Source organism: Ascaphus truei, chromosome 19 (assembly GCF_040206685.1).
Source record: "Ascaphus truei isolate aAscTru1 chromosome 19, aAscTru1.hap1, whole genome shotgun sequence".
NCBI classification, from domain to species: Eukaryota; Metazoa; Chordata; class Amphibia; order Anura; family Ascaphidae; genus Ascaphus; species Ascaphus truei.
The window spans coordinates 10520442-10587838 of record NC_134501.1 but is presented as its reverse complement, the minus strand read 5'-3'; the positions used below and the strand labels follow the sequence as shown (position 1 = coordinate 10587838).

Here is a 67397-nt window from a genome sequence, read left to right as displayed (position 1 = left end):
AAAGAGCCAGCGGCTTGCTGCAGCGAGGGGCTTAATAGGTGTGTGCTGTGGTTGGAGTTTCAGCTGTTGTAGTATGATATTTGCAGCTAAGTGCTTCTCCGTCTTCCACGTTGAGAGCCACACTCGCTGTAATCTAAAATAAACACGCTGTGCAGTGTTTGCCTGGCGAAGGTATAATGCAATGTTTATCTGCGGGCGCATAACACTGTGACTGTAGGCTTAATCTGCACGTTCCCTAATCTCGCTGTGGATTTATTCTGCTATTAAGATTCTGTCACTTTGAGGTTTTGTTTGATTTATCTGATGTTTGTGATTTTTCTGAAGCCGCAGAGAGCCATTTCTGTTTTAGTCTTGTGTGTTTCTGGAATACGGTCTGCCTTATATGAATACAAAATATTCTGCGACCTCCTATAAATGTGTTTCTGTATATTCTGATAGCCCTCCAGGCCTGCCTGTGTAATATCCTGTCCCTGCATTTTCTTATGCCTTCCCCCCATCTCCCAAGTTTATGGAGCTGGCAATATATTACTGCAGAGTATCTGTTGGCTACCTCAAAGTAGGGCGACTTTGGTTATTTTTAAGAGGGGGCTCTCGTCGCCACCATGACTGAATTCTGCATGTTGAGTCTGTGTGGGCTTGGAATGTCCCGATGGCTTGGCTGGTAGCAGCTCGCTCACTGTCTGCTGTCCCTGCATCACGCTCTATTTCCTTAGCCATGTAGCTAGTCTCCGAGCTGTCTTTATTTATTTATTTTTTCCTCCCTCTCAGCGGTTTCAGGGTAACGGTTTATTGACCATGGTTAAGTCCGTGGGGTCTTATCTTCCAATTTTCTTCAACCAAAAATGGATTAGAAACATCCTTTTACATAAAGTACGATCGGAAACAGAACCCAGTGTATGTAATGCCTGCAATCTCATTACAAAATGTAATGTGTTTATTAGTGCTCTGTACATTGTAATGTGGTTATACAGAGTAACTCTGCATGGGTAGCAGTATCCAAGGGCCCCTCCCCTTACCCCTGAGTGACGCACAAACTGATTTCAACAAGTTTTTCAGTTCTCGCAAAGAATTGTTATTTTTCTTTGTGCTGATCACATAATTTCACTTATTCCCATATTAATCCTATAGATTAATTGTAGATGACACTCTGGCAGGGAAGACGTTAAGTCCCCGGGTGCTGCTGCTCCCTCCTTAGGTTTTCGCCCTCACAGACCTTATTGCTTGTTGGTGATGAGAAATGTGCCCTTTTATATTGTTATGGGAACAGACGCTGCGTTCTCTGCTGACTGATAATGCTGTCGGGCGTGGACTTGTTCTGAGAATGTGCTCAGTACCGTCTTTCCAGGGATGTTGGGTTATGTTTCCCCCGTCTGCAGTTGGCCTTCGGAATAGGGTTATTGCCGTGTGGGGTCTGATGGACTGAGCCTGCACATGATTGAGTTACATATTCTGACTGCTTCTGTGCGGGGCTGAGACTGGGCTGTATAGGGTGTCCAGTATTGAACTGGACTGTCCTGTATTTGGACACTGTCCAGTAAAAAGTGGGAGGTAATACTGGACATGTATGTGTATACCGGTATTATCTCTGGACATGTATGTATCTGGAATTCTCTCTGGACATAGTGACCTGTCCAGCTTGGGGGGCAGAAGGATTTCCCAGAGCCAGGCTGTTAGGGGCTGGCAGCCTCCTCCTTCTGGATTGGCTGTATTGCCCAACCGCAGCCAATCGGGGGAGGATGTCAGGAGTCCAGTATTTTTGGAGAAGCCACCTGGCAACCCTACCTGTACATGATGGGGTTGCATAGTCTAACTGGTTCCGTGCGGAGTTGACCGAGCTCTACATGCTTCCGAAGCTTGCATCTGAACCTCCAGTGACTTGTTTCGGTGACCTTTGCCTTATAACAGGGTTATTTTATGTAACACTGTACTTTGGGGTCCTGCTGCAACTTGAATCTTACAAAACATGTTCAAATAAAGCCCACACATTATACTCCTTTTTCCCATTTTGCTCTCACTCTAATTTTGTTCTGGGATCAGACGGGCGATCCTGGGTTTGGTTCTGTGGGTAAGGCTGCACTGTTCTTGGCTAGAAGAGCCTCACTCCAGATAACTGGTCCTTGTTGCAGGACGTCCATGAGGGACCTCAGGCAGTTCTAGTGTTTTTCTCTCTGCCCAGCACACAGACCTGGAGTTCTAGGCCAGGGAACGCTGGTCCATATGGAAGTCCAGGAAGCGGTTTTGATGGGTGATGTCCTTATAACAGCAGAGACATTGTTCATGGATTTGGTATGCCCCTAAAGCCAGGTGGGATTACTCATCCCTGAAACCTCCTCCCTTTTACAGTTGGTATTAACCTTTAATTACATGCATCTGGATAACCCTCTTTAAATTTGCTCTGGATCTTTCCATGTTCGGCAGGGGGGGGGGGGGGGGGAAGGGTGCATTTACCTAGATGGTAGAGCCAAAAAAGATCGCACACCGGCTTGTTATGGTTGGTCTGTCTGCATAGCCTGAATTTTTGGACCCCTCCACAGAACGCGTTGGATCTGACTGAGGCACGGATCCACATTGCTACCGTTCATGAGTAAAGGCGCGCTAAAGCTTGGCAGCCTTCAGTGGATCTGGGCCATAATGAGTGGTTGTACCAATCCTGACATGGGGGGGGTGAGCACAGGTTTGGCGGTGTTTGTGAGAAGCGCATGTTCAGAAATAGAAGTCCCTTTCCCGTAACTGTATCCCATATATCCTTAACCTCTTCACTGCCGGAGGGGCTTGCAATTGTTACCCAGCTGTTGCAGTAAAAGCTTTTCATTGAGATCCCTAGGTCTTACAGCATAGACGCAGGTTATGAATATTTAATGGCCGTTTCTCCTGGATGTGTGGTGTGGGGTTTTTTTTTTCCCTCTTCCATTGTGCTCATGGATTCTGCATGAGGGTCTCACCTGGGGCGGCTGCACTTACTGGCCTGCTTCACTGCAGCAGTCTCTGCCAAACCTTTCTCCTCCATTGTTGCCAAACTTGGTGTTTGTTCCTGTGCCTTATGCAAAGAACTGAGTGGTGTTGCCCACCTGCCTGTTACCTGTCACTGTGCAGCCTGTCCTTCCCAAACACGCACATAACCCTGTTTATTGCTTCTAAAGTCTGCTTATGGAATAGTAATAAGCAAAAGGACATGGGCATGCACAAGAACAACCAAGAGACTCATCTATGGGAAGGTTTAAAAGTCTTAACAAACAATAGTAAATGAATACTTGTGTGAATAAGGCCTTCATTGTTATAAGCCCATGGGTGTAATGCCTGGCTCCTGTATTGTAGCCAGCTTATTGGGGGGGAGGGGGAGGGAATATGTGCTTCACCGCATCAGTAGTGGAGCATGGTGCAGTGTCACCACTGAGAGGGTAAAAATGTGCATTGGCATGTTGGAACATGGGAACTGGAGATCCTGTAAGCCGGTCTGGGGCTTGGTATGACCATGTGTGGTGAACACATGAGGCTTGCCGGCTCCGCCGTGGATCATTACATGGATATTCCAGCTCTTCTGGCCCGTTTCCCTCGGCTGGGGAGACTTATTCCTGTGTGGTTTTGTCTGTGTCGCGTTTCCTCCGTGTGGGGGTTTGATCCCCCTGGCTGGTGTCTGACGTTTGTGTATCCAAGCTGATAAAACATCTCATCAGCACAATGGCACTGTCAGGATGTGTAGGGCCCTAATTCCCAGTGAAGTGTGATGAGGATGTGTCAGCCTGTTGCTGGAGGTGTGTGTTTAATGGGAGATCAGACCGGTTCTATCTGTCAACAAGGGGGGTAGGATTCTGTAATGACATTGGGATGCGTGATCTAACTGAAAGCTGTTGGATTAATGCAGATATTTAAAATATAATACTAATTCATCTGAAGGGGACATGGTGACCCTCTCCGGGAGGGGCAGAATTAAACTGGAAGGTGCAAATGATGGCAGGGGTGACATCGGGGGCAGCTGGTATACTGCACCCATATGATCTATTCTGCTGACTGGGAACACTTTGGGGCACGTGTATTGGGGGAAACACGGGTGCAAGTCTGGGGTCACCAATTCGTGCTCCAGTCCAGATGTATGGCAGAAATAACCCCTTAGTGTCAATAGGATTATGACCTTGCTGCTGCTTTTTAAATGTCCTTGGGATTGCACCACTGACCTGATTACATGTGGGCCACGGTCATATATCCACACGTGTCGGATCTTCAGCGCAGGGTGTTACAGGCCGGCCTGGCACTGCAGGGGTTAATCTGCGGGTGGTGTTAGCACCAGCCGGTTTATGGGATCATAGAGGTTTAGACCCTCTGGCTTCCCAGACATGAAAGTAAATAATGTTTCTTTTGTGTCCCGTTTTTTTTTCTTCTTCGTGCATAGCTGTCACATGCCAGGCCGTGGGGGCAGCGGTCCAGCAGATCTGCCCTGGAAATCTGTGTAACAGCCATTGTGCTCAGAGGCCGTATTGTGCTGAACGGGTTAATATGCGGTGTAGGGTGGATGGCTGAGGTTATAGCTGCAGTACTGTATCTTCGAACAGAGTTATTTTCTGCTCAGAACAAGTTCTGTGTCACGCTTCAAAGCAAAGGCCTTGGCGTTACTTGTAACGCTCTGTGATCGAACAGTTCCCAGAGACCAACCGTGCGGACCGTCTATGAATAGGTTGCTGGCTCTCTACTTGGCCTTGATCAGCACTGCGTATCGCTGGATAGCGTATTGGGCCACTGTCTGAAGGGGGGAGTCCACTCTGACACGTGGATGCACCTCAATGTGACTCCCATGAGGGGAGAGATTTCCTGCAGACGGGGCTGTAAGTTTGGAGCGTGTGTCTCTCTCCTGCAGGGAGTTTGCACTGACTGGTTTCTGGCCCCGGTTCTCTTACAGGCGGTGTCGGGCCGCAGGTTGCCACCTATCTGACATTCACTGCAGGTAACCTGACCGCTTCCTTCATTCCTACCCATCGATCGGGGAGGGAGACAGACATGTCTACCTCCCGGGAGGAGCTTATTTAACCCTTTCCCACGGGAGCCTGCTGGTTGTCTCAGGAGGCTGGGCGGCGGTGCCAGGCTTCAGTATAACGTCCTTTTGCTGTATTTGTTTGAGCTGCGTAATTGTAGCATCTATATCAATCTGCGCTTGTCTCCAGAGGGGCCAGCAACATACTTTTACTGTTTGGGCTGCTGGACTGTCCATACGATCTCCTTGAGTAATGTTACTAGAGTAGTGATGCTGTGCCCCGCTCCTGCTCTCCTGGGGCATTCCTGTTTGCTGGGAATAAAGTCCCCCAGCAGGTATGCAGCACTGTAATAAATCCACCTGAGCGCTCTTCGCACCGGCTGCGTGGGGTTAATTGCTGATATCCTGAGTCCGGCCGGAGGTGGCTGCTCCTTGGGGGTTTGCGATGTCCTAGATACCATTGTCCTGCAGTGCGGGGGTACACCATCAGTCGCATGATAAACTAACTTTATTTCATATAGTACTTTTCTCTCAATAGGTCTCAACAGCGCATCCCAATTGCAGTATATTGCGCGGTATACGTGAATTTTTACACAGTCCCTGCCCGTGGCAGCTTACAATCTGTTTTGGGTGCCTGAGGCACAGGGAGATGAGGTCACTAGGAGCTGACACTGGGTATAAGCCTAGGGTCCCCTGATTGACTCTGTCATTACTTAGTCAGTGTCTTTACTCGCTCCTACACTCGCACTTCCTGCCTCTCCAATAGAGCCTGTCCACAGCTCATTACACTGGACACATGTCAGCTCAGTGGTCACTTCAGCTGTCCTCACAGTGCTATAGCAAACAGCTGACTGTGTATATTTGAATCTCCCTCCCCTCTGCACCATCAGTCACCCTGTTATCTGCAGTGTATACATTCCAGCCCCATCACTGCTCTCTGCCCCAGGTGTGAGCTCAGGTTTCATGCAGGTCCCAGCCCCTTCTCCCCCCCCCCTCCCCCCTCTCCCAAGCGGGTCCGACTGGATCTTCAATTCTGCAGAACTTTATTTGCCCCGGGAGCAGGGGAGGAATGTGGAACCGATAAGCCGCCTTCAGGTGCCGACCCAAAAACATTATCATCAAATCCTCCTGGGGCTCAAACATGGCTAGAACTTAACTCTTTGGCTGCTGAAGTGCGTGCGTAGCTGTGACCTGCAGGTGTAAAGTTACAGTTCCCTGCATTAAATACTTGGCGTGCTTGTAAATGAGTTTTTCACCGAGCTGGTGCAGGGAGAATCCAGAACCACTCATCCTTGGCAGGAAAAAGTTATCCACTCTACCCACTTCAGAGACCAGCACTGTAAAGTAAATCTCAAGTCATTGCTGGTGTACAGATCCTCACCTAGTGTTTAATTCTTTTTGTTCAGAGGTCTTTAGACCTTCTGCATACATTCTGTAAAGGAACAGCCTTTGAAGTAGTTGTACCCAGATCAAATCAGTGTCGGCTTCTTGTGACCTTGAGCCAAGTCTCCCTGTGCCTTTGGGCACCCACATCTAGATTGTAAGCTCTGCAGCGCCGGGACTCATTGTGCCTGAAAACTAATAGCTGTAAAAAGCTGCATACGCGGTGAGTGCCGTATATGGTAATGCTGCCGACATGTCGTTCTGAAACCTGTGCTTTGGCTCCTGTTTAGTGGGTGTTTGCAGGTCCTTGGAATTCCAGCTGTTTCTCTGGGAGCTGCTGAGTTCTTCAAGGTCACATCGCATATTTGGGCTGCTCTGCTTTTAACCCTTTCACTGAACGTTTTTATTCTGCTGGAACTGCCATGTGACCAGTACCCTCTAACCTCCCTAGCCACCTGTGGCAATCATACTGGCACGGATCTCACACTTAATTGCTACAGATATTCACCCAGTCGCACCCACATTAAGTATTCTATAAGTGGTGTACTAGGCTCCGTGCTAACTGGTTATTGACACTTTCGCTCTCATTACAAAACTTAAATTGTAAGCACTTTTGGGATTAAAAACTCATTCTGCTGGTCTGCAAATTGCGCCCTACAGAGTAGGGCGGCATTGTGGTGGGTGTCAGGTTATACAATAAAGAGGGTGACGGTGGGTGTCTCGTTGTACAGAGTAGAGCGGTGGAGTCTCATTGTACGTGGGGCAGCAGTGGGTATCTGGTTTCATGTTGGAGCGGTGTGCAAAAAGCTGGTTGCGTTGTGGCTGCTGTGTAACTGTCCTGACATAACTCTGTCCTGACATTACTGTATCCTGACACTACTCTGTCCTGACCTGCCTCCTCTCTAGTGAGCTTTGCTGACTGCACAGGGCGGAAACACGGCCTGTACGATGTGGGAGACTCGCGCTTTCGGGTGCTGATGGACGGCACTGTGCTGGTAAAACGTTACGCGAAGCTGCATGGCAGGGACACCAAATTCACCGTCAGCACCTGGGACGCTCTGGGACGGAAATATTCCACCACCATCACCGTGGTGAACAAGCGCCATCGTCCCGATGAGGTATGAACACCGGAGACCTGGGGAGGGAGAAGGGATAATCCGAGTGCCAGGGCAATTTGCCATGGCGCTAGATGGATGTCTATCTTTATGTAGAGCCCACAGCTGTACTTGGCACCAAAGACCATACAGTACAGGGAAGTATAATACAATAAGCTCAACAAAGTTAGACGGTAGGAAAGCATTTCTGCCCCGGAGAGCTTACGATCTAAGTGGTATGTTTGGGAAACTTGGTGACAACGGGTGTGGGAATAAGTGCAGTAGATGGTAGTTCTTTGCAGGAGTGACACTGAGACCATCTACAAACAGGCTACACATTTGGGACTCTTGCTTTTCTTGTACCTGGGCCTACCCACCTGTCATGGAGTGTGCTCATACTGGCATGAATCACACACTTTAATTGGTACAGTTATTTGGCCAGTCTCGCCTACATAAAGTTCTATAAACTGTGGACCAAGCCCAGTGCTTTATTAAAAGTAGAGTGCTCTGGTGGGTGACAGTTTAGGCCACTTTGTTCCTTCACTCAGCCTTAATGAATTGGATGGGGCGGGGTCCTGTCACCCTGAGGGGAGCACAATATTATGCATGTTACTGTAGGTGCAGGAAGCCCCCAGCAGATCTGCGAAGCTCCCAGTGATGGTGTTCCCCGAGAAACAGACTGGTCTGCAGCGGAGAAAGAGGGAATGGGTCATTCCTCCCATCCATGTGTCCGAGAACGAGAAGGGACCTTTCCCCAAACGCGTGGTGCAGGTACGTAACTGCGCCTGTAGTTTTAACACGGGGGTGGCTAACGCCTGTCCTCAACGGCCACCAGCAGGCCAGATATTGGGGATATCCCTGCTTCAGCACAAGTGGCTCAGTCTGACAACCACTGAGCTTCCTGTGCTGAAGCTGGGATATCAATACCTGGCCTGTTGGTGGCCCTTGAGGACTGGAGTTGGCCGCCCCTGTTTCAACTCTGCCTCCCTCCCCTGTGCAGACGTAATCTTTTTTTGGTCCTACCCATGAAAATGATGCAAACTAATAAATGTGTAAATTCTGCTGTGATTGATTCCTTTTTTGTTAAGTCACTAGTGACCCTAATCTCCAGTAAATCCCCTCTGTATTAAGGCAGACGCCCACATTGTAATGACACAGCAGCCACTCTGTCATCATTTTACCGCACCGGATTCTGTAGGGTTTCTATAGATCATTGGATCCTTAGTTTAACTCCGTTTCAGGTTCTGTTGATGTCCGTGTAAAGGAATACTGCCTTCTCAAAGCTATATACTCCTGGCAGTGTAAGCAGTGCTGTACATGGGCTCCTTATGCCTACAGAGCTTACATACTTGGGGCACAGGGATAGTGACTTGTCTAAGGTCAGAGTGCAATTCTGGTATAGGCACCATCAGGTTTCTCTGTTGGCCTAATGGCTCCCTTGCAGCCTGTGCTCTGGCTAGGTGTGGGGGGTGGGGGAGGAAGATGTCCATTCTGTGACCCCGGGGGTCTTGCCGTCTCCCTGCACAGAAGGGGGCGCTGATTTTCACACCCTTTTTTTTCTTCCCGCTTCCTCAGATTAAATCCAACAAGGACAAAGGACCCCGTGTTTTCTACAGCATCACTGGGCAGGGCGCGGACACCCCTCCCGAGGGCGTCTTCATCATCGAGAGGGCTTCCGGCTGGTTGAGTGTGACGCGGCCGCTGGATCGCGAACAGTTCAGCCAATATGTGGTGAGCGCGACGGTCACTCTACAGCAGAGTAACGAGTAGCTCTTGGCATTAGTGCACATTTCCGAGGCATGAATAAGACCAGAAACGAAAACGTTGGACTAGAACTCGTAGAAACTTTACAATGTGGGATAATGGGGTGGTTGTAGTTGATGGCGATCTGTACAGAATCGGATAGAAATGCTGGCGTGAAAGTTGACGCATGCAGCTGCTCGAAGATGGCGGGTGGGTTCTGGGTGGTGGAGGCAGACGTGGATCTGTATGCTGGAGGCACCGCGCAGTGTATAAGGTATATGCGTCGGCCTCCTGTGCTCTCCAGTTGCTCAGAGGGTTGTGATCTCGTTCAGCTCCTGTCTCATGCCGTGTCGGAAAACGGTCAACCGATGGAGGAGCCGATGGAGATAACCATTAAGGTGACCGACCAGAATGACAACCGGCCCAAGTTCACGGAGGAAGTGTTCAGGGGAGCGGTGAGGGAGGGAGCCCAGCCAGGTGAGGGGGGCGCACTGCAAAGACCTTGGTTCTGCGTTTAGAAACAGCTTCCTCTTTCATACTGTGCATTTAATGTAGTAAAATATGATGTAAAAAAACAATTTTTGTCCTCGTACTGCGCTTTTCGGGGAGGGGGAGGGGGAGGGGGGAAACGCTTTAAACAATTTCTGGAAATGCTGCTGCGTTCTCTCCTGCAGTCTGCTTCACACATCCAGCTGGTGTTGTGCACTTTGTACTTTACTCTGACACAGAATTGCTGACGTGGTTACCCCTTCTGGATAACTGAGATGGTAGGCACTGCATTGTCTAATGCAGGGGTTCTTAACTCTAATCCGCAATACTCATCCTATAATCATTTCAGGATTTTACTTTTGCTGTCCTCCGCTGCAAATATCCAAATCTGCCACCCTTGGGCACTTACGTGTGTGCCACCCTTAGGTAATTGCCTATATCGGCCACCATGCTTCTCCTTCATCCAGTGTCCAATGACTCCGTGAATGTCACCAACATGGCATCGCGTTGCCATGGTAACACTGTCTTGAAGTCTGCATTTGTCCATGGCATAATTTGACGCTCGGGTTTTGAAGGAGAGCACGGCAAATTTTGCTGCCTTAGGCCTGGGCTTAATGGGAAATCTGACACTGGCCGTCCTCTTACCTGTCCCTCGTAGGTACCTCGGTGATGTCAGTGTTTGCGACTGACGCTGACGACGAAGAGACCTACAACGCAATGCTCGGTTATTCCATCCAGACGCAGGTGCCTGAAGAGCCAGCGGCCAACCTGTTCGCCATCAACAGTGAGACCGGGGTCATCAGTGTCATCGCCAGTGGGTTAGACAGAGAGGTGAGACCCGGTGTTTGCAGGGTTCTGGCTTTCTGGCCCAGAGAAGCGCCGCTGCTTGTTATAAGGAGGCTGGATCTTTGGCGGAATATTTCCAGAGCTCCAATGTTTAGTGCGATCTAGAATCAGTTAGGAACTCGACAGGTTTGGGTTCTGTTGTGACCCAACTTCTCCCTGCTCAGTCCTGTAGCGGCACAACCCATCTTCTCTGTACGGTTATTATTGGTTAACCGGGTAGTTCCACCAAAAATGACCCATCTTGAACCTGAGCTCCGTAAAGCAAAGTACCAACTTTTTCGGTAGCGGTTCTTGATTTGAATGTTTTATTTAAAAGTGCCCCAAATTTGCAGTAATGTCTGCATGATGGCGCCTGTGGCTTATTCTTACTATGCCCGGCAGGCAGCACAGAGCTGTTGTCCATGCACATTCAGTGGTGTCTCAGTGGAAGGGGTTTTTCCTGGAACCAGGGTCACGAATGATGTATGAATAATTCCAGTTGGCTTAACTCATGCCTTCCCTCTTCCAAAGCACAAGTCCTTTTGTCTGTCTTAGTTTTATTGAGAGAAAATCACAGGAAGAAAGGTACTTGCAGATGTAGTGTGGGTAGAGAGTGCTTCTCTGTCTGAAGTGCAGTGTATCAAGGATGAGGCAGTGTAAAAACAGAAAGGCCTTGCTGGGGCAAATAGCAGGCAGGTACTCACTGAGACCAGGGTGAAAAGGAAGTGAGGGGCAAGGGTCACACTTTTTAAGTGAGACTATACTAACTGTCAGCAAGGACAGGGGGGTAGGAATAGCCCACACTCGGCTAGGAGATTGCAGGCAACCAACACTGACTAGGGCTGTGTAAACAACATGTAACAATGTTGCCTTTTCACATGCAGCTAGGACAGGGAAAATAGCAGGCAGCTAAGCTAGGGAGACATGAATCCCATGAGCTGCAAAGGGAGGCTGAGAAATGTAAAATCCTGTTCCACGACAGGGGTTGGCGCACATGGGTTTTGGGCGCATATAAAAAAAAAAAAATCTTAGCAGGAACTCCAGAACCAAACAATGTGTGAAATAAGACTGTTCTGATGTCCATTCCACGTCCACCATCTACTGGGGAGAGAGGTGCTTAGCCTTTGTTTTTGACCCAGTCTTCTTTCTGCACAGAGGGTGAGTGTGTACACGCTGACCTTGAAGGTTGCGGACTTGAATGGTACAGGACTGTCCACCACGGGGACCGCCGTCATCGAGATCACAGACGCCAACGACAACGCCCCAGTCTTCGATCCCAAAACGGTAAACCCAGCTGCCCTGAATCCTACAGCATTTGCAATGGTTGAGAAACACGAAAGTCCTTTACTTTAAGGGTGGTAGATGCAGGGGACAGTCTCCCAGTGCAGGGAACGCGGGGGGGCAAGTGCTGCGCTACAGAATGTATTGGCGCTCTGCAAATGGAGGGAGGGGGGCCCAGAGCATGTCCAATGTTGAGGACCTGTCCTCTTATGCTCTTTGTGGGGTTTCAGAGGGGAATAAGAATTATTCTGCAAACATTACTCTAACTTCCCGTGGAGTCTGCTTCGTGTTGCACATGCTACAGGGGTTAACCTTTCCGTTTGGGCCGGTACTGAACTCTGTGTGCTAAGTGTATGTGGTCTCTCTCCGTTACAGTACGAGGCGCTGGTGCCAGAGAATGAAGTGGGTTTTGAGGTTCAGAGGCTGTCTGTGACGGACCTGGATCAGCCCGGCACCGCTGCGTGGCGCGCGGTGTACAAGATCGTGAAGGGTAACGAAGGCGGCCACTTCACCATCGTCACCGACCCGGTCACAAACGATGGTATCCTGACGACCGCTAAGGTAGTGCGTGGCCTCCCACTTCTTACTATCCAGCTATTGCGAGGCCTGTAATCAAACTGCTGCTCTCTGTATAATGATTCGCTCGGATCTTTAAAGCAGCCGTGAAACCCTTGTTACGCGCCGCGTTACGTCCGCTCGCAGCTGCTTTGTGCTGCACAGCGAACATAAATGCTTCCTGTTGTGCCGTGCCCAGCTTGGATTGCTGCATCTTCTGACTCCCGCCTGACTTCTCTTCTCCTGCCTCCCCCCCCCATCATGGCCTCACTTTGCACCCTGTGTGAACGCTGCAGTAATTGCCCGTTAAATCTCTGCTGGTTTTGTTGGCAGGCACGGGGGGTTTTTGATTCGCAAAAACTCTTAGCAATAGGGAAATCTACCCTCCACTCCCCCCCCCCCCCCTCCACCCCAATAAACTCCCCCCTCCACCCCAATCCCCTGGTTGGTTTGTGTCCGATCAATACTTAACCTATATCAGCGGGGTTGAGGAGTTTGCAGTCTGCACCCTGCCTCCCATTCGAGGGGCTAATGGTGGGAGCCACTGTTGGGCTGAGCAGGCAAAGTGTGCCCCCGGCAAGAGGGAGATGAGGGGCGTTCCCGTGTGCCGGATAAACGCCAATCTTAGAGTAGCCGTCAGTGATTATAACGGGATACTGATTTGTTTCATTGCTATATGAAGCCAGTGTTGGATTCACACAGGTGTGATGTCACTCATTGTGCCATGTGACATCTTATGCTGGGACAGCATGCGCCTAGTTTTTTATATAGAATGCCTCTCCTCCCCGGTCTCTCTTGCTGCTGGCGATCTGATTTTGGGTTCTGATCCGTTTCGCTCTCCTCCCGCGCAGGGTCTTGATTTCGAAGCCCGGAAGCAGTACATTCTGCAGATTGGCGCAGAGAACGAAGAGCCTTTCACAGTCACGCTGGCCACGGCCACAGCCACGGTTACGGTGAACGTGGAGGATGTCAACGAGGCTCCCTTTTTTGTACCGTCCGTCAGCACGGTGGACGTGTCGGAGGACATCCATCTCGGGCAGGTTATCGGATCCCTCGTGGCTCAGGACCCAGACAAGCAGCAGAATCAGAAGATGAGGTAAACAATTGGACTGTAAGCTCCTCGGGGCAGGGACTCCTCTTCCTTAATGTTACTTTTATGTCTGAAGCACTTATTCCCATGACCTGTTATGTATATTATCTGTTTATTTGCTTAGCCCGTGTATTTCTACTGTGAAGCGCTATGTACATTAATGGCGCTATATAAAGACATACAATACAACTCCAGCCACGTGGTATATTCCACGTATCTGATCAGCAAACTCTCTGGAGTTTGCTTATACAAATAACACAATATACTTAAATACTTATTGTAGTATTGTACACTATTTATATAGCACCCACAGTATTCTCTGCACTTTACAGAAGCGTGTCCAGTACAGGAAATTCTAATACAATAAGTACAACCACGTCGGCTATTGGAAAAGGAAATCCCTGCCCCGGAGAGCTTACAATCTACGTTACATGATGTATACTCGCTGCGCGTTGTAGAACAGTTTTAACCCACTGGCTGCCATGTGCAAGCCACCCCTTGCCGAGTGATATAACCTCATGGCAGGCAGGCCCCCCCTGGCAGCAAAGGGTTGATGCATAAAACTGGGCTTTCTGCCTCTATTTGGATACACGAACCTTGGATTCTGCTTCTCTCGCAGAAAGTTACAGCACAAACTTTGGGATTCCTGGTATAGTTCTTGTGCTTTATTTAACCGTTCACTACAGGAGTGGAGACACCATCTACAGTGCAGTGTATTCCTGGTGTAATATACCAGCCAGGGAGCACTGCAGGAGTTGGGTTCTCGGTCTACTTTATCGACATGGGGTGGGTAACTCCAGTTAAGACCACCTCCTTGATATTCTGAAAACCTGACCTGTTGGTGGCCTTTTGAGGACTAGAGTTGCGCTCGCCTTAAATAGGCGCTTTACGTGGATGCCCGTCTTTCACCCCATAAACCTTGGATCCAGACTTTATAAACAGAGCTGTGCCACTTGATTCCTGCGGTTGCTGACTAGCCTCGGTGAAGGGCTGACTTCTCTCCCCCCTCCCCCCCCACGAGACTAACCTCTTCCTCTCCCACATCTGTACCCCCAGTTACAGTATCGGTAATGACCCTGCTCGCTGGCTCTCCATTAACAAGGAAACGGGGATAGTCACCAGCAACAGGAAACTGGACAGGGAGTCCGAGTTTGTGAAGAACAACACGTACGTCGTCATTATCCTGGTGACAGATGACGGTAATTATGATGCACTTTCCCTCAATAACTTGGAAATAAGAAGCGCAATCTAAATTCAACAATATTGGTGTAAATACAATGGTGCTGCTCAGTTTGTAGATGCTGTCCACATCTCTGTCCACATCTCTGTCCACATCTCTGTCCACATCTCTGTCCACATCTCTGTCCACATCTCTGTCCACATCTCAAAATTAAAAGTGAAATCGACAACAGATTGAGTAATTTCCAAAAGAGGGGTGCATGGAAACCCCTTGTTCCTCAGACTAACAATTATATAATAATATCCCACACTAATTGTGTAAGACGGTAATGGCATAAACCTTTTTTACTCATTGTCCGGAATGTACACAATCTGGAAAAGGGTATTGCCGCATGGCGCGGTGATGATGATAAAGACATGAAAGCTAGGGAAGAGAAATGCTTATCCACAGCTCAGAAGCGCGCACACAAATAACAGGGTGGTCACGTAAGATCGCGCTAAAAGCAAAAATCAGTAACGCCAGTATGACACAGTGCTCAACAACAAAAGTATACACAGAAAAATGTTGGGTTAGACCCCATCTACAGGCCAATTCCCACTAGTTTATGGCAACTGGCGTACTTCTTTGTGTGGAAATAGAACCCTAAATATAACTTTCTTAAAAACCAGCAAAAAGAGGATGTGCAGAATCCGGGTAGTGATGAGGGTTTCAGCCACTCGTGCCCCACGTGGCAGCCCAGCTTGCACCCCATGTCCCTTTTTTATTAATGATAAAGAGCCTTCAGTTGTTGGGCCTGGTTAGAAGAGCAGCGATATATTATTTATTTTTAATTTTGGTCTGTCCCTTCTCTGCAGGGGTTCCGGCTGGCACCGGCACAGGGACCCTCATCCTGCACGTGCTGGACGTCAATGACAATGGCCCCGTCCCCAATCCCCGTGTCTTCAGCATTTGCAACCAGAAGCCGGAGCCCCAGATACTGACCATCAGTGACGCTGACCTGCCACCGAACACCTTCCCCTACAGTGTGGATCTAATCCATGGGACTGAGGAGGCGTGGGCAGCTGAGCTCAACGACAAAGGTAACAAGTCTTTTGGGGGCTCGTGGGCAGTGTGCGCTGACCGTCCTGTGCATGTGTCCCTGAATACCCAGAGACTGGGGCCGATGCACATAGCAGCCTGAAACGGTCACTGCCAATGAGAGGTTCGCATGTCCCTCTAGTGCGCCGTGTGTAAGGGCGGTGCGCCGTGTGTAAGGGCGGTGCGCTGTGTGTAAGGGCGGTGCGCCGTGTGTAAGGGCGGTGCGTCGGGCTCTCGCAGCACACACTATCCGGAGGCTGGAACATTTTATTCTGTAATACTCTTTACGCTTTTTGCTGTCCCTGGTTACATTCTGGCTGCTCCTCACACCCCCTGTAATTGGTGACACCCCACATAATGACGACTGTGTAGTCTGTCCCGCAGCCTGACATCCGGTGCACAGAAGGGAAGCTCTCGGATTTTACCTTCAGCTGCTGCTCTCACTGATCTTGTGACCGTTGCTTAATCTGACCATTAACCCCTTCGTCCCCACGTGTTTCATGCACTTTTGAGACTGCAGGAGTTGGGTTACCTGCTCTTCCTTCCACCCTGCAGAGTATGCCGTTTATCTTTCCTACAGTGTGATCAGCACTATACATAAATCCTTCCACATTAAAGCGCGTTTTCCAAGCGGCTGTCTTCCTGACGGGTGTAACATTGTAGCGATGTCTTCCCCCAGGTAATGTGTTGATTCTCTCAATGACCAAGGAGCTGGAGAAGGGCCATTACAACCTCTACGTGCGGCTATTTGATGCACTGCACCGGGACCAGCTGACCGTGGTGAACGTGACGGTGTGCGACTGCGAGGGCGGCATGGTCCGTTGCAGTGAGCGTGTGGCTGCCATCCAGCTGCCCATTATACTGGTCATCCTGGGCTCCATCCTCGCTCTACTAAGTGAGTACTTTGGGGACAAGTCACCACTCCCAGTCCTGTTAGAAACATCACGCTGGCAAACGGCGGGTTCTCTGCCAGTTGTGTTTGCACTCAACGTCAGGGTCCCAAACCAACGCCCACATGCCACTGCTCGTGTTACCCGGGTCCTGTCCTATTACTCTGACTTAAAGAAAAAAACTAATTTCATTGCAAAATTCCAGCTAATCATGAACCACGTGAAAAATTGACGTTGAGTTGAAGAGAACACGCGGCTCTTCAAGTGGCTTATTTCTATGGCTGTGAATCTCACATGTTGGTCAGGCAGAGCTGAAGTTCTTCTCGACCTTACAGAATAGGGCAGCCCTGTTTGACTGTCACTTCTTCTTCTTCTCCTCTCCTGCAGTCCTCGTCCTGCTGCTGCTCCTCTTCCTGAGGAGGAGGAAGAAGGTGGTGAAGGAGCCTCTGCTTCTGCCGGAGGATGACACCAGGGACAATATCTTCTACTATGGCGAGGAGGGTGGAGGAGAGGAGGACCAGGTGAGGACAGGCGATCGGGGAGTTGGGTGGTTAAAAAAAAAAAAAAATGCTGACAGAAGAGAAGGGCAGGATGAAGGGTGAACCCATGGGGGAGAACTGGCGGACGAATGAGGAGAAATGGAGGGGCTTGGGGTGAGAAGGGAGGCCGAGGGCAGGATTGGGGTGGGGTTGTATGTTGGTACATATTGCTAATTGGCCTCCCTTGTCAGGATTATGACTTGAGCCAGCTGCACAGAGGCCTGGACGCTCGTCCAGAGGTCACGAGGAACGATGTGGTCCCCACGCTGATGCCTGCTCCTCAGTACAGGCCGCGGCCGTCAAACCCTGATGAAATCGGCAACTTCATAGATGAGGTGAGGAGATGTAACCGTGACCCGGTGTGTGGTGTGACTGACCCGGCGTGATGGGAGGAAAATAGAATTGATTTTTCTAAGAACTGTTTTTGTGGGGGGAATTCAGCAAGTTTATTTAATTTTTAATGGGGATGAAAAGCTTCATATAATTATAAATTGAGCTTTAATACATAATCAGACCTAAATCACGGTTTCTATGAGCTCTGGTATCTTTTTTTTTTTTTTTTTTGTAGGGAAAATGTGCCACTGTATAGAATATTGGTTAAAATATCCAGATTAAAATAAAATTGATTTATTTAAAAAAAAAAAAATTTTTTAAATTTAAATTGACTATTTTTATTTTTATTTTTATTCAGAGTCTGATTTTTACTGGGGACCCGCCCCTTCAGCATGTTTGGGGTGTAAAAGTTGGTGTCTGTATACAGCACAGGAGACACTGATCCCATGGAAAGGGTTAATTTCCAATAGATCCATTTCCTGAGCGGACATTGCATATTTCCCGAGCCGTCCGGAGCAGCTCCTGATGGGAAACTGCTTCTTAATGGATTCTTTGCTTCATTAAAAGCAGAAATTGCCCCTGAACGAGCTGACGTCCCTGACAGAAGCATTAGGCTGTCTCCTGAGCGGCTGCCGCTGCTTATCTTTAACCTCTGACTCCCCATGAAGTACATGGGAGTTTGGCTCTGCTTCAGACCCATTCCATCACTGCAGGAGTTGGGTTACTATCTGCTATAGCTGCAAGCTCTAGCTTTTCAAGTGTGCCTCTTAGTGTGAGAATACAAGTTTAACCTGTTAAATGCTTCCTTGTGTAGATTTGCTGCTGATTCCCCTGTCTCTCCTCCGCAGAACCTGCACGCTGCGGATAATGACCCCACCGCGCCTCCGTACGACTCCCTCCTGGTGTTTGACTATGAAGGCAGCGGTTCGGAGGCCGCTTCTCTCAGCTCCTTGAACTCCTCCAGCTCCGGAGACCAGGACTACGACTGCCTGAACAACTGGGGCCCTCGCTTCCGGAAGCTGGCGGATATGTACGGGGGAGATGAGGAGTAGTTCGCTGGGGGAAGAACTTCTTCTTTTTCTCCCTCTCTTCTTCCTTTCCCCTCCCCCCTACAGACCTACACACTCCCCGGTTCTGCCTTATGCACACGGATCTATAACTGAAACCTCCCTGCACTGGCCTTATCTGTGTCTAACATTTCTGGGGGGGTCTCTGCCATATGACATGCAGGTGCAACGTCCTGCTGCTCATTCCTCAGTTCCATGGTCACTGTGTGTGGTCTCTAACCAGATACAATGACGCCAAGAAATGCCTGTCTGGCAGAACTTGACACCTGAAGATGGCCTGCAGATCTGTGACCTAATGTGCCCTGCTTTCCCTCCTCTGAAGCTGACCACGTGAATGTGTTTTTTTGCATCCAGTGCCTTCCTCTTGCAGCTTCTCTGGAGTTTCTACCAAATATCCCTCTTACTTGCAGACCTCAGTCCTCCTGTAGCTGCTGTTGGTTGGAAGTGGCTTATTTTACATGTAGTGTTGGCTCAGGCTCATTGTACGATTTGGAGCTCCATCCTCCCCATCCATTGTCATGGACCATTTTACCCTGTTCACTGCCCCAGCAATGCCCTATATTGCTTGCGGGTATTTGCTTTAAGAATTTGGAAAGGCCAGAAACTCTGTAACCCTGTCTGACCTGCTGAGAACTCCTCTAAACACCGGAATAAAGTGATCTACAGCAAAGCCAGGCATTGAGGTGCCCCTCCCCAATACTCACAGCACCGATTCACAATGCGCCTAAAATTCACAATGCGCCTAAACTGTTTCCAGTGCCCCACTGGATTCGGTGGGATGTTCCTGTCTCCTGCACACGAGATGAGATTGGGGACAGTATGCAAAATGTATCCTAATGATTCACTTTAGTGTTTGCTTTTTGACAGAGCTGTTTTTATATATATATATATTTTGTTTCCTTAATGTGCTATTTATAGGAATAAAATTGTTTTGTATTTTTAGTTCTCCAAGCAAGACAAATCTGCTGTAATATAACCACATTTTATTAAAAGTGCCTTTTTTTTATTTTAAAGAGGGTTTCCTGTCTTACTGAGCGGGGTTCAGGTTTTAGAGCTGCAGGTCCATGTGGGAAACACCAGACTGTTTTAGATCCTGAATGTTGAAACAACTTGCATGTAAGCTATAAATATTCATAGGTTCCAGGTTTAAATGGTTAGGTAAAGGTGTCACTGCTCAATGAGGGGAACACCACAAGGGTTTGCAAGTTCAGTATAGGCTCAGTCGGAGACCTCGTCACATGTACAGAGTCCATGTGGAAGTTATGGCGTCGCACAAACCATCTTAACTCGCGGGTCATTAAAAGCCACCCACCTGCAGAGACCAAGAGAAGGTGTGTGCAAAAACCCAGCAAGACGGGCAATGGTCCCATGGACAATGGGTGCTCAACTCCAGTTAAGTCTCACCCCTCCCCCCCCCCACCCCCCAAAAGAAACTGGTCAGGTTTTCAGGATATCCCGAGGGGGGGCACTTGAGTACTGGCATTGAGCACCCCTGGGTTAAATGGAGCTATTACTTAAACTTTGCACAAGTAGACATATTTAAACAAATTGGGGGTGGGGCTTTCAACCTGGATTTTAAATCTTGTAGTGCTGACTGAGCCCCCAAGGTGCTTGTAAAGTAATAAGTTGCTGGTAAGCTTGAAGTTTGTGTTTCTAAAGGAATGTACATGTTCATATTTTTTACAAGATACAAATAAATTAAATGGTTTTAAGGCTGATTGAATCCTTTCTATGGAGTTATTTTAGGAATGATTATTTTACTCTCCACTACCCACTTTAAATCCCATGTGGGTAGTCTTTGGTATTCCCACCCAGTGCTTTTGGGTTGTACCCCTGCGGAGCTGTAAGGTTCTGTCTCCTAGTCACTAGGTCCGAGGTGGGCAACCCAATCGCCACAAGTGGTGAATTGGCCATGAACGTGGCGTATTTGCGTTTGCCAGCTCCCGCAGTAAAAAAAACTTTTTTTTCTGGTGGCGTGTGCTGGTTTCTGCTTTCCGAATGAGTCATTGATGCAACACAGCCATCCAATACCCCCCCCCCCCCCCCCCCTGCCTTCAAGGTCGGGTCTAGACTCCAACTGAACTGTGTTTTGTTTTTTTGTTTTTTATGGGAGCTAAAATTTGTAGTGACACAAGTAAACGAAAAGCGTGGCGTGGCGATTTTCACTTCTCATTCGCCACAGCTGTGGCTACATTGAAAAATATGTTGCTTACCGCTGCACTAGGTGAAACTTCTCTATCGGGTCACTTCAGTGTTAAACATTTTGGAGAAACCACTTTAATTAGCTGTTAATGTTATCTACATGTGACTGATAGATCAATAATACTGGTCCAAACTGGCGTTTAGCGGGCATGGGAAGTATGACTGCGGGAGGGCAAACATCGCATGCTCGGCGACAAGTCTCTCACCATGAGTATCTCATGGTGTGTTGGCCAAATTGTGGTGGTCTCTGCCAGGCGGCAGTAATGCCATTTATCAGAGGCACACCCCTGATTTGCTTGAGTGTCTGATGTTGCCCGGGGCAGGCATTTAATATTTGCACACGCGCCTTCAGCAGCTGTAAGTGAGACTGAAGGTTTCGAGTAATCCCAGCAGGGGGGGATCCGTTCCCGTGTACTGACAAAAAAGCCTTGGATGTTTGTGACGCAACACACTGCCATACCAGGAGTTTGTGTTGTACAAACGTCATGACACCAGAGGCTGTGTGAGGAGCACCTGCTGCTTGTTTTGTGGTGGGATTTTTCCTCCTATTACCTGAAGTGTCCCTTCTGACAATCTAATCCCCTGACCTTTGGGGACCCCTTGGTGACCGTGCCGGGTTCATCCTAACTCTTGTAGATAATTAAACTTCAATGACCAGTGACATTGTGACTTTCTGCTCCGGATCTGCACTTTTTTTTTTGGGGGGGGTGTCATCACCAGCATCAAAAATTAGTCTCAGGAAGCCGGGGGTCACTGGAGGATGGGGAACCACTTACCATCTCAAGGGGGCACTCTTCTCTCCCCTCAACTTGTACAATAAAAATAAAATGAAGATTGCTAATGATTGAACTAAATCCATAATAACTCTAATCTGCTCATTTCTTTTGAAGGTTGGGGGAGTCTCTACTTCCAGAGGAAGCTTAACAAATGGCAAAAGCCACCCCCGGCCCCCCCAAACACAAAGTAACTCCATGTTCTGCTATGTGCCAACAGCCACCCTGGCTATTTGGTCCCAAAACACACCCCATCCCTGGAAGGAAGGAAGGACACTGCCAGGGGGCCCGCCCGAGCCATGTATGACACCGCCTTCCCCATAACCACCAATTGGGGAGGGACGTCCACCCGCCCCATATGGAGCCAACTTTACCTGGGTCCCCGACCCATCTAAAGATTACTGCCACGCTGCAACAGCAAACGTGGAACCCAAATTCTTGGGAGGGCGTGACCAACCAGGTCCGGGTGACTAAGAGGTAGGTGCAACCTTTGTCCCCTACCTACAGTATATACCCTTCAACTCCTCTCCCCCCCCCCCCCCCCTGTGTGGCAGCAGACATGCTGCGCTTTCAGTCTAGGCCCTGAGCCTTCTTCTTTAGTCCTAGCCTAGGAGGGAACGTGTGGGGATGAGATGTGGGAAATTAACCTGGTTTCTTTGAAGTGTAACAGGAGGATTTGGGGCCAGGAATTTAGGTGTGGGGGGTTCCTCCTCTGAGCTGTTTGTGTTATATGGGATATCTGGGATTCTCGCCTGACTGGTTTTAGGGTCGGATTCAGGGGAGTTTGCCCTCCCCCCCCCTGTGAGCAGGCAGAGGACTCAAAACATGCAACCATTCTGGGGAGAGGTGTGAAATTATCGTGATATAATAGGACAGGGACATTTCAGTAAAAAAATGTTCCTTTAGATTGTAAGCTCTCAGGATCAGGGCTCTCGTTACCTTGTCTCTGTCATTCTGTTTGTCATTTATATCATTCTGTTCCCTCCATTGTAAGACGCTGGGGAATATGTTGGCACTTTATAAATAAAGGATAACAATTGTCTGGAAGCTTTCCCCACTTGCCACTTAGATTGTAAGCTCTTCGGGGCAGGGACTCCTTTTCCTCTTGATACTTTTATATCTGAAGCTCTTATTCCCATTATTTTATATTATTGTCACGAGTATTACTGCTGTGACACGCTATATAAATAAAGATATACGTACAGCATGGTGCTGACTATACAAAACGCTGTATACAAAGGTCTGCCGCAGAAGGAGTGTCTTCCCCAAAAGGACATACAATCTAATTTTGGTGCCTCGGGCACTGGAGGAGATAAAGTGACCGCTCGGGGGCACACAGAGAGCTGACTCTCGGATCTGAACTCCGCGTGTTACATAGTTACACAGTAGATGAAGTTGGAAAACAAAGACGTGTCCAAGTTCAACCTATGCTAAATTTAGACGACTTGTCACTTGAAAGTCAGTGTTTTCAACACCAAGCTCACAGTCTAAGGCTAAGGCCCCGCTCCCTCAGTCAGCGCGCCCGCACTGCAGACAGGCGGCGCGCTGACAGGCAATTGACCGCGATATGCGGTCTGTAGGGAGCCGGGGAGGGGGGGGGGGGCTGGTAAAACTTTGCCAGGTCTGAGATCGTGGTGCCGTGGTGCCGTCCACCCCCACACGCACGCACGCACGCACGCACACACACACACACTTTTCCCCCCGCAGCTCCTTCCCTGCTCCCCTCCCAAGCCGCCTCCCCTCCATAGCGCCTTCCCTCCCCCACCCCATCAGAGCTGCAAATCACTAGGAGCTTGCAGCATCGGCCGGCTGACGCGTCACAGCACGCAGTCAGCCAAGTAGTAAGGAGCCAGCGGGGACCTCCACACTACAGGAAAGGGGCTGGTGGCCCGCTGCCGGACGCAGCGGGACCAAAGCCTAAGGCTGCGTCCCCGCTAGCGCTGAGCGGGCGGTGCTTGCCGAGTTTACTTTGTACAATGTGAATTCTCACATCCCCGCTCACGCGGCGCTCGTGCGCAGGCACGTACGCTCTCCCAAGCTTGGCACTTGGGAAGTAAAAAAAAAAAGTGTTTGAAGCTCGCTCAATAGGCCCCCCATGCAACCCCCCGCCCTCCCTCGCAAAATTCGCAGGACACCCGCACTCATGCTTGGGAGTTGGTGACGTCACCACTCGAGCGTGAGCGCGGTAAGCATCAGCGGGGACTCAGCCTAAGGCCTTGCCCCCGCTGGCTACTGCAGCGCCCGCTGTGGCGGACGCTGCAGGGACGAGAGCCCTCCCCTCAATGGCGCCGGGCCCGCTGCGAGGGGGGGGGCCGCAGCTTTGTGGCAAGAGTTGCTCCTACTCTCTATAGAATTGAGAGCAGGACTCGCGACGGAGCGCTAAGCCACGCGGTTCAGCCAATGAGGGCGAACCTGCCGGGTGACGTCATGGCCGCGCCCCCGTGACAATGACGTCACGGCGCTGGTTTGCCCTCATCCAAGCATGAGCAAGCTCAGCGCCAGCGGGGACAAAGCCTAGCTGAGTCCCCGCTGGCGCTGAGCTCGCTATGCGCTTGGCGCGCTTACCTTCTTCAATGTGGATCAGCACATCCCCTCTCCCGCTGTGCTCGCGCGCTCATGCGCGTGCACACACGCTCTCCCGCGTGCACACACGCTCTCCCAAGCGTTGTGCTTGGGGAGACAAGGGAGAGATACTTTCGTGCTGAGAGCAGGGTCACATGACCCTGCTCTGACAAATGGGAAGAGAGGGGGCGTGTTCTACTCTCCTGTCACACACACACTGACACTGAATTCAAACGGACAGGGAGGGGGCAAACGGACAGGGGGGGAGGGAGGGGGCAAACGGACAGGGGGGGGGGGAGGGGGCAAACGGACAGGGGGGGGGAGGGGGCAAACGGACAGGGGGGGGGGAGGGGGAAAACGGACAGGGGGGGGGGAGGGGGCAAACGGACAGGGGGGGGGGGAGGGGGCAAACGGACAGGGGGGGGGGGAGGGGGCAAACGGACAGGGGGGGGGGGAGGGGGCAAACGGACAGGGGGGGGGGGAGGGGGCAAACGGACAGGGGGGGGGGGAGGGGGCAAACGGACAGGGGGGGGGGGAGGGGGCAAACGGACAGGGGGGGGGGGAGGGGGCAAACGGACAGGGGGGGGGGGAGGGGGCAAACGGACAGGGGGGGGGGGAGGGGGCAAACGGACAGGGGGGGGGGGAGGGGGCAAACGGACAGGGGGGGGGGGAGGGGGCAAACGGACAGGGGGGGGGGGAGGGGGCAAACGGACAGGGGGGGGGGAGGGGGCAAACGGACAGGGGGGGGGGGCAAACGGACAGGTGGGGGGGGGCAAACGGACAGGTGGGGGGGGGCAAACGGACAGGGGGGGGGGGCAAACGGACAGGGGGGGGGGGAGGGGGCAAACGGACAGGGGGGGGGGGAGGGGGCAAACGGACAGGGGGGGGGGGAGGGGGCAAACGGACAGGGGGGGGGGAGGGGGCAAACGGACAGGGGGGGGGGCAAACGGACAGGTGGGGGGGGGCAAACGGACAGGTGGGGGGGGGCAAACGGACAGGGGGGGGGGGGCAAACGGACAGGGGGGGGGGGAGGGGGCAAACGGACAGGGGGGGGGGGAGGGGGCAAACGGACAGGGGGGGGGGAGGGGGCAAACGGACAGGGGGGGGGGCAAACGGACAGGTGGGGGGGGGCAAACGGACAGGTGGGGGGGGGCAAACGGACAGGGGGGGGGGGGCAAACGGACAGGGGGGGGGGGCAAACGGACAGGGGGGGGGGGGCAAACGGACAGGGGGGGGGGCAAACGGACAGGGGGGGGGGGCAAACGGACAGGGGGGGGGGGGCAAACGGACAGGGGGGGGGGGGCAAACGGACAGGGGGGGGGGGCAAACGGACAGGGGGGGGGGGCAAACGGACAGGGGGGGGGGCAAACGGACAGGGGGGGAGGGAGGGGGCAAACGGACAGGGGGGGAGGGAGGGGGCAAACGGACAGGGGGGGAGGGAGGGGGCAAACGGACAGGGGGGGAGGGAGGGGGCAAACGGACAGGGGGGGAGGGAGGGGGCAAACGGACAGGGGGGGGAGGGAGGGGGCAAACGGACAGGGGGGGAAGGGGGCAAACGAACAGGGGGGGAGGGGGCAAACGAACAGGGGGGGAGGGGGCAAACGAACAGGGGGGGAGGGGGCAAACGGACAGGGGGGGAGGGGGCAAACGGACAGGGGGGGGGAGGGGGCAAACGGACAGGGGGGGGGAGGGGGCAAACGGACAGGGGGGGGGAGGGGGCAAACGGACAGGGGGGGGAGGGGGCAAACGGACAGGGGGGGAGGGGCAAACGGACAGGGGGGGCGGAGGGGGCAAACGGACAGGGGGGGGGGAGGGGGCAAACGGACAGGGGGGGGGGAGGGGGCAAACGGACAGGGGGGGGGGAGGGGGCAAACGGACAGGGGGGGGGAGGGGGCAAACGGACAGGGGGGGGGAGGGGGCAAACGGACAGGGGGGGGGAGGGGGCAAACGGACGGGGGGAGGGGGCAAACGGACAGGGGGGAGGGGGCAAACGGACAGGGGGGGAGGGGGCAAACGGACAGGGGGGGGAGGGGGCAAACGGACTGGGGGGCAAACGGACGGGGGAGGGGGCAAACGGACAGGGGAGGGGTGGAGGGGGCAAATGGACAGGGGAGGGGGGAAGGGGGCAAACGGACAGGGGAGGGGGGCAAACGGACAGGGAGGGGGGCAAACGGACAGGGGGGAGGGGGCAAACGGACAGGGGGGAGGGGGCAAACGGACAGGGGGGGAGGGGGCAAACAGACAGGGGGGGAGGGGGCAAACGGACAGAAGAGGGAGGGGGCAACCGGACAGGGGGGGAGGGGGCAAACGGACGGGGGGGAGGGGGCAAACGGACAGGGGGGGGGCAAACAGACAGGGGGGGGAGGGGGCAAACGGACAGGGGGGGGAGGGGGCAAACGGACAGGGGGGAGGGGGCAAACGGACAGGGGGGAGGGGGCAAACGGACAGGGGGGGGGAGGGGGCAAACGGACAGGGGGGGGAGGGCAAACGGACAGGGGGGAGAGGGGGCAAACGGACAAAGGGGGGGAGAGGGCAAACGGACAGGGGGGGAGAGGGCAAACGGACGGGGGGAGGGGGCAAACGGACAGGGGGGGAGGGGGCAAACGGACAGGGGGGGAGGGGGCAAAAGGACAGGGTGGGGGAGGGGGCAAACGGACAGGGGGGGAGGGGGCAAACGGACAGGGGGGAGGGGAGGGGGCAAACGGACAGGGGGGGGGGAGGGGGCAAACGGACAGGGGGGGGGGAGGGGGCAAACGGACAGGGGGGGGAGGGGGCAAACGGACAGGGGGGGGCAAACGGACAGGGGGGGAGGGGGCAAACGGACAGGGGGGGAGGGGGCAAACGGACAGGGGGGGGAGGAGGCAAATGGACGGGGGGGCAAACGGAGTGCTGCTGTGGTGGGGGGGCAAACGGAGTGCTGCTGTGTGGTGAGGGGGGAGACGGAGTGCTGCTGTGGTGGGGGGGGCAAACGGAGTGCTGCTGTGTGGTGGGGGGGCAAACGGAGTTGTGTGGTGGGGGGAGAAGGGAGAGACAAAGAGAGAAGGGGGGAGAAGGGAGAGAGAAAGAGAGAGGGGGGAAGGGTGAGAGAGAGGGGGGGTAGGGAGAGAGAGAGGGGGGGAAGGGTGAGAGAGAGGGGGGAAGGGTGAGAGAGGGGGGAAGGGTGAGAGAGGGGGGGAAGGGAGAGAGAGAAGGGAGAGAGAGGGGGGAGAAGGGAGAGAGAGGGGGAGAAGGAAGAGAGAGGGGAGCAGCTACAGATCCCAACGCTGCTTGTGTATAGGTGACTTTATTCACTGGATCTCACTGCTGCTGACTTCCGATAGGGTTGGGTGACCCAGTAGGACCTGTGCTTGCCATCTCCCCACTAGGGGGCAGCACCTCGCCAATCCTGGAACCAGGGTCACGTGTGATGTGTGAATAGCTCCAGTTAGCATTAACTCAGCCCCCTTTCCAAAGCACACAAAGTCCTGCTATATTTTCTTCACTTTATTGGGAAAGCATCAGTTTATACAGGCACTTGCGGATAGTATGGTGTGATGAGAGAGTGCTTCTCTGTCGGTGCTTTATAATGAGAGGCAGGTAAAAAGGAAATTGCCTTGCCAAGGGGGGTATAGCAGGAGTACTCACTCAGCCAGGGTCAGGAAGGAAACAAGTGAGTACTGCATGTAACAGGAATAGGGTAGGGCTAAACTACCTGTGAAAACAGACAGGGGAGAATGGTAAAGTCCATTAACTAGGAGGACTGGACATGTTGCCAGGGCAATCAGGGTATGACAGACTGGAGGGAGAAAAGTAACATAATGAATCCATTCCATCTGCACTAGGAGTGAAGATGCAGGAAAGCTTACATCCAAATAAGCTAGCAGGCAGAGCTGCAATGAAAGGGGGGGGGCGGTAAACATGGGGAGCAGAAATGGAGATTCCTGTTCCAGGACACTCCCTGTCTGGTATCTGGAGATACCACTATAACTAGAATTATGTGGAACATATGTAAAATGCAAAACAATACATAACATAGTATTCACAAATCAATGCGAAAGTCCATGTCCACACAATGATGTGATACCGGCCGGTATCACTGGCTTCAAAGTCCTTTGGCAAAGTCTTTTAGCAAAGGATGGATTGATGAACCGCTCCAGGTTAGCTGGGTGCACCACAATGTCTCTCTATGAAAGTCTCTGGCACTGTTTTCTTTTGAATTTGTGAGAGAACAGTCCCTTTGTCTCTGTAGCTTTCTCTACAGAGTGCATCACCTTGTGGATATTCCAGTCGTAGTAGTCTGTCGCTCTATCACCTGGCTTTTGGCTCCTTGCGAATGTGGATCAGCACTCCTGGAAGACTGTCTGAGAAGTCTGGTCCAGTGAGTAGGGCGTCGTTGGGAGAGGCTTCCTAGTGCTGAGCATTAGAGCTGAACGTTACCCAGATCTGACCGGGTTTCTGATGTTGGTAGACACCAGATGATGGGGGGTACCAGCATTCTTCACCTTCCTTCAGTGAGGGCGCTGGTTCTGCGTGTCCACTGAGGAATATCTTCTGCATGAAGGCCACAAAGTGATTCTTAGTCTCCGGTTTCCTTTGTAGGTTACGGTGGAGCGAAGTGAGCCTAGATACTGTGACGATAGGGAGGATTTGGCCCGGGATTAAAGGGGTTACAACCCCATTTGGCCACCCTCTACTCTCATCAGGGAAGCAAGGGGTTAACTGGACTGAGGTCCAGTAATGTGTTTTGCCTTGCTTCAATATCCAAATGTTTATTCCCCTGTGTAAATGTATCGTATTATGCCAGTGTTTGCACCACCTACATGCTGGGATCCATCCGGGAGGGCAAGGGTTAATATTTCTTTAGTTATTATAGCCCTTTGTGTAATTTTCCCGCCTTTTCAGGCACCATTTTGCAGAGTCCCATAGGCCGCCATTAGAGCTCAATGCATTTCAATGGCGGATCTTGCTGTTTTGGACCTGTTTCCCGTGAAGACCAGCAGGTGGCGTCCGAGAGGAGGAGCGGCGGTTTCCCATTGTAAGTCAATGGGCTCATTGACTTCAATGGAGATTCCTCGATGGCGCTTTCCAGGAACGAGTTGGCTGCCGTCCAAACCGCAAAGCGAATACAATGTCCTTTAAAAGAGTTAAATCACTTTAGTTAAGTTCAATGATAAGTGGCGTGGGAATCTACAGTTCTAGAGCACCTAGAAATAAAATTATTTTTGCCCCTAGTTCCTAGACCTCCCCCCACTCGACCACCACCGGGTCCCCGAATCCTGGACCCCCGAGAAGGGTCGTGCCAAGAGAGCGGGTCGCGCCATAGGTTCCAATGGCGGCGGCAGAAACAGCTCAGGATTTCGACTAAGTGTGAAAAGCTTAAAATCATCAGTCCATATCACCAGTTCCGGAGGGTCCAGAGGGCCAGGGTTTGGGGTACCTGTAGGCACTGCTCCGGCATGGCTGCAGAACCACCCTTGACCCTCTTGGACCAACCCGACCGAGTATGGACCCCCTTGAAAGTTCGGGACCTTTGCCATTGATTCCAATGGGGGAAAAGCCGCGTGGCGGAAAAATGACTAAGTGTAAAATGTTGAAAAGTGTAAGTCCATATCTCCGGTTCTGGAATGCCCAGAGGGATGGGATTTGGGTGGCATGTAGCCAAAGTTCCGGCTTCAATGCATGCTCCTTCCCAGCCCCCTCAGACCAACCAGATGTCACACTGTGCAGCCCGCAGACCAGGCCAGTCCCCTGTACTGAGGTGGGATGTTGAATATACACACCGACAGCAGAGGGAGCGGGTCCGGGATGTGGTTGTAGCGTGGCCAGGCCTGGGTTAAGATTCAGAATAGTCGTTGTTCTTGCCAAGTTCAGGAGTATAGAGAGTTCCGTAGTGAAATCCGTTTCCGTGTCCAAGGGTCTGAGAGGTAAGAATCGTGATGGGTAAGCGGAAGTCGGGAGCCAGGGAGGTAAGTCAGACAAGCCGGTTCAAATCTGTGGAAGTAAATAGAAACAGGAGCACGACACAGTTTCCAGGCTACACAGGAAGCAAGGAGCTATGCAGAGCAAGGAAGTGAAGGCAAAGCAGGATATTTAAAGCGACAGTGACCAATCCGGACAAAGGGCATGGCGGAGGCGTGTCGAGGAGCTGCTCGTGAGTGGCTGAGAGACCAGGAAATAGCAGAGCACAGCTGAGAGTCTGTAACACCAGTGCCAGAATCCAAGATGGCGACGGCAGAGTTCAAGGTATGCACTGGGCGACGGCATGGGTAGCGACGGGGGGCAGGGGCAGCAGCCGCTGCAGTACTGGTAGTGGGTAAGGAGGGGTCACGCCGCAAGGGACGTGGCCCCCGATTCCTTACAGTACCCCCCCCTTCAGGATCGACCTCAGGATGATCCATCCATGGCTTCTGTGGAAATTTCTTGTGGAAGTGGTCCAAGAGAACTGGAGCATGGATGTCCTCCTTGGATACCCAAGAGCGTTCCTCTGGGCCATAACGCTTCCAGTGAACAAGGAATTGTATCTTTCCTCTGGATACACGAGAATCCATGATTGTCTGGATTTCGAATTCAGGGTGTCCTTGGACCGTGACTGGTTTGGGTTTATAGGTCTTAGCAGGGAACCGTTTGCTCTGGACGAATGGCTTGAGCAAGGAAACGTGGAATATGTTTGGAATCCTCATGGAAGACGGAAGTTGCAGACAAAATGCCACAGGATTGATTTGTTCCTGGATCAGAAAAGGCCCTAAGAATAGGGGTGCCAATTTCGGGGTGGAAGATTTCAACTTGATGTTCTTGGACGAAAGCCAAACTCGGTCCCCTGACTTGTAATTAGGGGCCTGTTGACGACGGTGGTCTGCCTGAGACTTGAATTTCTGAGCGCCGCTAAGAAGCGCGGACTGAATCTTGATCCATGACTCCTGAAGAATAGTTACCCGTTCATCAGCCGCCGGCACTCCTATCGGAATGTTTGAGATTGGCAGTCGACTTGGGTGGAAACCATAATTCACGAAGAACGGGGTTTCGTGCGTGGATTCATTACGAAGTGAATTGGTTGCAAATTCTGCCCAAGGTAGCAGGTCAACCCAATTATCCTGGGACTCGGAAATAAAACACCGTATGTATTGTTCCAGTGTTTGATTTAGTCTTTCAGTTTGCACATTAGTCTGAGGGTGATAGCCTGACGAGAAGGATAGCGCCATGCCAAGCCTCTTGGAGAAAGCCCGCCAAAATTTCAATATAAATTGCGTGCCTCGGTCCGAGACTATGGATGTAGGTATCCCATGGATGCAAAACACCTCTTTGGTGAAGGTATCAGCTAGGGTGGGCGAGGAGGGAAGTCCTTTGAGTGGAACAAAGTGGGCCTGTTTTGAAAAACGGTCAACGATGACCAAAATGGTATTCATCCCTCTGGAAGGGGGTAGATCCACAATGAAATCCATTGAAATATGTGACCATGGACGTTCAGGTACTGGCAAGGGCATGAGCAAGCCTGAGAGTCTTTGATGAAGAGTCTTGTTTTGTGCGCATACTGGACAAGCACTAGTAAATTCATGAACCATCTTTGCCATATTAGGCCACCAAAAAGTACGCTTGATAAGATCCAAAGTTTTTTTGAAGCCAGGATGTCCAGCTGAACGGACAGAGTGGCCCCATTCTAGTATCTTTTGATGAAACCTGGGTGCGGCGTAAAGAATTCCTTCCGGTACCTCTAGACCACTCGGAATTTGTGTTTGAGCTTCAACGATCTTTTCGAGAATGTCAAATGAATTGGCGGAAATTATAAACTTAGAGGGTACGGTGGTTTCAAGGGTGTCTTCGGATCTTTCCTCAGGAGAAAATTGTCGGGACAAGGCATCAGCTTTTGTGTTCTTAGAACCGGGAATATAAGACAGTATAATTAAATCTTGAGAAAAATAGTGCCCAACGGGCTTGACGAGACCCCAGACGACGTGCATTTTCAATATAAAGAAGATTTTTATGATCAGTCAATATAGAAATAGGTTCGCGGGAACCTTCCAGGAGATGTCGCCATTCCTGTAAGGCCATCTTGATAGCCAAGAGCTCTCTATTGCCAACATCATAGTTCTTTTCAGCGGCCGAAAACTTCTTTGAAAAAAACCCGCATGGATGAAGCTTATCTTGAGGGAAGAATCTCTGGGACAGGATGGCGCCTGCACCACAATCAGATGCATCAATTTCTAAAGTAAAAGGAAGACTAACATCGGGATGTCGCAGAATGGGTGCCAAGACAAAAGCTTGTTTCAGGGTTTCGAAGGACGAGACGGCCTGCGGAGGCCATACTGATGGGTCAGCTCCCTTCTTGGTAAGGGCAGTAATGGGAGCCACAGTGGTAGAAAAATTTCGGATGAATTTTCTATAGTAATTGGAGAAGCCCAAAAAACACTGGATGGCTTTGAGAGAGTTGGGCAAAGGCCAATTCAAAACAGCCTTAAGTTTTTCAGGGTCCATTGAAAATCCTTTATCTGAAATAATATAGCCTAAGAAGACAGTAGAGGTTTGATGAAAAAGGCATTTCTCGAGCTTAGCGTAGAGATTATTGACACGAAGGCGAGCGAGGACGAGCCTGGTATGCTGGACATGATCTTGAAGATTTTTAGAAAAAATTAGGATATTGTCCAGATAGATGATTACGAAAGAGTTGAGAACATCACGGAAGACATCATTCATAAAATCCTGAAAAACAGCAGGAGCATTGCATAAGTCGAAGGGCATTACCAGATACTCGTAGTGGCCGCTTCTGGTATTGAAGGCAGTCTTCCATTCATCGCCTTCTCGGATGCGAACAAGATTGTAAGCTCCCGGATGTCTAACTTGGAAAAAAAAATTGCCCCTTGAAGCCTATCAAAAAGTTCGGAGATCAGCGGAAGGGGGTATCGATTCTTGACTGTGATGAGATTGAGCCCTCGGTAATCAATGCATGGTCTCAGGGATCCGTCTTTCTTTTTGACAAAAAAGAAACCGGCACCAGCGGGGGACGAAGAATTACGAATTAATCCTTTTTCAAGGTTTTCTTTGATGTATGCTGCCATGGCTTCAGTTTCAGGGAGAGACAAGGGGTAGGACTTACATTTCGGAAGAACAGCACCGGGAACCAGATCAATGGGGCAATCATAAGGTCTGTGAGGAGGTAGAACCTCTGATTGTGTCTTGCTAAACACGTCGATGAAATCCGCATGTGCTTCAGGGAGAGTGGAATCATTAGCCGGAGGCGTTTCCACTCCTGCGAGGACTGTGGTAGGAGAAATGACTGGCAATGGTGAGGCGTCTGACTCTGGCTCCCACTGAATTGTCTTGCCATCCCTCCAATCAATGCGTGGGTTGTGCTGCTGTAGCCAGGGTAATCCTAGGATAACTGGAACGGCAGGAGAGTGCATCACGTCAAAGGATATGATTTCGGTATGAGTACCGGTAGAAAGGGTGAGAGGAAGAGTCTCTAACGTGATGAAGGCAGGTTGCAAAGGATGACCATCAATAGCCTCGAGGCCAATCGGCGATTTCTTAGCGATGAGCGGAATCTTGTTCTGAGTAGCAAAATCTTGATCCATAAGGTTACCACCGGATCCTGAATCAAGAAAAGCAGCGGTGGTTACGAGAAAATTCGGACCTTCAAGCGAGACTGGAAGCATAATTCTCTTAGGGAGTTCCTTTTCAGAGGTAGGGTGAGCAGATATTGACCCCAAAATGAGTCCCTCTTGCCCCATTGGTCGTGTTTGTTCTTTGGGCCTTAAAGGACAAAAACGTACCGTATGCTCAGGAGATCCACAGTAGTAGCAAAGGCCCTCATTCCGGCGACGAGCCCTTGCGGCAGTCCGGTCAGGGGTTCTATCGGCAGTCCTGTCGGTATTACAGAACTCTTGACTGGCAATCTGCATGGGTTCCACAGCATCTAGAACAGGGCGAATAGCTGGGAAGAACCTGGGAAGAATAGGTTCAGACGAGAAAATTCTGGGGCGCTGGCGTTCATGACGGCGCTGTTGAAGGCGCTGATCCACTCGTATGCATTGTGCGATCAATTCCTCCAATTCCTGGGACCTGGGCTGGACTGCAAGTTCATCCTTTACAGAGTCGGACAAACCTTGCCAAAACACAGCAATAAGGGCTTCTTGGTTCCAATGCGTCTGTGACGGGAGACGCGCTTAATAACACATTTATATTTCGTGGATCCTGATTGAGCAGAACAGGTTGAGCAAAATAAACTGAGATTTATTCCCTTGATAGGCAAACACACGACAACTGCAGAATAAACTTAATAATTACACTCACGGGTAGAGAAACAGAGGATAATGTCCAGAAATGTGCAAAGCACCAGGAGATTGTCTTTCAAAATGTAGTCCGTTTGCCAATTGCCAAATAAATAGCCAGTCCAATCCTTCTGTGCATGTGCAAAGTCTTTTCTGGTAGTTTTAAATGCTTGAAGAAATCAGGTAACAACAGCAACAAGAACAGCAACACCAACAACACAGGAATGAGGGGTACAGGCCTTTTTAAGGACAAGGACCTGTGAAGTGTTACATTGGCCTCATCCCATTGGCAAGGAATTATCTTCCTCCTATCAGAACCTGCCAGGTCACATGGGCAAATCCTACAGCCAGCTCAGGTAACTCTGAGCATGCTCAGTAAGCAGCTTGGTAGCACTGCTAAGTAAAAAGGGGCCACTCATTTCTGGGGACGCAATGTCTGGAGTTTGGTCCCAAGGTGTGAAATAGCCAGGATGAGTAACAGGATCTGCTACTCAGAAACATCCTGATTAAGTGACACTTTAAGAATCTGGGGTCTTTCATCTACTAGACGCATCGGCATCTCCCAACTGGGGGGGGGGTCTTTCATGTATGCATAACATTTGTTCCTAAATTAGCAGTCTTAAAAGGGGAACAGCATATAATATTAACCCCTTCATCCCCAATATGAAATAGGGGTAACCAGCCGAGCCCACTGCCTTTATTAATGCGCTGATTACCCCCCATTTTCGCCACAGCGTCTCCGCCGCGACAGTCCGGAATTCCAATGCGTATTTGGCTACGGACCTACGACCTTGAGACAATTGAACAAGAGAAGCAGCGGCAGTATCACTGCGGGCGGGAATATCGAATACCTGCTGGAATTCTTGGCGGAAGAGCTGGTAATCCTGGGTGGTTTCCGCACGCAACTCCCAGATGGGAGAGGCCCATGCCAAGGCGTCCCCTGTTAAAAGAGAGTAAACATAGGCTACCTTGGTGCGTCCGGTGGGGAACAGGCTGGGAGAAATCTCAAACTGTATTTCACATTGGTTCAAAAACCCACGACAGGCTAGAGGGTCACCCGCATATGCTTTAGGCGTAGGAATCCTGAGTTCTAATGGCCGGTTGCCACCCTGCGCGGCTGGGGCCGGAATAGGCTGTAGTGAAAGCTGGGAAAGCTGTTGTATCAGGCCTGTGATCTGAGTTCCCAAAGTATCAATGCAAAGCGCAAGTCCCCTGATTACTTGGCCCACCTCAGTCAGGTCTGTTTCTGTTGGGCTCTGCATAATGTCACGCTGTGCAGCCCGCAGACCAGGCCAGTCCCCTGTACTGAGGTGGGATGTTGAATATACACACCGACAGCAGAGGGAGCGGGTCCGGGATGTGGTTGTAGCGTGGCTAGGCCTGGGTTAAGATTCAGAATAGTCGTTGTACTAGCCAGTTCAGGAGTATAGAGAGTTCCGTAGTGAAATCCGTTTCCGTGTCCAAGGGTCTGAGAGGTAAGAATCGTGATGGGTAAGCCGAAGTCGGGAGCCAGGGAGGTAAGTCAGACAAGCCGGTTCAAATCTGTGGAAGTAAATAGAAACAGGAGCACGACACAGTTTCCAGGCTACACAGGAAGCAAGGAGCTATGCAGAGCAAGGAAGTGAAGGCAAAGCAGGATATTTAAAGCGACAGTGACCAATCCGAACAAGGGGCATGGCGGAGGCGTGTCGAGGAGCTGCTCGTGAGTGGCTGAGAGACCAGGAAATAGCAGAGCACAGCTGAGAGTCTGTAACACCAGTGCCAGAATCCAAGATGGCGACGGCAGAGTTCAAGGTATGCACTGGGCGACGGCATGGGTAGCGACGGGGGGCAGGGGCAGCAGCCGCTGCAGTACTGGTAGTGGGTAAGGAGGGGTCACGCCGCAAGGGACGTGGCCCCCGATTCCTTACACCAGACGGAGTGTGGACGAATGTAAAGATTTGTGGATTTTCTCATAGACTTCAATGGCGGCGGTTCCCCATTAAAAGTCTATGGCAGGAAACTCCATTGACTACAACAGCGGAGTTGCTCCATTGAAACCCACGGCGGCGGAGCCCGTTGTTTTCAATGGGGATTTAGTTAAACGCTGAGATTTCTTTTTAGCGGAGATTTTTATAATAAAATATGAAACGGTTTATGTGATATTTGTATAACTCCGGTTCCCAGGGTCCTAGCGGGCTGAAACTCGGACCATATGGTGTCCCAGTTCCGGCATTAAGGTCTGGAAAGTTTGGACCCGCTGGACCTACCAGAACCGGGTATTTTAATATGTGTATGTATTAAAATGTATACAGTATGTGGTTTGGGTCTGTTCTGGAAACTGCAGACTCCGTCTGTTATGCTAATAAGCAGGAAGAACATCCTGCAAAGAATTAACATAGCCCGGTGATCAAAGGCTAATTGCCTAATTGTTTATGCTGGGCCCAGGAACCAAGGGACTGAGTGGTTTTTAAGTGTGATACTTCACACTAACAATGGAAGTCGAAAATTTGCTTCAAAGAGCTTCAAATGGATCTTTTCTAGACAGCTCAGCGCCTTGAGTGTAAGAGAAGGGTTAAAATGGTATATAAGCCAGAGTCAGCCTTTACTCAATTGTCTTCATGATCTGCATGTATTGCTGTGATGTCAACTGAATTATGGAAGAAATGGCCCATCCTGTATCCTGATGGCTTTCTTGTCCTAACCTTTAAGTAAGTGTCCATATTTTGCCTATTATTTGTATATCTCGTGTGTTCACCTTTATCAAGGAATAAATTATATTTTATCATAGCTAAGTCTCATACCAGTTCAACCCAGTAATTTGGTGTAAATTGCAGCCTGTCATAAGTCACCGTGACAGATACGGCGTCCTCTCTGTTGTTTGGGAGGCGTCTTCTTGGTGAATGGAATGGCAGCGGGGTCCCCCAAATGCCCGGTCTGTCTTTGAAGAGCACCTTCTCTGTCAACCTCAGGAATTCTTTTATCTTCCATCGATGGTGCCTGCTTGTCATAATCCCTTGTTGTCTGGAACGCTGTGCACCTTAGGTCATCGGTACATTTGTCTGGCGCGAGAAGGTCTCCATGTATTTTAGTGATACGTCTTTGTGTCTCTTTGTTGATCGCTTTCAGGAGGTTGTTTTCTCCCTGGATATGACGAAGAACAGTCTCTTTTGCCCTTGTAAATCCCTTTGTGAAATGTCTCTGCGACTGTCTCTTTTTAGGCGTGAGAGAGGACAGTCTTTTTGCCCCTGTAGTTTCACCTGCAGGGTGCGACCTTTTGCAGCTATGCCAGTCGTGTCAGCTGGCTGCTTTGCCACTTGGTATTCTGCGGAGAGGAATGACTGTACGTCTCAGATGTGCCATTGCTCGCAGGAAGATTGTCCTATTGTTTCTTTTAGTTTGGACGATCTTTTTGTCGATCCCCTTCAGGAGGTGGTTGACTTCCTTTAGTGAAGTTAACGTGTCATCCTTAGTTGTCTGGACTACTGGACATCCTAGGCCATTGTCACATTTCCATGATGCGAAGGTGTTTTTGTTGATCTCAGGGGTATGACCTTGTCTCTTCTCCTCACTTGGCCTTCCTGTCACCTGGATATGGCCAAGACTTGGTTCGGAGAGGGATGTGTGTCCTGGTTCTGTTATCACTGTTCTGCGGGCATCAACATAGTCTGGTTCGTGCCCTTTGTCAATGCACACATTGCCCACTATCGCCCATCCTAGGTCAAGTTTCTGGGCGAATGGGGCATTGTGGGGTCTGTTGCGCTGTTTGCGGACCTTGTGTACCCTCAGGATGTCCCTACCGAGCAGCAGCAAGATCATGGCGCCTTGTTCTACCGGCGGGATGTAGTTGGCTATCCCTCTGAGGTGTCGGTGATGGCGTGCCACGTCTGGTGTGGGAATCTCGTCCCTGTTTGCAGCCAGGTGACTGCACTCGATGAGTGTAGGGAGAGCTATCTTCACTCTGTTGTCCACTGAACGTATGATGTAGCCATTTGCTCTCCTCCCTGTTGCCTCAGGTAATCCTGCGCAGGTTCTGAGTGTGTAGGGTGAGGCATTGTCTTGTGAGTTGAACAAGCTGAAGAATTCTGTCTTTGCCAATGACTTATTGCTTTGAACATCGATGATCGCGTACATCCGAATAGCCCTCTCAGGTTATTCCTGGAGGTGCACTACGACAAGGCATATTTTGGAGCAGGACCTTTTGTTACATCCTTTTCCGCAAACCTCGGTGCACTGGGAAGTGAGAGATGTTGGCTCTCCTTCTCCTTTCTCCCCACCATGCTCCGCTATGGAGGATGGGTTGTTGAGTTGGTGGAGTGTCAGCGCCTCTGGATGTAGAGATGTTACGTGCTTGTCACTTTTGCACACTGCACATTTGATGGTTTCTGTACAGTGTCACGATGACATCAACTTTTATCAACACATTTATATTTCTGGGTACTTGATTGAACAGAACAAGTTGCAAAATAAATTGTGATTTATTTCCTTAATAGACAAACACACGACATCCGCAGAATAATCTTAAAACCACACTCACTGGGATCAGGAAACGAAATAAATTGTCCTTGGAACGAAAGAAATGGTCCTTTGCTTGCCAGTGCAAGAAATGCAGCCTTGGTTTTAAAAGTCCTGTGGTTATGTGGTTGTTAACCCCTTCACTCCTGGACTGGTTGCTGCTGTACTGGAACAAAGTCTTGCATCTTTACATCATGGATTAAAATTCAGGAATCACACTGGGAAATACCTGGGAGGCCACAGTTATAGACTGGCCAAAGCTATCTTTAACATGTGGATCTAATCCCCTCGTGGGAACAAAAAAAAAACACGAATAGCCAAGTGACCTACAGTTCATAAGACCGGTCAAAAGGGCTGTCCGGTGGGCAGGGCGCATGGGTCAGGTTGACGCCCATGCCACTTAGCATACCTGGGCTACACCCATTTCTTGGGGCCACTAAGTCTGATCTCTGACTTAGAGGTGTCACTAGCCTGACATCTGCTGTGCATCAGTATGCCAGTATTGTATACATTATGGGCCTATAGGTCTTGTCATAATTGACACTCTTTTAGACAGGGGGACTCTAAATCTGTGGGAGCCTTTTGAGGCTCCATCATAAAAATAATTACAACCCTTTCAGGCTTGGTCATAAAAATACCGAAGCTCATTCACCCATATCACAGCTGGATGTCCAAGTAATTCCTGCTTAGACTTACAAAAAAATACCTCCTGCCTTACATTTAAGATCTTCTATCGTGTGTTTGTTAGAGGGTATGGCAAGCAATGCATCTTGTCTTTTACCCTCGCAGACAGGGAATGGCCTGCACATGGGGAATAAAAATGGCGGGGACAGGCAACAACAGTAATGCATGGCAAATCAGGTATTAACCCTTTCCTCCCCGTCACATACAGTCTTTGACTAGATTGGTTGTGGAATCGCAGCACCTGAAGCAGACTCCGAATTCGCCGAGTAACTTCTTGCATTCCTCTATGGACTTCATCTTGAACCCATAGCACCTGTTAAGTGGGTGTGGCTTCTTGTGTATGGGACATTCTCTGTTTGGTTCCCTTGGTTTCTTGTTTTCAGCGACCGACTGGTCGGGACTTGTTTGGGTCATTGGGGACACGTCCGTCCTGTGGACCAAGATGGGTGTTTGAGCGTTACCATATCTCGCCACTGGATTCTCATTCCTCAAGTGGCTTCTCTGTGTGTGGTCTGCGCATTTAAGATGAAACTGGGATCATTTCTTGTCCTTGCTGCTTCGCGAATTAAGCTCAAGAAGAATGAGAAAGGAGGGAAGGCGACTTTCTTCTCCCTTTTGTATTTGGAGCCTTGTGATGTCCATCTTTCTTGAAGGTTGTATGGTAGCTTCTCCAAGATGGGTCTCACTCCGCGAGCTGAGTCTAGGGCGTTGAGACCTGTTAGGGATTGGTCTGTTCTTGCAGACTCCAACTCCTGCAGCAGATTCCCGAGTTCTCGTAACTTTGAGTAGTCCTTGGCTGTGATTCTGGGAAAGTTGTCGACTCTCTTGAAGAGTGAGTCTTCGACTGCTTCGGGGCTACCATAGCACTCCTCTAGCCTTTCCCATACTAAGTCAAGACCTACTTGGGGGTGGTTCACGTTTGCTGCCCTGAGCCTCTTTGCCTGCTCTATGGATGCTTTCCCCAGCCATTTGGTGAGTAGGCTGAGTTCTTCCCTGGCGGAGAAGCCCAGGCTCTTGATAGGGTCCTTGAATGTGAACTTCCATATTCGGTAATTCTCAGGACGGTCGTCGAAGTTGGTAAGTCCTGTTTGCACCATGTCACGTCAGATCATGTACTTGCCCATGTCTGTTAGGCTTGATGCATCGGTGTGTTGGTCGCGTTCTGAGATAGTTGCCGGGAGAGGCCTTACGGTCTCCTCTTCCTTGGTGTGGACGTGTGATGACTGCTGGTTAGTGTGATGAGCTGTGTTTCCCTGCGTGGGCGTACCTGGACAGCGAGCCTGTTGTAGTGCATCCGTATGCGCGCTGGTGTGTGGATCACTGTTGCGGCTGTGGCGATCCCAGGTTGCGTGTACCCTCAAAGGAACGGTATCTTCTCCACATGTGCCTAGCAAGTCTTCGGCATCTGTGATGTCACGCTCGTTCTGTTGAAATGGTGCGCTGGTGTTTACGCTGAAGAAGCTCCTTACATAGTCCACAGTGCGTTGGACTGGATCCTCTGAGATTATCCGTCTGTATGGTTGCTCCCCGCCATACTGTTGCGCGGCTGCTTCTAGGACTTCAGCTTGGGCTATGGCGGCGGCGGCTTCCTTCTCTTGATTAAGGGCCTCTAGTTCCGCATCAAATTTGGCTTTCCTACGTGCGGTGGCATTGGTGGTGGCATTGGTGGCGTTCTGCTCCTCCTCTTCTACGCGCGCTCGCTCTGCCCTTACTGCTGCCTCTCTCCGAACATATTCGGCCCTAGCACGTGCGGTCTCAGTGGTGGCTCGCGCCTTGGTAGCGCTTGTGCTGGACGCGTTAGATTGCGCCAATCTTGCTGACTGTAACAGGTGACTTATCCCTGTTCAGTAATGTTCCTTTCATCTGGCAGTGTGGTAGTTAATTACTAAACACCACCTGCCTGATTTAAATTGTTTACAAAAAGCCTGACTTTGAGACAGGAAGTGACTCTCTTTAGCTCTGACTGAGAGCTGACCTTTGGAGAGACAGAGCAGAGGTTCTTGAGTCCCAGGAGAGACTGACCAAAAGAAACCCAGATCTCTGGAGCTGACCAGTCTTGAGCTCGGCCAGCCACACAGCAGAGCTGATTGCACGACACCAAATAAGACTTCTAAACCTGGATGCTGATATTTTTCTGTGCACGCACGGGTGCGGTTCCAGGAGAGCAGAGAAGCTTACTCTACAGCAACTAAACAGATAAGACTTTCATTATTAAGAGACTGCTTATATATGCTTATTTTCATGTTATGTCTTTGGGCTGGGAAAAGCTTAACTAATGGAGATGTGAACTAATTGCAAGGATTTCACTAGAAATACTCCCAAGTGAATGGGAGCTTTGTTCCCCCCCTGTGTTTGGATAATTTCCTGATAAAAAGGAAAAGGCACAATAAAGCCTATTATAATTTCACATTATAAACGTCTCCAAATTGTGTACCTCTGTGAACGTCCGTCTACATTTGGTGTCCGAGGTGGGACAAGAGGTGTCCTTGTAGTTAAAAAGGACCGGAGATTTTTATGTGAAAATTTTTTTTATGCTTTTTGCCAACAAACAGTCTGAGAAAAAAAAAACTCATGCAGCAGAGATCAGAGTTAAAGGGATACACACAACTGAAACTTACACTGCATTGAAACTTACAAAACCACAGATGGACCCCAATCCCAAGAGGAGAGAGACTGCTGAAGCAGCTAAAACTTTATTTGCCTATCACAAAGCGTAATATGGTCATTGAAATAGGGGTTTTGCCTTCCAGCCATAGTCAGGGTTCAAGAAGTGAGTCAGCCCTTAAAAAAAGGGATAGGTGTTTGTTGTTTTCAAAAGTTTCGCTGAAGCAGTGAATACAGATGGTGACCCACGAGTGGTACTGATTTTGCAAATAAAGGTTGCCACACCGCATAGGGCTACCAGCTGTGAATGGAGTATATGCAGAAAGTGTGAAAATTGATACAAGACTGTGCTGAAGCAGGGGGATTTTTAGCAAACCAATGCTGAGTGTAAAATTGCCCTATAGGGGGAAAAAGGGATTTCTGAACTGTGTAAAAGGTTTTTTCAAAACCAATTGCTGAATGTTGAGTCACCCTGCCGGGAATGAAAGAAATAGTCCACTGCAAAGAATGTTTTTTTTCTGCAAGTAAAAAAGTATGCCTATATATATCTTGGGAGCAAAAACAGACACCCAAAGTGTGAAGTGTGAATGCCATAATACCCAAAGATGAGACTGAAAATTACTGAACTCAGGCAGAAAACCAAATTCTGTTGCTGAAGCGGGGAGATTGCACCCTGCAAGAAAATGGTGTAAAGCAAATAGACTTTTTTACCTAGCAACTGCACATCTTGTATACCTGATAAAAGAAAATGCATGCACAGTACTGCTGATATTGAAAAAAAAAAAAAATTATCCAAGAAAGAAAAGTCTACAGAGATGCCTGTGAGAGCTACGACCTCTACAAGCAAAATATTGTGGCAACAGCTGCAATAGCGCCTCCTGATGTCAGGAAGAAAATTACACCTGATAGCCTAAAAATAGAGGACAAGATGCAGCGTTCCTGTAATAAACCCTACCCCACGGAAGAGTGGCCCTTCCAGTCCAATAAAGAGGAAGACATCTCTTACGGGGAACCCGAACCGAGTCACACCCACAAAACACCCCAAGAATGGTGGGGGTGCCTGAACTCGGCACGAACAGAATAGACCGCTCCCTTTGATGACGAATATGATCAACAGGAGACAGAACGGGAGCAGCAGATCACCCAATATTTCTGTCAGCTAAAGCAACTGCAAGAAAAGCCTGGCGTATATAATGAAGCTGCTAAAATTTCAAATGAAGATGGAGACCCCAATATCCCTGAAAGGACAGTGTCATCCAAATCAAAAAGGCGGAAAAAGAAAAAGAAAAGCAGTTCTTCACTTACCGTGGAAGGAACAGACACGTCCACAGATCCTTTGGAGGAAAAGGGGGACCGAGTTGCCCTGCAGCCTAGAGAAAATTGAGAATTCGTCCCACGGTTAACCGAATATCCAGAGGGCCCAAGGCAGAAGTCGTGTACCCCAAAGAAGTGTCTGTCCGGTGCCAACAGTGAGGAACCCTCAACCAGTCATCCCAGGGAAGCGGAGCCGGAACCAGTGAGTGACGATCCCTTGACCAGCCCTGAAGACGCCCTGAAAATTGCTACGCATGACTGTGATCTGCTCTGTGAAGAATTAGGAAGAGAGAGAAAAAATAATGCTGAGCTACAGAAGACTGTGCTCGCAATTTACTCTGCGGCCAAGACCGAATTGGAGGATCTCAAGACTGAGCTAGATACTGCAAAGGCTACTATCTCCGCCATGGATGAAAAGCAGAGCCAATCTGAGAAAATGGTGGCTACGCTAAAGCGGAAGTATGAGGAGGCACTGAAGCAGATGACAGTCTTCCAGCAAGAGGTTCACACTCTTCGTATAGAGCTTGATGCCTCACATCATGAGACCAACAGCTGCCACACAGACCTGGAAGTTTCCAGAAAGGAACTACACAGTCTCACTGAGGAGCTTGACATTGCTAAAGAAACTATTGGTAATCTTGGTACAGTGCTCAAAGTCTCTCAGAAGGAGCTTCAGACCCTCAACCTAGAGAAGGAAGTCTCACGCCAGGAGATTGTCATTATCAAAGCAGATGTGCGTAAATGGAAGGAGGATTGCAAAGAGGCCCTGAAGAATACAGAGACTGAAAAAGGAGAAAATTCAAGATTAAAAAGAGAAAACTTAAAACTGAAAGAAGAAAATTTTCAGTTGACAGAAGAAGTCAAGGAAAAGTTTGACGCAGAGCACCGACTGCAGAACCAACTGCAAGGTCTGCGTACACACCTCCAGTATGCTGAGGAGAAGCAGCAAACGCTACAGGAAAAAAAACAACAGGCTGCTAAAGAGGTACAAGCACTGCAGGAAAGTCTGAATACCCAGTACGTCCCCACAGAGCAGTATGAGGAGCTAAAGGCCACGCTGCATGTCTTCAGAGCATCGTTGGAAGCGGAGCTTCGATACCAGGTGACTCTGTAAGAGAGGGAGTGTGAGAAGGCTCAGAAACTGGAGCAAGAGCTGGAGAGACAGAGAGACTGTTCCATTCCCTTGAGTCAGTACACCAAGGAGAAAACAGACGCAGCGGCAACCTTGACGACAAAAATTACAGAGCGCCAGAATATGAAGGAGACTCTGATACAGATTCCTCCAATACGGAAAAAGGTATTGGCTCTGCCCAAGCACCAGTATCCCACAGTAACTAATGCCCGTAAGGACAAGGGTACAGTGAGAGTTGGGGACTCCACGCAACTTCAAAACAAAATGACGAAGTTTGAGCCACCAAAGAAAGCACTAGCCAAACCTATAGCTGCCCAATAGGCAACAAACAGAGGTAGGAGTGCAGAATCAAAGCCAGAAGAATCCTTAGCTGAAGAAGCTGAACTGGCGACTCCGTGGTGTGGAGAAGCTGCAGAAAGACCACTTCAAGAGCAGAAAACTCTAAGGGCTAGTCCTAACTGCTCTACAACTGTTGCCATACACTTTGTCTACAAAAAGAGGAGTGCCCAGAGCGCATGCGCTAGGTCAGACTGCATGGCTGTGTGACTCTGTTGCTCCATGCCCCGTTCTGACAAAATCAACGAGAAAACGGAATAAAGCGCTAAAAACCTAACTGATTTTTGCTCTTAACTGACCAAGAACACTACAATGTCTAAAAAAACAACAAAGACCCCCAGCAAAAAGGTTTTGCCGGAGTATTTTGTGGACGGAAGATCCCGCAGGGCCTCAGCAGCAATGGCACCCATCTCCCACCCGGGATCGGAATCAGAAGGGGACGGCGAACCGCGGGATCAGGGACTCCTATCGGCCCGCCGCTGTGACATAGAGCGGCTGTATAACGACCTGAAGGGGGTCCTGCAGGCGGAGATCCGTGCACTGACCAGGGAGGTAGGGGGACTGGGGTCTCGCGTGCAGGAGATGGAGGTGCGGGTGGACGAAAACATCACAGCAACCCAAAAAAACACAAAGAAAACTGGGGAATTACAGGCGCAGATCAATGAGCTCAGGGACCGGCAGGAGGACGCCGAAAATAGAGATCGCCGGAATAACGTGCGTCTCCGGGGGATCCCGGAATCTATAGGAGATTGTGAAGATTTTGTACAAAGATGGCTGCAGCACATATGTCCTGAATCCCCTGCAGAGCTGCTACACATAGATCGTTGCCACAGAGCGCTCAGATCCAAACCCCAACCGACTGACCCCCCCAGAGACATAATAGTACGCCTGCACTACTACCGCACAAGAGAAGAAGTGCTAAAGTGTTCCCGAAACACCCCCTCTATGGACTTTGAGGGGACGAAAATCGTGGTGTTCCAGGACCTGTCCCCTGTCACTTTGGCCCGTCGGAGGGACCTCTGGCCCGTCACTAGGGTCCTGAGGGATCGGGCGGTCCGCTATCGCTGGACCTTTCCCTTTGGGTTAATGGTCCTGCGTAATGGCCGCCCGATACACTTAAAAACAGCTGAAGAAGGACCAGGGTTCCTAAAGAAACTGGGTCTGAATGCGGGGTCCAGTGTTGTGCAGGAGGAGTCTGAAGAGCCCGCCCCGGGCCCCTCGTGGTCCACGGTGGGGCGAGCAGCCAGAGAGGAGTCAGCCCGGGACTAAAAGTTCAATATCCCTAGGCGGGATTGCATCGGCACCCGACAGGTGCTCAGTTAAAGTTTTCAGTTAAGTTGCCACACAGTACTGACCTAATACAGGACTCTATTAAAACCCCCTGCATTGGATACCCCCAAAGCAAGCATCCGCTTGACCAACAGCCCTACAACAGACGAAATGGAGGCCGAATCAATAAAATCATTGTACCCACCTCGTGTTCCCCGCATGGTGGCCAAGATGGAGCTGGAGGGGTCTCCACCGTGACCCGCAGAATACGGAAGAGACAAGGGCGGGAAGAACTCACCAGGCGGGAAAGGCTCATCGGAGAAAGGGGCGGCAGCATCGGCAGACACGTCTCCCCCGAGGTACATCCTAATCCAAAATGGCTTCCAGAGGAATGACGTCAGCGGAAGGGGCGGGCCTAACAGCGGCCATATTGGAGGAGGCGGACGTTGCCGTGATATCCATCCGCGAGACGGTGAAGGCAGCCAGAGGGGGCGGCGGATCCCCTATACAGAGGACAGCGATCGAGCGCTCACCGCAAGCGGCACCCACGCTACAGAGAGCTGAGGAGAGAGTCCCAAATACCGACCACCTTCTATAAGACACAAAAGAGGACATGAATTTCGGGGGTTTGAGGGGAGGGGGGAGGGAGGAGAGAGGGGAGGGGGGAGGAGAGAGGGGAGGGGGGAGGAGAGAGGGGAGGGGGGAGGAGAGAGGGGAGGGGGGAGGAGAGAGGGGAGGGGGGAGGAGAGAGACACATATAGGAATATTAGGCTACATTTTATATTCGTATGGCCATTAGAGAGATTGGAAAAGAGTGCATCCCTTGAAGGATTAGAAAAGAAGATATAAATAGGAGGGGTGAATACATAATTAAATAAGGATACACCAAAATAAAGGAAAGAGGATGTCCACCCCCCCTTACACTCTAGGGAAGTCTAGATACCAGGATCCCAGCATCATAGGCCGCCCCCCCCCCCCATGTAAGGATACACGGAGAGGGATAAGAGGCATAGGAGGACACAGCCCCAAGGCAATGCACAGTGCCTATATCTAAGTAGAATAGGAGGGTCAGTTAACAAAGGCCCTAGGCAGGGATGGAGGCAACACACTCTGTGCATACGAGTACAGGGGAAAGAGCAAGAAGTCAGTACAGCATATAGTTATCGTTGAAAGTTTGAAGTTTTCCGTTGTTATATAATACATATTGTCGGAGCGGGGGGGAGCGGTGGAGTTCGGGCCGGCCCTGATCACCGCATGCTCTCCATGTCGGGACCGTATGGGACACTAACCAAGGTTCCCGGCAAAGTCCCTTGGGAGGGGCGGGCGGCAGGGATAGAGGAGGGATACCAATTGGGAGTGCATTGGGCCCCCCCAGCCGAGTGCCCAGGGGCTAGGTTCACAGGACCAAGGTGTTGGTACCAAGGTCATGTGACCAGTGACCTAAAAATTGTTTCTTCTTTTTTTTTGTTTGTCTACATGTTACCCTCCCCCCCCCCCCACTTGTGTCTACCCCCTTCCGGCAGCAGATTACAGACCCTCTAGATCGGAAAGAGGAGCTGGGTGCAGTCAGACGACAGCAAGAAAAGCTGGCACAACGAGCCCAGATGCAGCAACAGAGGGTTAAGCAGCGCAACTGTAACACACAAATCGCCACAGCCGCTACGAAGATGGTCCCCGAGATTCCGCACAGATGAGTAGCGAAATTACTATGATCTCACATAATGTAAAGGGGTTCAATAGTCCCACTAAACGAAGAATCGCCTTCAGGGAATATAACCGTAGAAAAGCGGATATAATTTTTCTGCAAGAGACACACTTCTCCCGCCAAAACCACCCTAAATTCTTAGATAAGAGCTACAGAACAATCTATTTAGCATCTGCAGATGTCAAGAAGAGAGGCGTGGCCATAGTCTTGCATAATAGGATTGCCCTGACCATTGACAAACAATATGCTGACCCGCAGGGTCGATTTCTAATCTTGACGGGCACACTACAAAATCAAACGGTTACATTAGTGTCAGTGTACGCACCCTGTGAACCAAACCCTGTTTTTTTCGAACACCTGTTTACTAAACTACACAAAATCGCTAAAGGATCAATCTTTCTGGCGGGCGACCTAAATCGCACATTAAACCCTGACTTGGACAGATGCACGCAAACTAACACAGCCCAAAAACAGGACTTACTAACCATACGCAATGGCCTCCAGGACTGTCAGCTGACAGACGTATGGAGGGAACAACACCCAATGACTCGAGAGTACACGTTCTACTCAAACCCCCACAACAGATACAGCCGAATAGACTACTTCCTAGTGTCAAGTAGAGTGGTTCCAGTGGTAGGCCATACAGAGATACATGAGATCTCATGGTCTGACCACGCGCCTATTGAGCTGAGGTGAACGATAGTAGGGCTCGACAGACCCGGAGCAAACTGGAAGCTCAACGAGCTTCTTCTCAAGGCCCCTGCTACAGAAAAAGCGATACGAGACCGGATAAAAGAATTCTTTAGCGAAAATATAGGAAGTGTACAGTCGCAGGCCACGCTTTGGGAAGCCCATAAGGCTACTCTCAGGGGTTTCCTTATGAATATAGCGGGTAAGCGGAAGCGGGAGAAAGAGACTAAAATAAAAGAGTTGCAGACGAAACTGACACGCCTCGCTGCACAGCATTCCGCGGACAAAAATCAGAACACGTGGCAAGAATTAATAGATACTAAAGCGGCCCTCAATTTGGTGTTATCCTCCCAAGCCGAGAAGGAGTTGACTTGGTCCAAACGCAGATTCTATGAAAAAGCCAACAAGCCAGATACCTTACTAGCCAACAAGCTCCGAAACAAGCTCCCAAATTTTAGGATAGAGAAAATCAGAACACAACAGGGTGACCTTACCTCCGATCCGAGACAGATAGTGGAAGCATTCCGAAAATACTACGCTACACTATATGACGGAGATAAGGTCTCCCACAATCCAAAATCCGCGGTTACACTGCAGAAGTTCCTATCAGAGGCACAGCTCCCGACCCTGGGCAGGGTGGAGAGAGAGGTTCTACAGGGTGATTTCACCCTAGAAGAGATAACAGAGGTAATTAAGTCCCTTAAACCAGCCAAGGCCCCAGGCCCCGACGGCTACTCCAATTTATATTATAAAAAGTTCAGTAAAATACTAGCTCCCCATCTTCTGAAGTTATTTAACGGGATTCTGGAGGGAGATCCCTTCCCGGCCCAGATGCTCCAGGCGTCTATCTCAGTGATCCACAAACCCGGTAAGGACCCGGCAGACTTTAAGAGCTACCGGCCAATCTCCCTGATTAATTCAGATATAAAAATCTTCTCCAAATTAATAGCAAACAGGGTGGGCAGAGTCCTTCCGGGCCTGATTCATCCGGATCAAGTAGGCTTTATTCCAGGCAGACAGGCAGCAGATAACACCAGACGGATAATAGACTTGATAGATCTGGCGAAAAAGAAAAACATACCGTCTATGGTGTTGAGCCTGGATGCCGAGAAGGCATTCGATCGGATCGACTGGTCTTACCTACGGCAGACGCTTGGGGTGTTTGGGTTCGGGAATCGTATTTTGGAGGCGATAATGGCCCTTTACTCAGGTCCCACAGCGCGTGTAAGGCATCAGGGCTTCCCGTCGGAATTATTTGATATAAGAAGTGGGACCCGTCAGGGTTGCCCGTTATCCCCGCTACTTTTTGCTCTTTGTATCGAACCCCTCGCAGCTCATATTAGGTTATGTCCAAATATAACAGGAATTCAAACGGAGGGACAGCATCATAAAACTGCACTATATGCAGACGATGTGATCCTTACTATCTCTAAACCTCTGACAACTCTGCCCAACGTCTTTGAGATCCTGGGCACCTTTAGCATGGTCTCCGGGTTTAAAATTAACCAGGCCAAGTCAGAGGCGCTCAATATCAACCTGCCAAAACCAACCGAAAAATTACTAGAACTTAACTTTAATTTCCAATGGCAAGCCTCCGCAATCAAATATTTAGGGGTATATATCACCAGGGATTACAATACCTTGTATAAGGCAAATTTCCCCAAGATGATGAAGAAGTTAAAGGAGGATCTCAGGGTGTGGGCGGGTTACGGGATATCTTGGTTTGGCAGGATCAACAGCGTAAAGATGAACCTGTTGCCCAAGCTATTATATCTGTTTCAAACCCTACCAATACCGATAATTAAATCAGAGATCCATGCCCTTCAAACTCACATCATACAATTCATTTGGAATAAAAAACGCCCACGAATCGCAAGAAGTCTACTGACAAAACCAGTGACAAAAGGAGGACTATCGGTACCTTGCTTGATGGCGTATTATAAAGCGGCACAATTGACCCAAATCATTCTGTGGCATGCAGACCCCACAAAAAGAAGGTGGACAGAATTGGAGGGAGAATGCTGTGCGCCAGTTGCACTCCATAACTTGATCTGGCTTCCAAAACGATGCATACGCGACATCGGAACGCCGCTCTGCGCAGTAGCGAACTCCTTAGCGGTCTGGGAGACAGCTAAATTTAAAGCTAACTTAACCACCCCCCACACATTAATGACCCCCCTATGGGGTAACCCGGACTTTGCTCCGGGTCTGTCGTTCGATAAATTTGTAAAGTGGACGCAGGCGGGATATAACCGATTAAAAGACCTGGGGGGTAAGGGATCTATCAAAACGTTCGATTGGTTCAAAGAAGCATCAAATTTCCCAAATTCAGAATTATTTAGATTCCTCCAGGTCAGGGCATTCTATAACAAATTTCCTGTTCGTCCTGCACGAACCAATTTTGAACAGCTGTGCTCCAGACCAACGGACACACGGGGACTGACATCTCGGATGTATAGGGAGGTAGTCTGTCCGGCTGGTAAGGACCCCCCCCGCCTACGATACATGCGACAGTGGGAGACAGAGTTAGGGGAGACCTTAGAGGACGATGACTGGAAATACATATTGCAATCTGCAGCGAAAAGTTCAATATGTGTCACATTAAAGGAGAACGCATATAAGGTCCTTATGCGGTGGTACCACACCCCGGCTAAATTGTCTAAATTTGTCAGAGGATATTCGCCGCTCTGCCCTAAACAGTGCGGGGAATTAGCTGACCTAACACACATGCTGTGGTCTTGTCCAAGAGTGGTCCCGGTTTGGGAAAGAATTCGAGACTGGCTACAAGGGATGCTTGACTTAGAGATCCCCCTGGACCCGTGGCTGTTCTTACTGGGCAGACGGCCCCGGGCTATGTCTAGAACGACACACAAATTAGTCATGCATTTTGCGACAGCCACTCGATGCGAGATAGCAGCACTGTGGAAGCAGAACGAGATTCCAATTATCCCCAAAATTAGGAACAGAATTTGGCACGTATGCCAGATGGAACAGTTAACAAGTTGGGTTAACGACTCTGGCACTAAATTTTTAAAAATATGGACCCCATGGCTTGAGCAAACTAACATAACGGGGGTAGACGCTGCCTCAATTTTGCACTAATAACAATAAATGCGCTCTCCTTGGATGAGACAGACTAAACAGGGACATAGGACAACTCTAGTCAGCGCCTGCTCACATGTACATCAAACAAAAAAAGCTCGTTAGAGGAACCGTAAGCAGTCAGACCCAAAGCGACCCTCCTCCACTACCACGTCGGATCTTACCATCCTCTGCTCCCCCCCCCACCACATGTATACCCCCCCCCCCCCCCAGTTTTGTGAGTCTTGTATGTCTTGTTTTGTTTCCCTGTTTAGGACTAGAATATTGATGATGTTGTTAAACAATGTTAAAAAAAAATTTTTAAAAGTGGACTGTGATTGTAATGTACGCCAATGGGAGGTGAGTCTCTGTATCTTTACTTTCCACAAATAAAAATTGAAAGTTGAAAAAAAAAGAGGAGTGCCCGACGCAACAGAAATCTCAAGACCGCGCACGCGATAAAAAGACCTTACGTGGAAAAAGTCCTCCTCGAGCGACTGAGGAGTGCTGATCTCAAGCATCTTCGGGAGGAGACAAAAATAAACTGGAGAAAGGGCTCCAATCCCAGCGGGACAGAGTGTTCTCTTCCTCCATCCACTCTCATTCAAGTCACAGAGATATCTAGAATGAGAGAGGAAGGATGGGCTTTGGCCGTGGTAAGCTCAAGCTTCCCACAAACAGGGGAGGTATGTAACAGGGGACTTATCCCTGTTCAGTAATGTTCCTTTAATCTAGCAGTGTGGTAGTTAATTACTAAACACCACCTGCCTGATTAGATTGTTTACAAAAAGCCTGCCTTTGAGACAGGAAGTGACTCTCTTTAGCTCTGACTGAGAGCTGACCTTTGGAGAGACAGAGCAGAGGTTCTTGAGTCCCAGGAGAGACTGACCAAAAGAAACCCAGATCTCTGGAGCTGACCAGTCTTGAGCTCTGCCAGCCACACAGCAGAGCTGATTGCAAGACACCAAATAAGACTTCTAAACCTGGATGCTGATATTTTTCTGTGCACGCACGGGAGCGGTTCCAGGAGAGCAGAGAAGCTTACTCTACAGCAACTAAACAGATAAGACTTTCATTATTAAGAGACTGCTTATATATGCTTATTTTCATGTTATGTGTTTGGGCTGGGAAAAGCTTAACTAATGGAGATGTGAACTAATTGCAAGGATTTCACTAGAAATACTCCCAAGTGAATGGAAGCTTTGTTCCCCCCCTGTGTTTGGATAATTTCCTGATAAAAAGGAAAAGGCACAATAAAGCCTATTATAATTTCACATTATAAACGTCTCCAAATTGTGTACCTTTGTGAACGTCCGTCTACATTGACCTTGATGAACGTCTGGATGTGCTGGAGCGCTGTGATGCGGTCTCTAGGAGGAGTTCTTTTCTCTCACTATGGGCGTCTGCGATAGCGGTCCGCACGTGGCTGTTGCGTGTCAGGTCAATATTATTCTGCATGTCTCTTTCTTGCAGGCTTTCGCCGGTATTAGTCCTGGTCAGGTAGGTGATATATGTTTCTGACAGCATTTGATAGCGTGTGTGACTTGACCTCAGTTGGGCTATAGCTTGTCTAATCTGCTTTTCCTGATTGCCAGCACTCGCGACATTACATATTTCCCAACCAGTATCCTCCCAGGCCCTTTCTAGCTTGGCGCGGTGCGTGTCAATGTCAGCTTAATTTTTTTCGCGGGCCTTCTGTGTGAGTGTGACTGTTTGCTTAGGCCTTGCGCCTTCTTGCGTCTGTCGCAGTTGTGCAACGGTCTCAGTGTCTGAGTTGTCACTCTGCTGCGTGGCATTTGGTGAGGGTCTGAGTTCTGCCATGCTGCAGGTGTGTGTAGGCCTTTAGCCAGTGCGTGTGGCCTGTTACCTGCTTCAGCGATGGGCGACTGTCTCAGATGATGCCGATCGGTGTCCTGCAGCGGCGGTCAGCGTTGCTGTACTACAGGTGTCCGGTGGCTCCGACCCATGTCCTGGCAGTGTCCGGTGGCGTGGCCCTTGGTGGCGCTAGCTGTAGAAACGTGGCACAGGGGGTAGGTGAGATGGACGCTCCTCACTACGTAGCTGTGCAGAGCGTGGACTCAAACAGAGAGGGATAGTGAAAGTTCTGTGTGTTTGCAGTGGTCTGTGAGCAGTGCTGCTGTCTTTTGCTTAAGGCTGCTTGCTTGTGCTGGTGTGCAGGGACTTCTCTGTATTGGCTGTGTAAAGCTGCTTGCTTGCCAGTGTGCAGAGACTGCCCTGTATCTTAGCATAAGGGCTGTGAGTAGCAGCTCCTGTGTGTGACCCCAAAGCACACGGTCTTCCTTTTTACTATCCTGGAACCAGGGTCACGTGTGATGTGTGAATAGCTCCAGTTAGCTTTAACTCAGCCCCCTTTCCAAAGCACACCAAGTCCTGCTATATTTTCTTCACTTTATTGGGAAAGCATCAGTTTATACAGGCACTTGTGGATGGTATGGTGTGATGAGAGAGTGCTTCTCTGTGGGTGCTTTTATAATGAAAGGCAGGTAAAAAGGAAATGGCCTTGACAAGGGGGTATAGCAGGAGTACTCACTCAGCCAGGGTCAGGAAGGAAAGGAAGTGAGTACTGCTTGTAACACAGGAATAGGGTAGGGCTAAACTACCTGTGAAAACAGACAGGGGAGAATGGTAAAGCCCATTAACTAGGAGGACTAGAGATGTTGCCGGGGCAACCAGGGTGTGACAGACTGGAGGGAGAAAAGTAACATAATGTATCCATTGCATCTGCACTGGGAGTGAAGCTGCAGGGAAAGCTTACATCCAAATAAGCGAGCAGGCAGAACTGCAATGAAAGCGGGGGGGGGTAAACGGGGGGGGGGGGTAAACAGGGGGGGCAGAAATGGAGATTCCTGTTCCAGGACATCGCCCCTCCCTGTCCCCTCAGGTTGTTTCGGCTGTTGTGAAATCTATTGTGAAATAATTAATTGGAGGTTAATTATCTACCAGTGGAAGAGGAAAGGGGACAGCACTTGTACATATATAGCATAGTGAATAGCACTTTTATTACAACATATATCACAACATTCAGAATATTTTAATCTAGATATGGCGATATACCCGCATTGCGAAACCAAGGGGCCCAAATCTCCGCGAATTGAGGTGTGGAGCCGTTCAGATAAGCTGAAAGTTTTTCCATATAAACTATATGCCAAATCTTATTATTTATTTGGTTTAAAGACGGGCGGTAGCTTGTTTCCTGTTCTTGGCGATTGTGCATCTGGTGGCATTCAAAATGTGGGAAATAACTTTGCTTTCCTTTTTGTTTTGGTTGGTCGCTGGTTTTCCTAATAGTATATAAAGAGGGTCGTGTGGAACAGCGATCCCCATGATCCTATCTATAAGGGAAACACTGCTCTCCGTGTTGTCTGGATTTTAGGGCATGACCAAAATATATGCAATATATTCCCCATTTCACCACAGCCACGCCAGCATAATGGGGAAACACCTGGGAGAAAAGAGTGTAACTTAGTAGGGGTCATGTACCACCTAAAAATTACTTTGTAAATGTTCTCCTTGATTACCACACATGCCGAGTTTTTGGAGGCGGCCTCCCATATACCTTTCCATATATCGAGATCTAAATCTGAATTTCCCACACCCTTTGTATTGTTGAACTGCTCCCCCACCTCACCTGTTCTGCATTTGTTTATTACATGTCCTGTAGTCCTTCTGTGTATACTTGAGTTTAGTCTAGTTTGCTCTTATAGAGATTTTCTTATATACAGTTTTTCTGTCATTATTCTGTACTTTGCACAGTGTTTAAGTTGTCATATTTAGTAACTTTATTTCTTTTTGAATAAACATATCTTTGATTTTATATATATATATATATTTGTTACTGTATTATCTGTTGTGTTCACCTTTATTCTAAGGAATAAATACAATTTATTATATCTTAAGCTTCGTTCAGTTCAAACCCAATTATTTTTGTGTAATATTAATAAGCCTGTGGAAGCTATCGTCACAGGCGTATTAATAAAACTGCTCATTTGCATGTCATTTCCCAGAATCCCTTGCTGCAGTGGAAGTGCTGTATGCTGGGTGATAATGGGGAAAGGCGGGGTTGCAGACCTGCCTAAGACATGCAGATGAGCATACAGCTATATTTGCATATTTGCTTTCCTGTGGGGGTTTTTTGTCACTTTTTTTACTCACCATAACTTAACTCAGTATTATGGTTTAGACTATCCCATAGCCTCTCTTGCATTCCCAGTAAAATCAACCCCACACTGATGAGACCCATCAAGGTCGAAACAGCTGTCTGTGGGTGGTTTTCTGGGTATGCACCTTAACCCTGGCTGTGCTCAAGGCTGTGACCATGTAGCAAGCTTAAGCCTATAGGGAACCATGTTAAAAATGGTTATTGAGGCAAAAAGTGACACTGTGTGCTCATTTGCATGTCATTTCCCAGAATCCCTTGCTGCAGTGGAAGTGCTGTATGCTGGGTGATAATGGGGAAAGGCGGGGTTGCAGACCTGCCTAAGACATGCAGATGAGCATACAGCTATATTTGCATATATATATATATATATATATATATATATATATATATATATATATATATATATACTATATATATATACTATATATAGTTAGTGCTTACATTTATGAGTGTATTACATTTATGACTGTATTATAGTGTTTGGGAGATTTAGGGCCCCGTGGGGTTCCTTGCACCCCTGTCTTTACTCCAGATTTCTCCTTGGTAATGCTGATTCGCCTCCTTTTTTATTAGACGATACGTTCTGTTAAATATTCCAACCCCAGGGTGTAGTTTGCAGTTGTAATGGCCGCAGTGATCTTGAATTCATTAACCAGTCATTAGCAGCATGTTTATTTCCCGGCCCTTAGCTGCGGTTCGGGTAAATATGGGGATGAGAAATGGTACATCTGTACTTTCTTCCTGATCAACTCTCCCTTCTCCCAATGTCAGTGGGTTCTCCATCATGTTCCTCCCTCACCAGAGTCGGTGTGGGCAGCTTGGTGAGTGTGATCTTGCGTGCGCGGTTGGAGTGAGTGTATGGTCCCGTGCACAGCTTGGAGTGTCCGGTCATGGGCACAGGTTGGAGTGAGTGTGAACTTGTGTGCACAGCTTGGTGAGTGTGTGATCCCGTGTACAGCTTGGAGTGAGTATGAGCTCCCGCGCACAGCTTGGAGTGAGTGTGAGCTCCCATGCACAGCTTGGAGTGAGTGTATGGTCCCGTGCTCAGCTTGGAGTGTCCGGTCATGGGCACGGGTTGGAGTGAGTGTGAACTCATGTGCACAGTTTGGTGAGTGTGTGCTCCCATGCACAGCTTGGAGAGAGTGTGAGCTCCCGTGCACAGATTGGAGTGAGTGTGAGCTCTCGCCTGAAGGGAGGGTTCTCTGGTGAAGCTCGGCCCCGGAGGGGAGCAAAGTCCAGAGAAAGCAAACAGCATGTGAGGGGACGTGTGACCCTAAATATCCAGGCTATGGGGGCAGTAACATATCACTGTACTCAGCAGCTCTCACCTGAAAAACACAGCCCCCTCACATATCTGGTAAAAGGTCAACTGGCTGAGTACTCCATTCCCTCCCTCACCATAGAAGCCAATCTGAGTCTCACTCACTGAAAGTAGAACTGTCTAATTGGGATCAGTGGAGTTTGGAAGTCACACTCCAATAAGTGAGACTGCCCCCAAATAAGTGAGTGTCCCCACCCCCAGTAAATGAGACTAACCCCTAATGAGTACAACTGTCAATAAATGAGTGATACTTCCCTCCAAGTGAGACTACCTTAAAATGAGTGACAATGTACCCCAATGGGTGAGACTGCCCTCTAGTAAATGACACTGTCATTTAATGAGTGAGATAGCCCACCAAAATCAGCCAGGCTGCCCCCCTGTCAGTGAGACAGGCTGACTCCCCCCCCCCCCCCCCGTGAGTGAGAAAGGCTGCCCCCCTGTGAGTGAGAGAGACTGCCCACTCCTCCAGTGAGAGACTGCCCCCCTGTAAGTGAGACTGCCCCCCTGTAAGTGAGACTGCCCCACTCCTCCAGTGAGAGAGACTGCACCCCCTGTGAGTGAGAGAGACTGCCCCCCTGTGAGTGAGACTGCCTCACTCCCCCAGTGAGAGTTACCTGGCAGTGATCTGCAGCCCCGCCCACTCTTGGTAGTTGCAGGAGGTACCTCACTTTTATCCATCACACCCGGGACAGAGAGAGGACAAGCCGAGCCGGGACAGGCACAGAGAGAGGGACAGGCAGACCCGGAGCAGGACACCTGAGTGACCCCTCGCACTTCCCTGAGTTCCCCATGGGGAGCAAGAAGATCAGTGCCCCGAGTGTGGGGCTCCTGTGTCTGCTCTTACAGGTCAGTACTGCCCCTTCCAAACAACTGCCCCTGTCCCTCCGTGCAACAGATGCCCTAATCCCCCACCCCCAACCACTGCCTAATCACCCCTGCCCTGACCCTCCTCTCTATCCCTCTCTGCAGCTCCCCACTATATGACATGTGACAGTGGGGTGAATGTGGCATGTCTGGGGCACACACAGACACAGTTAGGGCTGCTTGTCACTGCTGCACCTTGTGCTCTGGGGACAGCTGTGACACTCACTGTAAGACAGTGATTTCCAACCTTTTTTGTTTGGAGGAACCCTTGAAGTATTTAGAAAAATCTCTGGGACCCCCTATCTGGCTGACACATATTAGGTTCGACAGGGGTCAGTCACAAAATTTCACACCTCACGAGCCACCTCTATTTCCCACCCGTTACCCATGCGTTTCTCTCCCCTCCGTCTCACTAACTCTCCCCCCCCCTCCCGCCTCGCATGTATTTATCCCTTGAGTCCCACTCTTACTCCCTCTTTTCCACGCTCACTCCCTCATGCCCCCCTCTCTTCTCTTACTTGCCCCTACCTTCCGTCAATTACCCCAATCTCTCTCAATCCACCCTACAAAATACATACCAAAAAAACCCTACCCCCAGGGGGGGGGGGGGGGGGTCTGTGGTCCATAGGAGGAACCCCTGAGACTGCTTCCACGGAACCCTGGTTGGGAATCACTGGTGTAATGTGTGTCAGTGTCAGTGGTGTAATGTGGGAGCTGGTGCTCTGTGTACATGGGGCCAGTGTTAGATTAGAGATGTTGGGGGTGACACATACTCTCTGTGGGGTCCCCTCACGTCTCTGTTCCTCTATGGCAGGTCACAGGAGGGTTGGCAGAGTGGGTACAATGCCGCCCCGGCTTCACTGAGGACAGATACATCTTCTCCGTGCCCGGGACCATGGAGGCGGGCACCGTGCTGGGCAAAGGTAAGATACAGGCTAATGTGTGAGCTCTTGGGCAAGCATTTCACTTCTGCTTTGTGTTAACCGTTTCACTGCTGGAGTGTCCTGTGGGCCTCTCTGACAACAACAGAGTAAAGGGACAATCCCACATAACTGTCAAAAAAGAGAGTTTTATAAATCAGTTACTTGCGATCAACTCCTTAGAAATATTTAATCCTCTCTCCTCTATAAAAATTGAATGTATTTGCTACTTGTGTAAAAATGAGCCTGTTTTTGTTTTTCTTCTGGGTCCGCTGAATTTGAATGTTTCATGGTAATTCTGGTTCTTTCCCAATGATCTCCTTCAAACAAATGTATGCTGCAGTCATTGGCCAAAGGAAACATGAGAATAACCTCCCTGCACGTAGAACAGCAAACAGTCTTATCACAAGAGATATTACAGAGAGACATTACAAGTTTCAAATAGTATTTCAGTATACTTACACGTGTTTGTTTTCTATAAGGGTGCATTGAACCTATAGAACATGAAACTGCCGTCAGATTATTTTGACCCTTTAAAGATGTCTCCCTAATACTCCTAGCCCATACTAACCAATCAGGATCGTTTAAATACGATCACAGTGACAACTGTCCGGGGCATCCACTATATGGTTACTATGATAAGTAGCCGCTCTCTGGGGTCCCATAGTTATTTATTCAGGGGGTCCTGTGAAAGTTGGGTCACTTTATTATCGTTTATTTTCTAAATCCGAACGGCTCTGCCATATCCGATGACGGACCCCGGGAGGTGGGAAAGCTTGTAACATATCAACTACTTGTTGGTCCAATAAAAGGCATCATACACGCTACTCCCTCGTTACTGTCTTTCCCCTGATAAATTTGCTGGATAGATGCACTTGTTCGGATACGTGCTCACTCTGCACCTTGGTTTTTTTCTCTGTGTCTTTGTTTTCTTTGCTTTGTGACTAAGGCGTTGTCCCCGCTGGAGCTGAGCGCGCTCATCCTTGGAGAGCACTCCAAGCATGAGCGTGGGTGTCTTTTAATTTTTGCATGCGCTCGCGGGGGGGAACTGGGGGGGGGGGACAATGCAGGGGAAGCTGAGCGCGCTTGTAAGTATGAAAAATTTGTTTATGTAAGCGCAGAGCGCCGGTGAGCATCGCGTGAGCGGGAACTTGCATACATATATATATGCAAGTCACCTCGCCAAGCACCGCTCGCTCAGCGACCTCAGCGCTAGCGGGGACGCAGCCTAAAGCAAAAGCCAGACTTGTTATCACAGTTATTTCACTTACATTGTAAGCTCTTCAGGGCAGGGACTCCTTTTCCTATTGTTACTTTTATGTCTGAAGCGCTTATTCCCATTATGTGTTATATTATTATGTCCGTGTGTTACGGCTGTGACCCGCTGTGTAACTGGATGGCGCAATATAAATAAAGGTACGTACATGTCGAGATCCGATTTTATTAGATGTGTCCTAACCTGTGTAATGTTCGAGAAGCTGTTACATGGTTGAGTGCTTTTTATTGCACAGTATCAGAGGTTATATTGTGATGATTCATGAAGCACTCTACAAATACACAGTACTTCTTTTTATTTTATTTACAAACTTATTTAACTTTTAGTAGGGGCCCGGGCGGCCGGGCCTTCACCCACGCTCTCCCCGAGTCCCCAGCCATGATCCTCAGCCCGCCCCCCCTCCCACCCCCCCGTCTCTAGGCCCATACCGGCATCCCCTCGGGTCCCCCAGCCAGGCCCTACTGCCCGGTATCCTTCCCCACCCCTCAGTCCCTACTAGGATCCTTTCCCCTCCTCTCCTACCCCTCGTCCCCCTACCGGCATCCACCATCCTCCGCGGCCCGCCGTCTGAGTCCTACCACCGGCTCCAGTTCCGGGAAGGCCTATGTGACCGAGGCCTGCGCCCGGCGCCCTCCCAAGACAGGAAGTTCCTCAGACACCCAAGCAGGAGTGGGGGTCTTTTTATATGTATTGGGGGGGGAGTGGGGGCTTCTTTATATGTCTTGGGGCTTTTTTATATGCATTGGAGGGGTTTTATGTGCATTGGGGTTTTTTATATATGCATTGGGGCTTTTTTTATATGTATTGGTGAGGTGGGGTTTTTTTGTATATATTTGGGGGTTGCAGATTTTGTTTGTATGTATTTGGGGGCGGTGGGTTTTTTGCATTGGGGGTGTTTTTTTTATTTTTTGGTATATATTTTGTGGTGGGAATTATGTGAGGGGGGAGGGAATTGGGTGAGAGTGGTGTAATTGACGGAAGGGGAGAGGAGAGAGAGGGAGTGAGGAAAAGAGGGAGATGGGGAGAGAAATACATGTGAGGCGGGGGGCAGGGATTGAGGGAGAGTGGGGTAATGGAGGAGGGGAGAGTGAGAGGTGAGACGGAGGGAGAGAAATACATGGGAAAAGGAAGGTTAATAAAAGGGGCTTGCGAGGTGTGAAATAGGGTTCACAACACTGCCATTTAGGTAAAAGTTGCGCCCTAAAAAAATGTCATGGTAGGTGTGCTATGGGGGGGGGGGGCCTGCTCTGTGCATTTGTCCTGGGCCCCAAGATTTCTGTTGGCGGCCCTGTCCGCGTCTTGGTGTTTCTCGCCTTTTATCGCCATGTGATGTGCTTTGCGTTTCTTGCAGAGACGCACTGGAAGATTTTGACTGTAAAACACAACACAGGGAAGCGTCTGAGCGTATCTGACTCATTTTTATAGGAAATAGCAGAATATCAAACCAATATTACACGGACTCCTTACACGCTTCCGTTCCATGTGCACTGGGAATCACACGATCCACACCCTGGAATATTCTTAGCATAGAACAGCCATCGTCTTGTTCCTTGTCATGTTTAACACAACCTGCACTTACATTTTAAAATCCAATTTTCAGAAACCAAAAACGGCTGGGTTTGGGTTTGGGTTTAGGAATACCCGGAACAGTTCGGTTCTAGATTTTCAGAACTTTTCTTCCAACATTGGGACGTTCGCTTGACCTCGAACTTTGGAAACCCGGTTTCACGGATAGTTACAGAAAGTAAAAGGTTAGCTTGTCCATAGTAGGGTCCTTATGAACACTGCATTGCACTAGTGAGAAACTGTTAATATAGGACCCGTAGTAAGAGGTTGCAGTGTGTTGTATATTTAATGCACAGCCATGCAGTGCGCCTGCATTTAGTAGTCGTGACACTGAATATCAGGTGTGGTCAACTCCAGTCCTCAAGGGCCACCAACTGGTCAGGTTTTCAGGATATCCCAGCTTCAGCACAGGTGGCTCAGTCTCTGCTTCAGCACAGGTGGCTCAGTCAAAGTCTGAGCCACTGATTGAGCCACCTGTGCTGAAGCAGGGATATCCTCAAAACCTGACCTGTTGGTGTCCCTTGAGGACTGGAGTTGCCACCCCTGCTGTATATATTCCAACCAGAAATTTCTGTATTTTTGACAGAAAACTTTACCACCAGACCCAGGGTACAGCGATGGGGACTACATGTGCCCCATCCTATGCAAATCTGTACCTGGGCTGGTGGGAAGCGGACACGGTCTTTTCTAAATCATGTGAAAAGTACACTGAGATTATCATCATGTGGCTAAGATACAGGCAGTCCTCGTTTTACAACGCTTTGATTTACAACGAATGGCTTATCCAACGCTATGCAATGCATACCTATGTTCATTTTTACAACGCCAAAATTGCTTATCCAACGCTCTTACGACGCTTTGCAACGTTGTGTATGTGTGTATATATATATATATACACACATTCACATAAACAACATTGCAAAGCGTCGTAAGAGCGTATATATATAATATTATAATATATAATATTATATTATACTATATAATATATTATTTATTATGTTATATTATATATATAATACAGTATATACACTATATAATTTATGTGTGTGCTGCATATCTTATTGCCTGCATAAAATATTTGGTGTATTTTAGTGATAGGTTCCCTTCCTGAAGGCATTTTTTTCATTTAAACAGTGTTCCTATGGGAAAACGTGTTTCGCTTTACAACGTTTCGCTTTACAACGCCATTTTGAGTAACGCATTGTGTCGGATAACCGAGGACTGCCTGTATATCGATGATGTGCTACTACTATGGCACGGAGATGGAAAAACCCTTCATGAGTTAATCGAGACACTAAACAATAATCAGATTAACCTTAGACTCACGGTCGAATACGATCCAAATGTAATCAGCTTTTTGGATGTACAGATCCAAAGAGGTCTGGAGAATGAGCTACAGACCACGGTCCATCAGCAAGAGACGGCAACTAATAGTCTTCTCCTGGCTAGCAGCCATCATCCCAAAAACCTAATTCGGGGGATACCAGTGGGACAGTTTCTGCGACTACGCAGAAACTGTTCATCAATGGAGTTTTTGGAACTTGAAGCCAAAAAGATGAAAGACCGATCGGTTTCTACAAAGGTGCTACTCTAATAAAATAGTGAAACGAGCCTATAAACGAGCTAAATCTACACCTAGACATCTGCTCCTACAGGCTAAAGTTCAGACAGACCAAAGTAAACAGATACGGGTTATAGGCACCTATAATAACCAAAGGCAGAATATTAACACCATTTTCAGAAAACACTGGCATATACTGACTGCAGATCCGGATCTCCAAAAAGTACTTAAACCATATCCCAGTATCACCGGTAGAAGCCCGGAGAACTTGAGGGACACACTTACACACAGTCATTTTGAACAACATGTCAGTCCCACGTGGCTTCCAACAAGACCAACTGGTACATACAGATGATCGCAATGTCGAGCATGCAGCCAGATCAAAACTACCAAGAAATGTAAAAATTGGGATGATTCTAAAACATTTACAATCAGAAAATGTATCAATTGTAACACCATTGGTGTGATCTACCAAATTGAGTGCTCCTGTGCAAAGAAATATATTGGCAAAACAAAAAGGCAATTTAAAAAGCGTATCTTGGAACATCTGGGAGATATCAGAAATAATCTTGCTAAACCTGTTGCACGTCATATACATGAGCACCCCAATGGTGTGTTCTGAAATTTCTTGGTATTGATCACCCTACCCTGGGCACAAGGGGTGGAGACTGGGATCAACTTCTTTTACGCCGTGAGGCAAGGTGGATCTATAATTTGGGGACACTTTCCCCTCAAGGACTAAACGAGGGATTTCTCTTTAATTCTTTCATCTAACAATGAGCTATTCTACAGGCTACTATGTTACTAATATACAGTACACACTGTTCCGATCTACTACAATAACAACGTGTATATGTAACATTATAGCACATTTCATCTGATACTGTCACATGGAATTTTTTGATGTATGTATATGCAACATAATTGGGATAGTTATTGTGACAAGGAGTATTAGAGGGTGAGGGGCAGTGACGGAGTATTATGGGGAGTGCCATGTTTGATGGTCCATGTCCTTCAGTTTGTGTTAGTGGAGAGATGTCCCAGAGTTTAGCATTTTAGATGGTAACTAGGGTGTTTGTCACAGTGAGTGCCCTGAGAGCCTCTGTATTTGTGGCCGGGTCTGCGTGGAGGAGGAGATTGTGGGGTTTGGACTTGGCACCACTATTTATATGCCAAATGAAATACGTGTGGGTAATTCTGCAGCCGAGCTCCCCTCCCACAGGTCCTGCCTTCGATGTTCTAGTCTTTCCTTGAACTTGAGTTAAACATTGACTTCTTTATCTTTATTATCTACCATTGTTCTCTCCAACTTGCTGATTAACCAGTTTCATTCTCGTTTTGTCTCTCGGGTTCTCAGCGTTGGGGAATGTGGGTTTTTATTTAGTTTCAGTCTATTGTCCATTTTATTACATTTTATATTATTTCTGTCTGTGCTGTTATATTTCCATGCTGTTGGTGTGTCTGCTCTTCCCAGAGATATCAAGGTTAACAAAACCCAAATGAGTGAATTGTGGGGATTTGGGAAACCTGGGTGAGACTCCATTAAAGTGAGTGAGTGTCTCAAGACCAGTGTTTTCAAAACAGGGTTTCTAGGATTATTCAATTATTTTGAAAATTGTTCCAAATACAGAAGAATTTACAATGCATCGGATCTCAGACGCGCTTTTAGAGAGGGTTGGAGTTCCTTACAATGCATCTGATCTCGGACGCGCTATTAGAGAGGGTCGGGGTTCCTTACAATGCATCTGATCTCAGATGCGCTATTAGAGAGGGTTGGGGTACCTTACAATGCATCTGATCTTAGACGCGCTATTAGAGAGGGTTGGGGTTCCTTACAATGCATCTGAACTCAGACGCGCTATTAGAGAGGGTTGGGGTTCCTCAGAATTTCACAAAGGGTTCCTTAACCAAAAAAAGGTTGGAAACCCGTGCTCCAGACTGTATCTCCCTTATTCTCCTCTTTATGACTAAAAGATGATACGTGATAACGCTGGCCATATACTTTCTGGTCACGTGACCTAACATAGAAACTGCGCGGTTTCCTGTAGCTTCTGAACCCGGTGAGATCACCGATACGGTGGCAATAGGGTTTTACCCAGTCTGGTGAGTTTAGTACATTCCAGCTGCCTTATAAATCCACCCAAACGTCCTGCTGTGTTTATCTTGCAACGCCCGTGACTTGCCCGTGACTTGTGTGGTACTCGCTGTGCAGAGTGGAGTCACCCGCCCTTTGAGTGAGTGGTAAATGGTGCAGCCCTTATTTCTGCAGCTGACTTGTGGCTGCAAGATGGGGCCTATATAAGAAATAAGATGTAACATCACAGAGTTCCCTGCGGGAAATGTACAGGAACAAATGTAGAAAAAGTTAAACGTATGAGAAATTAGCTTAATGTGGCGTCTCTGATTCCCACCCAAATATACTATAAATCAGGGGAAAATGGGGCCAGATCCTCCAACTTAAAGGTGCAATTCTGGGCCGGGGGCAGAAATCCCCTCAATCTTCTAATCGTCCTGATACGAAGGAATCCGCGGTTACAGCAAACACCGCACGGGCTTCTGCTTCTTTTTAAATGAAGCAAATAATCATCCCACATGTGCACGTTCACACGTCTCAGCCGGGTCTGCCACCCTGACTTTCCCCGTTATCTCTTTGCATACACTGCCTCCACTGCAGCCAGGGGTTCTGGGTAATGACATGCAAATGAGCATTCAGTGTGTCACTTTATTCTTATCCATTTTAACATGGGACCCCTATGAACGAAACAAAACTAAATCTGTCTCACATTTTAATCTTGTCTATAACTAGGGTTGCCAGGTGGCTTGTCCAAAAATACTGGACACAATACTGGACCCCCACGCCCCCCAAATACATATAATAAATACCCCCACGCCCCCCAAATACATATAAAAAATACCCCCGCGCCCCCCGAATACATATAAAAAATACCCCCACCTCCCCAATACATTTAAAAATACCCCCACATCCCCAATACATATATAAACTATACCCCCCATCATCATCTCACCCTGGCCCCTCCATCAACAGCACATCTCCCCAGGCTGACCCCCATCCCTCCCCCCCCATATCATTATCATCTTTTTCCCCCCCCTCATCATCATCTCACCCTGGCCCCTCATCATCATCATCTTATCCCCTCATCATTATCATCATTTTATCCCCAAATCATTATCATCTCCCCAGGCTGGCCTCCCTGCCCCATCTTTCTTAACCCCCCCTCCCCCAAACACACAAACACACACACACACACACACATCATTTTAATCTCCCCAGGCTGGCAGGCTGGCCCCCATGCCTCATTTTATCCCACCCCCCATTATTTTAATCTTCCCAGGCTGGCCCCCATGCCCCATTTTATCCCCCCCCCCCATCATTTTAATCTCCCCAGGCTTGCTCCCATGCCCCATCTTATCCCCCACACCCATCATTTTTATCTCCGCAGGCTGGCCCCCAGTCCCCCCCCCCCACCCCAGCAAACTTTTTTGTCCTTACCTTATTTCCAGCAGACGTCTCTGACTCTAGCTCCGCCCCCGCTGTTCTCTCCTTCACTCGACAGGCAGCAGGAGTGCAGGATGACTGTGTCCATCCACCGTCCTCTGGTCAGCAGACCAGCCCGTGCTTGCCGCATCTGCCCACACGCTCGCCACCGCCCACGCGCTCGCCTGGCCACCGCATCCGCCGCTTGGCTTGCTGACTTGCCGTCCGGCATGAAAACCGGACACCTGGCAACCCTATCTGTAACTGTTACATTCGCCTATACAGGGCCGGCGCAAGGGTTTCATGCGCCCGAGGCAAAACAACATTTGCGCCCCAGTTGTATAAAAAAATAATAAGATAAATAAAATAAACAGTGGCGTAGCTATCGGGGCTGCAGGGGATGCGACCGCGCCCCAGCGCGAGACACAATAAAAATAATTGGGCGCCAAAATACCGGACAAAAAAGAAATAAAAATAATTTAAAAAAAAAAAGATAAATACAAAATAAGAGGAAAAAATTATTATTATTAATGCGCCCCAAGGACCTTTGCACCCTAGGCGACCGCCTAGGTTCGCCTAAAGGACGGGCTGGCCCTGCACCTATAGCATATATTAGC

The 67397-nt window shown here is 49.4% G+C and overlaps 2 protein-coding genes across 2 annotated transcripts in view; both read left to right on the top strand.

Moving 5' to 3' along the window:
* The first annotated feature begins 7226 nt into the window (after positions 1–7226).
* LOC142469834 (blastomere cadherin-like) lies at positions 7227–20232 on the top strand. The gene is made up of 14 exons (XM_075576507.1): positions 7227–7464; positions 8059–8211; positions 9016–9171; positions 9516–9660; positions 10331–10503; positions 11653–11781; positions 12154–12339; positions 13185–13429; positions 14480–14622; positions 15458–15682; positions 16360–16575; positions 16958–17091; positions 17301–17444; positions 18291–20232. The coding sequence occupies exons 1-14, from the start codon at positions 7324–7326 to the stop codon at positions 18492–18494; spliced, it is 2394 nt and encodes a 797-aa protein (XP_075432622.1). The 5' UTR covers positions 7227–7323; the 3' UTR covers positions 18495–20232.
* A 37538-nt stretch (positions 20233–57770) lies between these two features.
* LOC142469832 (cadherin-1-like) overlaps positions 57771–67397 on the top strand; it is a 44337-nt gene continuing 34710 nt past the window's right edge. Inside the window, exons 1-2 of the mRNA XM_075576506.1 lie at positions 57771–57943; positions 58776–58884. Of these exons, the coding sequence (XP_075432621.1) occupies positions 57887–57943; positions 58776–58884 (166 nt within the window). The 5' untranslated portion in view covers positions 57771–57886. The remainder of the gene's footprint in view (positions 57944–58775; positions 58885–67397) is intronic.

What these genes read in the sequence shown, in the direction of transcription:
- LOC142469834 (XM_075576507.1), top strand. Translation starts at nt 7,324, where the DNA reads ATGGACGGCACTGTGCTGGTAAAACGTTACGCGAAGCTGCATGGCAGG. An exon ending in GTATCCTGACGACCGCTAAG is followed by an intron (nt 12,340 to 13,184) that starts GTAGTGCGTGGC and finishes CCTCCCGCGCAG; the next exon opens with GGTCTTGATTTCGAAGCCCG. An exon ending in TATCCTGGTGACAGATGACG is followed by an intron (nt 14,623 to 15,457) that starts GTAATTATGATG and finishes CCTTCTCTGCAG; the next exon opens with GGGTTCCGGCTGGCACCGGC.